At 39.9% G+C, this 71,018-nt stretch overlaps 3 protein-coding genes across 17 annotated transcripts; 1 reads left to right on the plus strand and 2 right to left on the minus strand.

Moving 5' to 3' along the window:
• Positions 1-1,003: 1,003 nt before the first annotated feature.
• FAM200C (family with sequence similarity 200 member C) lies at positions 1,004-7,386 on the minus strand. The gene is made up of 2 exons (XM_036918503.2): positions 6,967-7,386; positions 1,004-3,766 (listed from the first exon to the last, which is right to left on the minus strand). Exon 2 carries the CDS (start codon positions 3,715-3,717, stop codon positions 1,936-1,938), a length of 1,782 nt encoding a protein of 593 aa, XP_036774398.2. The 5' UTR covers positions 3,718-3,766; positions 6,967-7,386; the 3' UTR covers positions 1,004-1,935.
• Positions 7,387-7,831: 445 nt separating this feature from the next.
• Positions 7,832-21,422, minus strand: SLU7 (SLU7 homolog, splicing factor). 6 transcript variants are annotated; one of them, XM_036918771.2, is made up of 16 exons: positions 21,313-21,422; positions 20,677-20,860; positions 19,572-19,725; positions 19,139-19,219; positions 18,687-18,851; positions 17,758-17,826; positions 14,905-14,952; positions 14,605-14,736; positions 14,243-14,340; positions 14,004-14,071; positions 13,723-13,862; positions 12,734-12,895; positions 11,386-11,490; positions 11,177-11,248; positions 10,958-11,071; positions 7,832-10,317 (listed from the first exon to the last, which is right to left on the minus strand). In XM_036918771.2, the coding sequence occupies exons 2-16, from the start codon at positions 20,844-20,846 to the stop codon at positions 10,138-10,140; spliced, it is 1,758 nt and encodes a 585-aa protein (XP_036774666.1). In that variant the 5' UTR covers positions 20,847-20,860; positions 21,313-21,422; the 3' UTR covers positions 7,832-10,137. The 6 variants fall into 6 exon arrangements, with proteins under 6 accessions (XP_036774666.1, XP_036774487.1, XP_036774894.1 ...); XM_036918592.2 differs by having other exon boundaries at positions 21,300-21,422; XM_036918999.2 differs by having other exon boundaries at positions 20,677-20,857; positions 21,313-21,406.
• A 79-nt stretch (positions 21,423-21,501) lies between these two features.
• Positions 21,502-31,314, plus strand: PTTG1 (PTTG1 regulator of sister chromatid separation, securin). 10 transcript variants are annotated; one of them, XM_057491397.1, is made up of 8 exons: positions 21,502-21,653; positions 22,302-22,463; positions 23,880-24,135; positions 24,780-24,877; positions 25,219-25,400; positions 26,991-27,084; positions 30,279-30,437; positions 31,179-31,314. In XM_057491397.1, exons 4-8 carry the CDS (start codon positions 24,790-24,792, stop codon positions 31,253-31,255), a joined length of 600 nt encoding a protein of 199 aa, XP_057347380.1. In that variant the 5' UTR covers positions 21,502-21,653; positions 22,302-22,463; positions 23,880-24,135; positions 24,780-24,789; the 3' UTR covers positions 31,256-31,314. The 10 variants fall into 10 exon arrangements, with proteins under 10 accessions (XP_057347380.1, XP_057347349.1, XP_057347352.1 ...); XM_057491366.1 differs by having other exon boundaries at positions 21,503-21,653; positions 25,216-25,400; XM_057491369.1 differs by having other exon boundaries at positions 21,503-21,653; positions 23,968-24,135; positions 25,216-25,400.
• The last annotated feature ends 39,704 nt before the right edge of the window (positions 31,315-71,018 follow it).

Consider the following 71,018-nt stretch of genomic DNA (forward strand, 5'->3'; position numbering starts at 1 on the left):
AATGACCTTAAAAACTCAGCTATTTTCTTTAAAATGTCCTTTGGGTTTTTCTTTTAGAGCAAGTATTAATAAATGTAGTGTAGAGAATTCTAGTGAACTTAATGAAAAGCTGGCTATCAAAGGTCATTTGCTTGTGGCATTCTGTTCTAGGACCGCGAATGCCCGTGAGCTCCCATCCTTCCTTCCTCTCTTTAGATATGTATATATACTAAACTTGAAACATACTCATCCAGAGTAATCCCTGCATTAGCTTTGGAAGTTTCTCCCTCTGTTCTTGATGTTAGATTATACTAGGAAAAATTAGGTTTTATATTTGGCAACTACATTTAAAAATATTTTAAAGGCATGCACTTACATTTCTTGATAAAAGTATTTTGATGGATGGTGAAAAGTTTGAGTTTTGTGTAGAAAATACAAACTTCAATTTGTGGTACTCAAGTGACATATAAATTTGGTAGTCAGATTCCATTCTCCTTCAGGTTTTCTTTTTCACTATTATAAAAATGCTGCAATTACCCACCTTATAAATAAAACTTAATGAATATCCCTGATTCTTTCCATGTGGCAAATTCCTAGAGGGAAAAATCCTCAACCAAAGGGATATGAATAATCCACAGAGGAACTAAAATTAGTACTATAATAATCAAAGATTGGGAATAGGGGAGGAGATAGATATTCTATAAATTTAATCCTTACCTATTACCTAGAGGAATCACTATATAACTTCTAAAGCTGACAAATCAAAACTGGCATGTGTTTGATATAAACATATTAGAGATATGGCTAGAATCACAAAAAGTTAAAGTAGACATGGTTAAGGTAACTGGGCAGTTAGGGGAGAATAGCTTTTTATTATAGGACTCACTCATTTTTTCCCCCAGCCTTGAGCATATACAGTACTTTGATAAAACATAAAAGCTTTGAAATAAAAATATAAAAAATTTATTTAAATTAAAAAGCATTATTTTGCCAAATTATCATCCAGAAAAACTACATTAATTTAAATTCCCATGGGGAACTTTTTGATGGCCCTGTATTACTACAGTGACTTCATTATTTACACTCTGATCCATTCAAATGTTTTGAACTATGCTGGAAAAAAAAATGTAAGATGTAAAGTGAGGAAAGTGGGGTAAAGGAAAAGTAAGCATAGGAAAAATAAGATGAGGCCAGAGGACAAAAGAACCAGTGGAACCATCTGGAAACCTGGTTGAGAAGGAAAAATCCTTGAGCTTATCCCAGACTGCAAAATCATGGGATCTCCTTTCTAACAGCCTCAGTAACTTGGAGTCCTGATATAATTTAAAAGAAGACAGAGTGACTAAAAGGGTATTAGAATATTTATTAATGTCATGGTATTCAGAGCATAGGAGCTAGATGAATGGACATTGTGAGAATAACTCCAAAAGAAATACGTTGAAAAATAAATCTTACATAAACTAGAATCATCCCTCCTCCCACTGTAACATTTCATAATCCTCTTCTGATTTCATTCACCTCCCATAACAACCCTCACTGAGATGGGAGGACTCAGCCTGTCATTCTGTCCTTCGGCTTTTACTCTTAACATGAAGATGCATGTCCGGGGAGGTCTTCTCTTTTCTCTTGACTCCATTCCTAGCCTATTGTACCTTTTTGCTGGATATTCTACTGTGTGGGTGTCTTTTTTATGTATCACAGCAACAGGTTAAACAGATACTTAGAATTGGAAGAATCTTATGTGTCAAAGTAGGTGGTAGTACTTAGTCTTTTCTGCTTGTGTTCTTCTTAAAACATATTTTCACATGCCTCATGTGACAAAAGTTAAAGATGTTAAACTTTTTAAAGATAGGATTTGGTATACCATAAATATAAAAGGAAAGAGACAAAATTATAGCTTAATTTTACAGTGGGATCAAGAATATATAATAAATTATACATAAAGAGTGTATCAGTTTACAGTGACTTCTGCTGTAGCAGCTTTTGTTCAATGATGTCTGAGAAACGAGGAACTTTTTTTGAAATAGCCACACGGATGTCATCACTCATATTAAAGTAGCTTGTGGACTTCGTTTTAAAATGTAAAAGTGATGAAAATCCCAACTCACAAAGGTATGTAGTTGCAAATGGTATAAGAATTTCTAGAGCTGTTGTGGCCAGGTTTGGAAACACCGTGAATTGGGTACACCAGAAATCCTCAAGCTTCATTGTCTCAAATTCCATTAGGATTTGACCACTAGCTCGTAATTCAGCAAGATCATTTTTCATTGAATAACCATCATCGACAAAATCCAGATTGAAAAGAAAGGGATCTAGAATCCATTTACTTGCCTCATCAAGATCTCCAATGGAGAAATACCCATGGAAGAAGCTGCTTAACTGTTGCAGATGCAGTGGTATTTCAGCTGCAATGGATTCAACAGCTTCATTATCTGAAACAATTATTTCTTCAAGAAAAGGAAAATTGGTAAAATTTTTTTTCTCAATTCGCTTTAGCCAAAATGGAAATTTCCTAACAAAAGCAGAAAGCTTCTCTCTAGCTGATACTGTGTTCATCCCAGTCCTTTGCATAGATGCGCTAAGTTCATTTAGGTGTTTGAATAAATCTGCAAGGTATGCTAGGTAAATTTTAAACTGTTTGTTTTCAAAGCCATCAACTAAATTACTGCTTTGGTGGTGAAGAAACTGATTTATTTCTTCATACATTTCAAAAATATGAGTAAGTATCTGGCCTCGGGAAAGCCACCTCATTTCAGTATGGAAAAGGAGGACACTATACTCTATTCCAATTTCTTCAAAAAAAGCCTGAAACAGGCGATGATTTGGAGCTCGCCCCTTGATGAAATTTGTTACCCTCACCACAGTAAACAGAGCATCCCTCAGTTTTGTAGGCAATGTCTTTGTAACCAGTTCATGAGGGTTTAATAAACAATGTGTGATCACGACATGAGGTACTTCTTTTTTCACACAAGCAACGAATTCTGAATTTTCTCCTAGCATGGAAGAGGCACCATCAGTACAAACAGAGCCACATACATCAAGTGCTATCTTATGCTTCAAAAAGAAGTCTCTGAAGATACTGAACACATCTTTTCCTTTCATTGTTAACTGCAAAGATTCACAGAACAGGAATTCTTCTATGATCTCTTTTTCTTTTATGTATCGCACAAAGGCCATTAACTGACTGCAGTCATCCATGGCAGTTGTCTCAGCAAGCTGAATACCCACTTTCAGAGGACTGGCTTTGATATCTTCTAGAACTTGCTGTAAGATATCCTGACTCATTTCACCAATTCTAGAATGGATCACATCATCAGATAAGGGTACCTGCTGAAGCTTCTTTTGTGCATCTGGCCCCAAGACTATTTGTGCTATTTCCAATGCACAAGGTTTCACTAATTTTTCAGCTATTGTATGAGGATTCTTCTCCTTGGCACATAAATATGCAAACTGATATGATGCTTGTAATAAGGTATCCTCATGAGATACAACTCCAAATGCTTTCAAGGTTTCTCTCTGATCAGATGTGGGTGTATGCTTCAAGCTATTGAGTTCATGCCCACCTACACCACCATGCTGTCTGTTAAAATGGTCAGATAGTTTTGATGGTCTGAGGTCAGCATTTGAAAATATTGAGTTACACAATACACACTGTGGGCGTTGGGTTCCATCAACCTCTGTTGTACAGGTGAACCAGTAACGAACATAGTCATCATCCCATCTGCGTTTCTTCGACATGGCACCCCCAAATCCTCAGGCAGTATTCCAGAGATGCTGCAGAATTTTGCTTTGGGAGTAAAATATAACCCACACATTAAAAATCAGTGGCTAATGAAAACAGAAGGTTTCATTATAGCAGTAGACTCATAGACACTGAGAAGGGACTAGTGGTTACCAAGGGGGAAGAGTTGGGGAGGGAGAGGGGGAAAGGGATTAAGGGGCACAATAATTCACAATCACAATATAGGTTGATATGGGGTTGGTAGTACAGCACAGAGAATACAGTTAATGATTCTGTAACATCTTACTATGTTGATAGTGACCACACTAGAGGGGGTGAAGATTTCATAATATGGGTAACTGTTGAACCACTGTGTTGTATATCTGAAACCAACATAAGATGGTATTATCAATGATACATTAATAAAAAAGAAATCAGTGGCTAATGTAATTAAAACAAAGCCACATCACATGCCATCCTGTCATTTGTGTACATATCAAGAAATATCCCGTAACATGGCTTAATTTGTTTTCAGTGATGTATGTCCCAAACAAATCTGGTACATTTTATATCCCCAGAAAGGGCATCTCACTGCCTCCCCCTCCCTTTCATTCTGTACCAACTTTGTATGCAGAACCCCAGTATAAACAAGTGAGCAGAGAAAGGAGTAATTCACTAAATAAGGAAGGGCAGATTTTGACATAGTAGCTAATTCTTTTTTAATAGTTAATGATTAAAAAAGTCTGTAAAACTGATTCTTGAGTGGCTCTGACTCCAACTTAAACAGAATTTCAAACAGGTCTGATTAAGCTACCATTGAGGTAGCAGGATACAAATTTGGTTTAGAGCTTTCTTGTTGCTAAAGTGTAACACGCTATCAGATCATGACTGATACTGTCCATATAAAAAAACAAAATAAATTGCTCAGGAGAAACACAACTGTTCTTGTTAGTGAGACCTCAGAAAAATTTCTCTCATAGAGGGACACCCTTAATTACAATAGGAACTTCATTAACTTTTTCATGTAATTACCCCTCAGTAAAAGCAGTCAAGAAAGAAGCCAAAACAATGCAATGAAAACAAGTGGCATTCCTAAAAAGCGACTTAACCCAAGGACAGGATGTAGAAGGCAGTGCAGTGGTTCTCTAGTTGAGTAAATGGAGGAATCAGCTGAGTGCTAAGATGCAGATTCCTGGGCCCCACCCCCAGAGATTCTGGTTCCTTAGTTCTGGAGTAGGAGCCCAGAATCTGTATTCTAAATAAGTATTTCAGATAAGTCATAAATAGCAATTACAACAGTAGTCTTTAACATGAGATCCCCATTACAATCACTGGGAACCCCTTTGAAAGTACATGTCCCTTAGAACTAATAACTCATCTCCAGAAGTAGGATAAAAGGATTTGAAATACAATTGTCCAGGTGATTCTAATATATATCCTAGAAAGCAGTCATATTTAGAGGAATGAAAATATATTCTTCAGGTCAATTCCTAGCTTACAGATATTTTACATTGCTAAGTAAACAGTCTAAATGCTTTAACAGGCATTTAAGTCTTCTGACTTGGTAACAACGTCCTGGGAAAGTTGCGGGACCTAAACAGAAAGCCATGTCTTTTCTCTTTTCCTCCTTCCTCAGCAATGAGCAAATGGATATAATCCACAGGTAGGCTCAAATACACTTTAGAAAACAATTCTGTTTCCCATATAAATAAGTGATCCCCAAAGTTCTGTGCCACAAATAACAAGGACACATTTAAATACACATGCTTTGGCCTTAAAAAAGTCCCGATAAGTAAGCCAAGAATATATAGTTACAGCACTAACCTTCTAGTGGCTCTACAAAGATTAAATAGCTGTAAGATGTACTAATATTAGTATATAACTAATGAGTTGACCTGCCACATGGCTGTTATGAGCCAGTTAAAAATTGGAAGATGTCTGTCAATCAATAAAGACAAAGTGAGGTTTAAAGAGTTGATCTTCAACTTCCATTTGTCAAGGGAGGAGACTTTAGGGCTGTGTTTAGAACCTCTCCTAATTTATAACAATAAAATTATGACATCAGCATGAAAAAATGCTTATCTTTCTGTACTATTATATATTTTTACCATATATATTTTGAAGGACAGTGGAAATGAATGAAAAAGCTTTGCTTCAGTTTCATTAAAAATCATTACTGGACCAGTTAAGAGTCCACTCAAATCCACCCTGACTATGCTACTTAAGTATATTGTGTTTGAAGATTTACCTATTTTGTACAACAGGATTTTCAGGAAAATTAATTTATAGTATTAGTCTCCACTCTCCTTAAAAAGGGAGAATAGGTAGCAAGAAATTTCAAAATCCTCAAAGATAACTTATCACTCAAGAGGCTTTCTTGTGTTTTAGAACCTCAACTCACAATTTTCATTTGCTCCTTTGTGGTATTTAGTAGTCAGAATATCTTAAAATATGTAAACATCAAAAAAGCATCATATTAAAGAATTATTGGTAAACAAGTGTTGTAATGGTATGGTTGTGTTAAAGTACTCATTTATTAGAGATAGCTTAATTATTTACAAGTGAAATGATGTCTGGCATTTCCTTTGAAATACTATACTTCAACGCGTGCGCGTGCGTGTACACACACACACACACACACACACGGGATGGAGATTGAAGAAGTAAGATTGCCCATGAATTGGTAACTGTTGAGCTGGTTGTGGGGTACACATCATTACACCACTCTCATTATTTTTATGTATGCTGGAAAATTTCCATGATAAACAGAAAAAAACACAAAGCATTACCTTACTAAAATAGACACAATTCATTTTTAGAATGATTCTTTTGAGAATTTGTTGAGAAATATCTTAAGATGCAGAATTAAAGGGGTGCTATGTTTCCACAAGTTTATGAATTATAAAGATAGTTACGTAAAGGTATCACAATTGAGACAAACCAGTCAACTACAAGTGATCATTCACATAACAGAAATATTTAGGGGATGCTAAAATATGTATTTCAGCAGTGACACCACGAAAGTGCAGTTGTAAACCTAAAATTCCAAACATAATTCAATTTATATCTGCCACCGTTTATGCTAGTTCAAGGTAGGTGCGGGTGTCTGGGGAGGCAGAGGATTTAATTATTACATTTTACAGTTAAAGCAATAGCCAGGAGAAATGGCAAGGGAATGTAGTGAGCCAACGCCTGGGATCCTGGCTTTGTGACTTAGGACCTTTCCAAGCCTCGATTCCGCAAGGGGGTATGACAATAGTACCTACCTTACCAGGTTGTTGGGAGGTTTAATTATAAGCATGCATGTAAAGAACATGCAGCTCGTAACTGGTAGGACCTGCTGGTGTATTGTTAAGGACGGGAAGCGGCCCGGGCGAGCTAAGGGCGCCGGCGGCGAGGAAGGAAGACTCCGCTCGGTCTCCACCCGCCCTTCTCCGAGCCAAAGGCGAAGGCCCAAAGGATGCTCGGGCTTCTTTTAGGCGCCCGTTTCAGGCTCCAGTTCGCTCTCCGCTCAGGCTGGGGGGTCCTGTCTCTGGGCGCCGGAACCAGTGTAGGCGGCGGTGCTCAGGCCCGATTCCAGAGAAGGAGCCTGCGGACCGCGGTATTAAGCGCCCGTACCGACCTCGGCCAGCGCCGCGCCGGCTTTCCATCCGGGTTCTCCCGGAGGCTTCCCGCCCGTATACTGGGAGAGGTGTCTCCCCGTGCGCAGGCGCTTTAGCAACCGGCCGAGCTCCGCGATGGTTTGGTAAGGAGCATGCGCGCTGGCTCTCCCTGTTTTTTAAGATTGTGTACGTGGAGCTGGGAATTTATTGTGTGCCATAAAGGATGAGTCGTAGAATCTAAGAAATGGAAAGCGTTGTAAAGTCCACACAATCCCGTCAGAGCTGGAAATAAAATTTTATATTGTGTCAGGCTTTTGAGCTTGGAGATTGTAATGCTCAAGTAATTACCATTTTCTATGTGGAATCAATGAGAAAAGACAGAAGGAAGTGTAATTAAACATTTCAGGCAAAGGGACAGGCTGTAAATTCCAGTAAGATACAGTGAGCAGCTACAATCTGTGTCCTCTTCCCCCTGCAGGTCACCCCACTTCCCATATATTAGAACATGCAAACAAATTTAAGAATCATCCATCTTAGAGAAGATTTTATTTAACACTTTTTAACAACAGGATCTTAAACCCACATTACAGATTTTAGAGGAAAAACCCCAAAATAAAAACGAGCAAACATTGTTGAAAGAAACCCAAATATAGACCTCTTTTCTATTTTGGGGGTATTTCATTCCAGAATTATTACAAACTTCAGAACAATTTATTCATTTTTGTATAGTCAATCTTGTTAGAAGCATTCTACAAGGCCGTGGAAGGGGATAATGTCAAAGAAAGTGGGAGAGATGCTTTATTTTCAGGTGTTTTGAGTGAACCTCATAAAGATTGAGCCCCTGCTTAAGGTTTCTATCAATGGAAGAAATTGCAGAAGAACAGCCTTCCTGATCCAGAAACCAGGGCTTTAAGATACTAAAGAAAGGTATAGGCTTTACAGTCAGAGATACTTGGCTTTACGTCCTGGCCCTGACTTAACTGTTAGGACTTGAGCAAGCTACCTGGACTCAGTAAGCCCATGTGCTTATTGCAAAATAGAGATATCATCAATTACTCACCCCATTGTTTTGCAGAGATAACATAATAATAAATTAAAGCACATAGTTCCAGCACTCAAAAAGGCAGCTATTTTTGATTGAGATAATAAAACCAAAGCCAGTATCTTGAGTATCCTTTGAGATGTTATTTTTTTTTCAAAATGAAAGTGATAAGATATGATTTTAGGTATTCTTCTAGAGTTTGCCCTAGAATCAGAGTAAATTAGGTTTCACAGAAGAGAGTAGAGACTCAGAAAAGTCAGGAGACATGTTTTTTGAGTTAAAGGATCCTTAAATTTTCTAATTGAAGCTCATGAAATTAACTCCCTCTGCCAGTACTATAAACCACTTTTCTGACAAATATTTGAAATAATGCTATCAGCTACTCACAGTTACATATTCTCAATTATGTATCTTTATTAACAAAAGATAAATAAAATACAAAATAGACACCAATGTCAGACTTTATGCTGAACCTATGTTAAGGTAGGAATATGAAAACAAATTTTTGACATTATTAAAGTAGGTAAGAATTAGCTTGCATTGCTACCTCAATTTCATACTTGAGTCTAGACACCATGTGCACCATAGTACCTGACAATCTGATTCAACTACTCTCCCATCAGCACTATTTTTGAGATGCTAACAATACAGAATTCTCGTGTGCTTGGTAGCCCAGCAAAGCCAGTAAGCTGTTAAAAGTCAATGTACTTACGCTACGGTTTTAAACGGTCTTTTCAATGATCCCCTCTCACTGTAAGTATTACCTTCACGGCATTCTTAGACGCCTGGGGATCATGGCAATCTCAGTTACCAAAAGCCCTACAAACTGTCCTTGTAATTCTTTAAAGAAACCTTTGACATCAGATTTTGCTTTTTGCAAATTTTACAAAGCAACACCTACTGGCTATAAAGAGGAGATAAAACGGATATTCTACAATCCTTTAGAATCTAATATTCATGATTGTTACATAAAGGCAACCATAATTAAAACAACAAATAACATTACGAAGTATGTCCTGTATGATAAAGGAAAGCATTTCTGTGTCTAAAGGCTCATGTCCAGAATGGTAAAAGACCTAGCACTGATCAATTGACACTGACTCAAGGATACCAAAATAGTTATTTTTCCATTCAAAGGTGTTTAACCCATTTAGTTCTGGGTGGTAAGGTACAAGGAAATATTTTAAATACCAGTATTTTATAACCAAGTGTAAAACAGTATTATCACTACACAGATTGACATGGGGGATAAAGTTATTTACATATTCTACAGATTTTCTTTCAGTAACCAAAAGCCCAAAATAGAATAATTTTTTTTAGCTTCAGACTAGGAAAACCTCAGAAGACAAAAACAAATGATTATCAAGTAACTCTAATTATAGTTAGCAGTAATTTAGAAAATGAAGCCCTGGATTTGAGGAAGAATAACTCATCTGCCTTTAAAATGTGTGCTAACACTAGATGAAAGGGCCATAAAAAGTGAGGAGGTAAAATCTGAGACTTAATAAATGCTGAGTAGAAGACATTCTTGCTAGGTAGAGAGTCAAGGCCTCTTTACACATCACTAATATAAAACTGGAAATAAAAATCTTAACCTGCACTTAATGTACCTCCTCTTTGTTTTTCTTCTTTGTTTCTTCAGTAGGAAAGAAATGATTTTACCATAAGACTTCTGGAAGCTTTACTAAAGTCAGGCAGCAAGAGGCATAGACATGGATTGTTCCATTAAGAATCATCAGGAAGCTGAAAAACATTTTGCTGTGTCTATCTTGGTTACTGCCAATGACTAGTTACTACCGTCCAAGGAAGGAGGCCATTGGGTCATCTGGTCTTTGACGTTTCATTCTATAGGCCTCCATCTCTTCTTCAGTGGGTTCCCGAGTTTCATACATGCTATTATAAGGCCGCTTCCTCTCATCAATCTGCATAATCTCCTTGACATGAAGAAGGCGGGCCTCCTCTGCATTTAGTGCCTATAGTGAGAGGAAAAACGTATCACAGTTCTGCATCCAATCTCCTTTGTTCAAAAGTGGCAGAGCTCCAAAAGACCCCAATGGATATGAATTGCTACATCAGAAACCTAGATTGCCTGAAAGAGCTTGGGGGTTAGCCCTCATGCAACTACTCACTATTTTGCTCATGATATTTTCATAGAATATAAAACATTCTATGACATTTTCAGTGCTAAAGAAATTTTATTTAATTAACAAAAATTCAATGAGGTTCACTTTACTGACAGAAGCCTGCCACTTAATTTTGGTGGAGACTGCAATTCTGACTTTCCCCAAGGACTTGCTGAAACTTAAAAATTAAAGAGCTAGAAGGAAATTCTTTCTGGGCAACACATCAGTAACTCTAAAATAATAGCTTTACAAAGCACATTTCTTCTATGCATTAGTGATATTTCTCAAACATTCCAAGAAGGAGGCAATACTGAGACACAAAATCTCCATTTACATTCCAGACCTGAAACAAGGTTACTTGAGCAAATTACCCAGATTTGGGGATCATTTCCTCATTTTAAAAAAGAGCTTGGAGATAGACTATTTCCCAAGGGTCCTTACAAATAGAGAATTCTGTTGTCACTTTTAGTATTTAAACTTCATGAAGTACCTTTTTCAATTTTTCATGTTTCTTTTCTTCTTCATCACTATCTGAACTGCTCTTTCTATGCTTCTTCTTTTTCTTCTTTTTCTTTTTCTCCTCTTTTAGTTTTTCCTGATGCATCTGACAGGGAGGATTGAATTGAGTATTAATATAAAAACAAAGCTCTAGTGTACATTTTAAAGTCCTTCCTCCAGAGCTAAAAAATTCACGTGATTACAGACATACCTCCATTAGAGTTTGAGGTTTTTTCACAGACTCCTCTCCAGTTATATCATTTATAACACATTCCTCTGAATTCTGTGGGAAAATATATGTAATTTGACTTGAGTGTTAGTTACTAATCATCTAAGAAAAAGCTAGAGAGATATGTTTCACACAGATATTTACTTTTAGCTTTGTTTTATACTCATAAGAACTAGAAGACAATTACTTACATCAATCTCCTTCCCAGAATCTCCAGTACAATAGGAATACTTGAAAAAAGAGTGACAACATTTGTATCCCCATCGGCCTTCCTTCCAGTAAGATCCCCAGATATGCTGCATAAAGAAAAAGTTGTTACTTAAAAAAAAAACCCCAAAAACCCAAACTAGGGATCATAAATTCTGTTGGTATGGGTAGTACAGGGATTCCAGAGCTAGTTGACAGAGAAAGGATGGCCAGATCTCAAGTAGGAGAAGCAGGCATTAAATTATAATGGTCTTACATTCTATTCCTAAAAACCTATAAAAAAATTGAGGATATCTGACTTGTCTTGAAAAATTAATTTTCTGACAAACTCTAGGCCCACATTCCCATTTGGCAAGAACTGGCTGTTGCTAACCAGTGAATGCCCCTTTTAGACAGGGTTTGTGTTCTTTAGTTGGTATAATCTGCCTGGCTCACTTCACTCATGTATGATTAGTGGCCTGGCTCCTGAAGGTAGTTAGGTTTTTTACCTCTAACTTAGAGAGACAACTGCAGTGTGGGTACTGCACGAATACAGCCAGTGACATTAGATGCTTTATGATGCGAGGGAATATGAAATACATTGCATCACCTATGAAGTGTTCTTGTCAAAATACTTCACTTTTAGCTGATCAAAATTTTAGACCTGACTCCAGAATAATAGAAATGTAAGGCATAGGAATAAGTTATATATCACTAGGAACCAGTCAAATACAGAATATCAGACAGTTTATAAGATAGTTCGTTTGATCTGTTAGAGTCACTGTCATGAAAAAGGGGAGAGATACTCTAGGAAAATGAGACAACAACTGAGTAACAATCAAAAACTCTGATTGGATTCTGACTTAGAACAAAAAACAAACACCTATTTAAAGGCCTTTTGGGGTATACTTTGGTAAATGTGACTAAGGACTAGAGATTATATGATATTAAGGAGTGAGGGACAATTTTCTAAAGTGAGATAATGGTAATGATGTTACACTGGAGAATATCCTTAATTTTAGGAGATACATGGTATAGTGTCCATGGGTAAAACGTCACGACATTTGTAATTTTCAAAACTTAGAACGTATGAATAAAAAGTAGGTATTAGTACGTGTATGTGCACACACATTTAGACAGGGGTATGTGGCAACATGTAAACATTTTTTGAAACTAGGTGGTGAGTATATGGAAGAATGCAATAGTATTTTTTCATATTTTTCCTACTTTTGGAAAAATTTCATGAAACAAAATCAAAATGTTAAAAAGAAAGCACAATTCACTAATGAATTGAAATAGAAAAACAGAGCTAAATGCTAGCAAGGACACAAACTGTTCTAGTTTAACACATACTGTGTGGTTGTGGATCTTCACATCCTCCTCATACTTGGAGCAGGCGACAGCCCGCTCCTGCCCTTTGATGACTGTCCCATGTCTTGAGTATTCCACATAGTCTTCAGTCTGAGCTAACAGTAATTCAGCTGGAGGGGCATCCAAGTGTTCCTGGCCACCGTACTAAAAGGACATTGAACATCATTAAATATATTTTACAGCAAAGATTTACAGCAAAAATAAAGGAATATTCTTTATGGGCTTTGCTACACAAAGCAAGTGGAAAAAAAAGCGATCCGATTTTCACAGGCAAATATAAGATGCCTCAATTACTAATCATCTATTGTGTGTGGGAGATTACAAAATGGCCATAAATTTCTCTTATTCTTGTATGCATGCTCATTTGCCACATGACTTTGCTGGCCCCCCCTCAAAAGATGGTCTGTTTTTCCACCCCTTGAATCTGGGCCTGGTCAAGTTACTTGCTCCTAAAGGAAACTGGCAAATGTGATACAAGCAAAGGCCCAGGAACTGGGAAGCACTTGTGCACTGGGGCACATACTCTGTTACCAGTGTCTGGTATCCTGAGAATGCCATGTAAGGAAGCTGGACTACCCTGTCAGAGATGAGGGCACAGGTGGGGCAGAGATGAGCTGTCTCTTAGGACAATTAACCTGCTAACTGTTAGAAACCAGAGTGAGGCTGTCTTAGATCATCCAGCCTCAGATGGGCAGGCCCAGACCAGGAGACCCAGTTGACATACAGAATTGTGAGAAACCACAAATGTTTATTTTAAACTACTAAGTTTTGAGATGGTTTTTTTGTTGCAAATGCTCACTGATAACAGCTATACTGATACGGCATACCAACTGATTAAGTCAATGGAAGGAAAGGACTACCCTTGATTAATTAAAAGGGATTCTGTGTATTGTATTCCAAATGTATTCAAACGTTTACTAACTGGTAATTTCTCTTTAAGAAACATTTTTTAGCATTTTGGTCAAAATTACCTTTTCCAGGATGCTTTCTTTCTGCTGTTCTTTGAAGTCTTCTTTTTTGACTTTGAAAGACTTATACAACAGCTCTAGTTTTGTAGGATCAGCCTGCAGATGCACTTCAGATCCCTTGTCATAGGCTTCCCAAGCAAACACTGGAGTAATTTTAAACATCTTAATGAGTTGCCAGCTACATTTATTGCATGCTTCTTGAAAACAAGCTTTAAAAATATGCCAAATTTCTTATGAGCTGTTATAAAAAAATTAGTATTTTATATAAAAGAGCAAACACTTACACTGTGTCTGAGCCATTGAAATGGTATCTCCTGTGTATCTAACAAAGTTATCTCCCGCATAGCTCACTCTGTAAATAACAAATTTAAAAAACAAATTGTTTCAGAGACCCATTTCTTTAAAGAAAGTTAATTCTTTTCTGACCCAACCATAGATGATGTTCATTTTAATTCAGATTCAATTTTTCAATTAAAAACTCCCCTCCTCCAACTTAAATGTGTACATTTAACCTGATACTTACTCATCTGGATTCTTTCCTGCATTGGCATAGGGATTTTCCCTCATTGCTCTCGTCTTGGGGTCATAGTAAGCAGAATTTGGATCTAAATTCCGCAAATACTAGAAGAGAAAAATGTTTTAAGACTGTATTAATGTTTCCTTCTATCAACAAAGATCTCAGCAGACTAGTAGGAGGAGTTAATCATGATTAACTAGATGCGTGTATGTATTTCTGGGGTAAAGATGAAGAAAAAAACCACAGTGATACGTAATGGAATGAATGACTCTTACTTAGATACTGCTCAGATACCAGAAGAGCAGATAAAATTTAGGCTGGGGAGAAAAATATTTTTCGAATGTGTATGTTACATTGGTAAGGCATACTTTTGCAATATCTTCTCGAATCCTGAGATTCCGGACAGTAATTCGTCTCTTAGAGTCAAAGTTCTGTCCAGGCATGTCAATATCATCTGCGTATTTATCTTCATCCTCATCTTCGCTATTATGATCTTTTTCCTGAAAGACGGAAGGGGGAGATGGAAAAGAAAATTATAAAAGAGCAGCATCTAGCTCTTGCTTTCCTTTCAATCAAACTTTTATTGTGTTCTTTAAAGCTATTATTATTATTAGCTATCAAAAATGAAAAATTTTAATGTATACCTAGATAGGGGAAATATTTATTACCGTCTGGGAATTTGGTTCCTCTTCTCCCCACTGGTGTTTTGGAGAATTCTGCATTATGAAAGAAGGAAATGAATTTATAATTTTATTCCACTGAATCCACTGATTATATAATACTTTAAATACATAGTTACAATAATGTAAGTTAGACCTAACTTGACAAATTCTCATATTTCTCACTTGTAATAAGCATATAAGTTCTGAAAACAAGTATGTCATTGTGGATAGCTAATTTTATTACACTGTCTTCAAAGCCAGAAAATTTCTAGAGAACTTTTAATGATATAGGATTATAATCACATAAAAGCAATATAAAGTTAGGATTACCAACATCCTCAATAAATCTTCTTTGCTATGCATTAACCTTTAGACATACCATTTTCATTAAATCTCACTATAGTTTTCTATCAAATCCAAGAAGAAAATGTTATTGTAATCATAGTATCTTTAGAGCCAAAACAACCTTTGTAAAATCTAGGCCATGAAGAAATCTACTCAAGCGACACCATATTATGACTTAAGGAGAGTCTGAAATTCTTATCATAAAGACACTCTTTCTTCTTTAGGAGTTGACTAGGATTTTCCACAAAACCCTTATAGCAAGTAGTATTTATGTCCCTTTAAAAAGACTTCAAAGGTTAAAAAAAAATACCTTAAAGCATTAGTGGGGAGATGTGGAAATGTGTGTGTGTGTGAATATATACATATATATAGCCTACTGGTGGCAGCATGAATTTGTACAGCCTTTCTGAATGGTAGCTAAGTGATGTGTCATCAAAATTTTAAATATACATATTCACTGCATCAACAATTATACTTTAAAGAATTTATCCTAAGGATATGTCAGTTATATAAAGAGGTTGTGTACAAGAATGTGATTTATAGTGTTGTATATAATATCAAAAACATGGGAAAAAATCAAATTAACAGATAAAGGTTATAAACATTACTACACTCAATGAGCGTTCAATAACCATTAACAGTGATTCTACACAAGATGTAAAAATACATGTATAACTTGCTACATTCTTTTTGTTGAAAAAAAGGAAGGGAAAGAAAAGATGGGACTAACATTATTTATTTGTATTTATATTTACATAAGAAACTCTGAAAAGGATTTACAAGAAAAATAAGAAAGGTTATGAGGGGATGAGGTTTAAAGACTGGGAGGATGGAGAGAGGGAGGGATAACTTTTAACTGTGTATCTTCTTAAATTGTTTTGAGTTTTGAACCATGTGAATTTTATAAAAATAAATAAGTCTACATTTAATGACACAGAAAACAAGTCCTCATTGTGCTATATATCATTTAATTGAAAGAGTAGGTGATAACCAAGTATGTACCAATGATACCATGTAACAACATGTATTATAATTACACACATATAGATACATGTGGGGCGTGGAGTGGGACCTGGAAAAGCCTACATCAAAATGTTAATAATTAACACAGTCAGTATTTAATTTCTCTATAACTTTCTAATTTTTTTTCACTGAGTATGTGTTACTTTCAAAACCAGAACTTTTTTAAAAAGTTGTTTTGGAGTTCTCACAAGTTGCTAGTTCAAAAAAAGACATTTATTTCGCTATATATTCAGCTAAATCTCTATAGCAGAGACTGCTCTACTATATGTAGTTAATCTTAATATCCAAGTATCCAAGTGGGCAAAAACCATCAGTCCCCTAGATACAGTTAAGTATAATTACTAGGGAAATAAATTACGCTATTTTACAGCAAATAAAAAAGACTATATGAGAAAAAGAAAAATGGGCTCTTCTCTGTTTTCTAAAATTGGCAATAATTAACAGTAATCCCAATAATTAGTACCAACTGACAAGTTTTTACTGTGTAATATGTATACTAACCCTTCTTGGGGGGTGGGTATTGTTATCTCTAGAAGATGATAAACTGAGGCTCAGTGAGGCAAATTAATTTTTCTAGGACCACTTAAATAGCCAGGGGCAAAGCTGGATATTAACATCTACCTGTTAGCTTGTGCTGTTAACCTGCCTGATAGGTGGCCTCAGTGACTACTTCCTTGGTGATTACTTACTTACTTCTTTTTGCAATTCATCCTTGCTAAGAGTCCCTTTTAGGAATTTAAACTCCAAATTATTTTTTTTGTCATGAATTTGTTATAAAGAAAACTTTACAACTCTAATAAGCACAATATATGTTAAGTATTATGCTGACATGAATTTAAAAGGAAAAAAATTGGCTGCAATACATCTTTTACTATGAAAAATGTTTTACCCAACTATAAAATGATTGCACATTCATTTGAAATACTGTGGAAAATACTAAAAAGAATAGAATACAAAGAAAAACGAATTACTTCTATATTAAATGAGAACTGGCATTCTGGTCTTTTTTCCTATGTAATAATAATATTTTTTCATGTGTTATTAAAATGTGTTATCTGATATTGTTACAAAGTCTTGATAAAAGGCATTGTAAAAGCCATGTAACATTCGATCATGCAGACACAGGATAATTTAATTCACCAATTCCCTATTACTGAATGTTTAAGATATTTCAATTTCTTGCTATTGTAAAAAGTGCTATCATGAATATCTTTTGCACAATGACTTTTCAGAATACTAGAAAATTCTGTGTGTGGGGTGGATGGATCTACAAATTCAATTCCAGAAAAAGTATATAAATATTTTATGGTAATATTCTTTCCAAAATGACTGAATCAATTTATATTCCTATGAATGGTATAAAAGTACCAGTTTTGTTCTTCCCTTCAAATCTTTTCTAAGTAGAGAGAGAGAAAATGAATTCTTATTTCAATTTCCATTGTTGTTTACTAAGAGTTTGAAATTTTTTTATCGATAATTTTTATTACTTACAGCCTGTTCCACTAATTTTCCTGAGGCTAATTCTTCTTGGAGTTTCTGGGCTTTCAGTGTTCGTTTTGCCTGACAAGGAAAGAAACATTTGAAAATTTACTTATGATAGTCAAATGAACATTTAGTTTATGTATTTAAAATGAGTCAGTTTATTGTTTTTAAAAAAGGTCATTAGATAAGGTCATCTCTTGAGATTTCTTGTAACTCTATAGATGTATGGGTCTCTAAAGAATAGGAACTACAAACTCCTGTCTGAACCAGGCATTACTGCAAATGGAGCCAGATAACACTAAGTGATAAACTGCAGCGCACAAGCCCAGTGTCACATTCCAAGTGACTGACTCTTGCCAGGGAGGCCCTATATTTCATTGCTCAAGAACAGATGGAATTCAAATTATGGGAAATCTCATGATTTTTTTAGTGTTAACTCTACTTAAAAAAAAAAAAGGCAGTATGACTATAGTTTTTAAGGATAGGGGTAAGTAGGTGAAACTGTTAAAAACTGAGATTGAATTAAAATAAAATTCAATTTTCTTAAATGCATAATCCTATTCACCATCCACTACTCTCAAATGCTATGTGACACAATTGTAAAATAGGCCCATGGGCAAGAAATAGTGTGGAGGCCAAGAGTTAAAACCTCAAGAAGCCAAAAGCTTTAGATACTAATCTGTTCTCATGTTTTTAATATCTTCTGCCCTCTCAGTCGAGGAGTATAGGACAATACAAGAATCAAGTATAAAGAAACTTTCAAACAGGGCTAGCACACTGTTTATTTTTACTATTCCATCAGGCTTACTTCTACTACTGTATAAAAATGCAACCATTTTTATACTGCTTGAAGACTCAAAAAATAGAATTGCTAAGTTAGTGATACAGAAAAATGTACTTTCTTTAAGGTGTGTAGGAAAGCCAGGGATTTTGCTCACCAAATCAACTTTGGCATATTCTTCAACAATTTTCATGTGTTCTTCTGGATTGTAGCCATTCCACCGATCCCTCTTCCCATCATAGTCAAACATCAGCTGAGGCTGGAAATGTTCATCTGCAGCTATATTAGTACCTGTAAATTTTGCTCCAACTCGCCTAGGTCTCTGGGAAATAGAGTAAGATTAATCTTTTCCTAAGTATCTAACTATAATCCAGAGGAAAATTTCATATAACATTTACACAGTAAGTGTGGGACTTTGTGATCTATTTAATTATCAGTTAGTCTTACAGCAGAAAATTTTGATGGTCCTAATTTCAGTCAAATTAATTTTTATTTAACTTCTAACAGAATTTAGGCAATTTTAGAAAAACAGAATTAAACTCTCTGACAAGGAAAAAAAGAAAGAGACTCTCTGACAACAGTTTCTAAAATTCTCAAAGTTGAACTTACCTCAAAGCAGTCTTTCTTTTTGTGTGTCATGGCCCCACAGTTTTCACAAGCTCCTTTGCGATATTTGGTTGTTACAGAATTCTATAAATGGATATAAAGAAAAAACAAAGAAAATGTTTAATTTATCTTAATAAGTTAGAAATAACTTTGGGTCTCATTACTATATTGTCTAGTGAAATGATTCACTCATTAAGAGGAAAACCAATTGAGTCTCTACACTTTTATAGATGTGAAAAGTTTAAAGACTTCAGCACCATAAAATTTATTAAAAACAAAACACAACCTAAATATATGTATTGTGAATTTTAATACCAGATAAAAGATTATATAATCTGTTTTCTACTTTATATAGTATTACAGTAAAGGTTCTTACATTAAGTTTTAAAAATAAAATCTCCATTTCCACAAAGATATACATATGTTGCCTACATACCTCTTTTACACCTCTCTTGTACCATTCGCCAGATGAACTGTACTGCTTTTGTTTCTCTGGTTGTGGTCTCTGGTGCTTTAAAGTAGGTCTTTTTGATGGATCGATATACCATGGCACTGAAGAAATATACTGAGGAATATGAGGGTTGATGTCTCTGTAATTTAAAAAAAATGGTTTTTAAGAATAAAGTTTGAAAATAATGTATATTACAATTACAAATGTAGTCTACACAGAATTTAGAAACAGAGGCAATGTAGTGGGACAGGGGGAAGAGAATATGCTTGATATCTCTGTAACAGAATCACAATAAAAAATAAAGTAATTTATATTGGAATGAAAAAACCCCCAACATAGAAACTAAGAATAGTGATGCAACTGAAGGGGGAGGAGAGATGAAAGAAGACAGGGATGTGTGTTAGTGAGATAAATCTTCTATGAGCAAGAAGTTAACTAATACTGTCTAGAGTTGATTAAAATATTAAAAAAATGATATGTATTATTCAGAGATGTGGAGGCTACCAACCAGAAAAACTCAAAATAGAAAGACTGAAAAGTAGTCACTTTTGCAGAGTGGGCCAGGGAGTGGGAAGGGTTGAATATACTATTGCTATTAATGCTGCTTGTAATGATAAGCCCTTCAATATGTACTTTTTGTTATTTTTTTTACTGATGTATAGCTGATATACAATATTATATTGGTTTCAAGTATACAACATAGTGATTCAACAGTTAAATGCTCACCCCAACTAGTGTAGTTACTGTCAACACAGAAAGATGTTACAGAACTGACTATATTCTCTATGCTGTACTTTCATCCCGTGACTAGTTTATATTATGATTGAGATTTTGTGCCTCTTAATTCTTTTAACCTATTTCACTCACTTACCCCAACCCCTCCCCCATGGTAACCACCGGTCAATTCTCAGCCCTTCAATATTTTGGATTACTAAATATTACACACGAGTCTGATAAATAATTAGTAGAAAAATCATATAAATGGTAAAGACAACTTGCTGTCAAAGCGAAGGATGAGAGGCTGATAAGCTAAGCACACATCAATTTGAACTGTCAATGAACAGACCACACACAAAAATGAAGTACTTACTTTCCTTCTTCATCAACTTCTGCAGGAGCATTACCCAGTTTTCGCTGTTCTTCCAGCTCCTTCTTCTTTCTCCAGTCTTCTCTGGTCATCTTCTTTGGTTCCTCTAAACTCATTTCTTTGGACCCCGACAGAGGGGCGGCATTACCTGCTTCCACAGCTGCCGCCGACATGGTTACATGGACTCCTCAATGAAGGGGAAAAACATATTAACATAAACGAGGACTTCACGAATTCATCAGTAAAGCCATCAAAAGTACATCCTAATAACACAATTAACTAAGTTTTTACAATACGATACAAATTTTACACTTATTCTGACAAGCCATATTCAAATACTTAAAAGGCACAAGTAGTAAAGAGTTATCATATTAGGCGGTGCAACTCCAATCATCTTACGATCTTTACTCTAAAGGCCACTGAAGGCACAGTCCTGGTCTAGCTGGATACAAGCCCTGTGTCTGAGGCCTAGAACGACGGCTTCCTTCCCCGTCCCCGGTCCCCGTTCCCCTCTCAACGTAGTGTGCATCACCTCCGTGAGGATATATCTAAGAATTAGGAGCTTCAGCCCACTTTCCGGGATTTTCCAGACCTCCTGCTCGTCCCCCGCGCCCCGTCAAACTCACAATAGTTCCTCACCGAGTCCCACTGCTGTTGACCCCAAAACCACCCGGCAAAAACAGTCAGTCAATGTTTACTTCCTGGCTTTCCTCCCTTTCCCGGTAGCCACTGCGGCACCTTCCGGACGATCGACACATGCGCACTAACAAATCTCTGGGTTGCCAGGTGCCCGTGACGTTAGTCTCGCGAGGTCTTGAGCTGTTAACGTTGCATCAGTGAGAGGGCTTAAATTTCGGCGGCTTGTTTTTGGAGGCTACTTTTGAACTCTTTCTTTTAGAATCGCGTTTTAGAACGTTAAAAAAAAAAAGTACGGAGAACAGACAACAGCTTAAGCCTCGCTAGAGCACTGAAATGAATGGGTAAGTTTGTGACGCATTAAGTTAAAAAAGCGATTAAAATTAGTATTAGTACCCAGATCCTGTGTAACACGGACTTGGTAAACACAAACTTCTCTCGAGTTTCCATTAGACCAAGTAACACTAAAATGATTCAAATAATTTACAGTTGTAGAAAATCGGTATGAAAGGAATACCAGGTGCACTTTTGGTAATTGTGACACCTCGCCCTGAACTGATTTTTAATTTTTTCCTTAGGGAAAAAAAATGCTATAAAACGAGTTCCATTTGGGGAAAACAATCGTTATCAGTGACATCCCAAACCTCCTTTTAAAGTAATCATATGAAATAAAATACTGGAAAATGAGCAGTAATTTTGGTTAGATTTCCTGTGATTTTTTTTCTATAGTTATCTGTTTTGGTCATGTTTTATTTTTTAAAATAACATGTATTCCTTTCAAATGTGAAAGTGAAGGCAGCTAACATCTTTGCCCCAAAAGGAGAACCCATCATAATATAACCTAATATTTTTCTTACTAAGAATTTTCAGTGTCAGAATTTAGGAACATACATGCCAAATTTTTACAGGGCAATCGATGAAAGAATGCAAATAACCTGAAAGCTAGTACTCTTATGAATCACCCACACCGTGTTTTTATCTCTTTATAACAGTTTCTGAAATTTGTTTGGAAGTGTTGAGGCCTATTTGGTTAAAACCACCAGGCACAAGCCAGGGAGCCCATCTCCCAGAAGAATCACATACAGTGTTGAGCAAGAGGGGAGAATCGTTTGTAAGGTTTAGGTGCCCTGTGGAGGATTCTGAAGAGGGTCAAGGTAAGTAGGGATCAGTTCTGGATGGGTTCCTATTTGTAAATCGGGATTAGGATAGACTGGGATTGATTAGGATTTAGGTCCTGTTAATGAGGTGAGGGTGGTTTAGCAATTGGGTAACGCAGTAATAGTTGGAATAGCAAAGTGGGTCTGGTGTATCATTGGTTAGAAAAACACTTGATCACTAAGAGGGAGTTGCTATGGCATTTTATAGTTATCGCAGGACTTTTGGAGACACACTGCTTCCTGTTTTAAGGGGAAGACTTATCTAAGAGAGATAGAAACCTTGCAACCAAAGACCTCAGAGATAGAGAATCCCCACTTGGTGGTGGTGTAGAGATTTGGTTTCAAAGTGAGCACTTTTGTGTGCTGATGATGTAATAGGGAGCTGAGACATTTAGGAGGAGATAAAGAGAGAAAATAAGGGGAGAAGAGGGAATGAAAAAGGATGGGGAAAGGTCAGTAATGTATGCATTTTTTTGTTCTCTTCACCTTCTTGAGTGAGGATCTTCTTGATGTCTGGCACAGTTTCTAGTATTTAATAAGCATTCAATAAATATTTGTTGAATGAATTAATCAATTTTGGTTCTAAATACCAGGGAAGAAGGCCAATGAACTGGTGTATATTGAGAACCATGTCTATTCCAGGTGCAGTGTGAAAAAGTAATGTAGGCTCAACGCCTCTCTCTTAATTTACCTGCAGGTTAAAGTGTACCTGGTGACCTGTGGGAAGTACGGTTTCGATGGCACAAGTTAACCTTGGTCTTTTGAATTTATCCCTTTACCTTGTATTTGTTCAGTATATTTCCAGTTACTATACACATTGGAAAAGAGCATCAACTTTTTCAAGCATAATTTCTCCCGATAACTTGAAATTGGAATTCCTTTTCTTTATCTTTATTATTCATCTGATCTCTTGTTAGCCCTTCTGCCCTCTATCATTAGGCCTTACATGCAGCTTTGATGAATATATTGTTGGGATGTTAGAGGTTTAAAATAAGTCCTTATTGAATGATAGAATAAAGGCAGCCTGGATTATGTGTTCATTAGGTTCATTTTGTTCCTAAGCCAGATTCATGATGCTATAGAAGACAGCATCTTAGCATAAAATGTTGAGGGTAGTCCTGCAATTAGGGAATAATCAGTTCATTCTTAATCACAAGCACAGAATGACTCAGACACTGCTGTTTGATCTCTGTGTATTTGTATTTCTTCTTAAATATTAATTCTGACCTGCTAGCGTTCTTTAGACTCAGTATGGGTTGTTTTCCCCACCTGACTATAGAAGTATTTTTCTAGTATTTCTAATTGCAATAGAACTATTATGTATCCATTTTTCCTCATTTTCCGGATGACTACAATGCCTTCCTCCAGTGCTGCATTTTAAGAAAAACTTGATCTGATCTATTTACTCTCTAGATGATAGCTGATTAGTTGAAGACTTCAGGAAAATAGTCTGTTGCCACCCCGCGTTGACTTTTTGAACTTCACTATCTTTTCATGTAAGAACATTTTGGCCACTCAAGTGTCTCCAGAAAAAAAACAACAACCAGAATATCTTGATATCATCGTCGTCATCATAATTTGTTTCTTGGAATTGGGAGACCATATCCACTCCCCTTCTATCTCTGTGGGGAGCAGGTTTAAAAGACACCTGGAAGTCCACGATCAAAATGTCAGTAGGCTTTCTTTTTTTTTTTTTCTTCTTCCCTGGTAACGAGCTGTAAACTTCCTGGAAAAAAGCTTTCGGGGGTGGGGGATCGCAGGGAGCTTAAGTTCCTCCCATTGATTCTTCTGGGAGCCTCCTCCTGGTCCCGCCTCCTGGGCGGGTGAACCAATAGGGGCGTGAGTTGTGATTTAAACGCGGAGTCTGGCGCGACCGCTCGAGGCTGGTCCCGGGGTGAGTTTGGTCCGACGATCCCAGCGTGGGTGAGCGGAGAGGCCACGAACGGTTGGGCGAGCTGCGTCTGGCGGGGAAGGAGGAGGTAGGGGCTGAGGACCGGCGTCTGGGGTTCGGGGTCGCATATAGTGCTGAGACGCGGCCTCGGACCGAGTCCGCAGCCCATGGTGGTTCGGTTTTGATGAGTACCAGGGCCTGTACCACACGCAAACGGCCAACTCTGGAATTTAGAACCTCTGACGCAGGCTGCAAAAGTTAAGAGCTCGATTAAGTGCCTGTTGACTCAAGATGGGGCTTCTCCCTCTGCTTAGAGCTTGTTTTTGCGGGAGGTGCCCAGGGTAGATTTTTGGTCTGTGTTACACCGTAGCTTCTCTCGTCTTCCCCAACCCCTGCGTCTAATACTTATTTCACATCCCTAGCTAATCCAGAATGGCTACTCTGATCTTTATTGATAAGGAAAACGGAGAACCAGGCACCCGTGTGGCTCTTAAGGACGGGAAGCTGGGGTCTGGGTCATGTAAGTATACAGGCTGCAATCAGATACACAGGTACTGTGAACCCACTGGGGGTGTGGCCTGGAGCTGAGGGAAGAAGCATTTAGTGCACTTGGTCAGCAGTTGGAGTCAAGTTTGCCGAATACTTCTCTTGCAACGTGCTTGCTATAGGTTTCCCTCTTATGTTTAATACCTTACTCAGATTATGCAAGACGGTATGAACTGCAGTACTGTTGTGCACAGGGCCATGCCGTTATGAAAAGTGCAGTTGAGTTTGGGGATGAGAGGCCAAGGTTACGTAACTTTCAAGTTGCACAGATGTTTACTGCCTGAATAATCTTACGGTAAGACTTTCTCTTAGCAGTAAAAGCTTTAGATGGGAGATCTCAGGTTTCAACACCGCGTGTTGGCAAAATGTTTGATGCTCCACCAGCCTTACCAAAAACGGCCAGAAAGGCTTTGGGAACTGTCAACAGAGCTACAGAAAAGTCGGTAAAGACTAATGGACCCCTCAAACAGAAGCAGACAACCTTCTCTGCCAAAAAGGTAGGTGTTAGCTGTAAAGACACTGTTTAAATACTTGAGCTCTTTTTACTCTTTAAAATGCCTCTTGGCATCCTACCTGGCTTTCTTCCCTGGGTGTAGAAGGACATACAGGCTAGCAAATATTAGGTTAGCAGAAGAGAATGATACTGTCTTTGTGTACTTGCTCTGTACCTCCAGATGGGAATTCAGAAGCAGCTGGTGAATATTTTTGCCTCACCTGCCCTTAACTAATGTTGAGGCAGATTGATTGGTGGTGTGTATTTACAGATAACATAAAATGCTGAGAAGGAGGGTAGTTGGCTAAAGGTCACATTGTTACTAGCCCAGGGGCTGCCATTCTGGCCTCCCAAAGCAAGCACCAGCTTGTTAGGTGATAATTTGCTAGTATGTTGACGTGTGTGTATGCACGAGCTGCACGTCAGTGCATCACTGACAGGGGATTTTGCTGTGAAAGATTACTCCAGCATGTGGATTAATGCTTCATTTGAATAATTTTGTTTAATTGTATTGGAAAAAACAACTAGTACTTTAAACAGATTTGTGTGGTTTAAGACAAGGATGTTGTCTTGCCAGTGGATTTCAGCCCTGGGCAAGTTTACTATGGATTCAGTGTGACCAAAGAAAATAACAGTAAAATGTTCTTGTGGTGAAAGGGTTTATTACCCGGCTTGGTCTCCGGCGGTAGGTCCAGTACTAGCGTCTCTGCCTCTGCCCAGAGCACTGGGCCAGCTCTCTATATAGCAATAATAGCTTATTGCCTACAGGTGTGGAAGCGGTAGCCTAGCAACAGGCCAGTTACATCATCAGGTGGTTTAAATTCAGTGAGGATCCTGGCCATAGGAACCCCAACTTCCCCACAGATGTCTTTTTAAAAAATTTAAAAAAGAGAAATGTTAAATGCAAGTATTTCAAGGAAATGGCAAATATTAAATGTGACATAGAACTGATGTGTTGGAAACCCTGCCATAGAGATTGCCTCTTGGTAGCCACATGTGATGGAAGTTTAAATCAGGAATATGCAGGCTTCCATTTTGGCCTACCGCTGATGTGTACTGCCTACCTGCCAGTTCCAGAGCAGGGAATTACCATGGTGAGCTTCTAAAGTCCCTGTTTTTTGTTGACTCTCTTACTCAGTGTGTGTATTTGAGCAATACGAAGTTGTTTTTAACATTAACTAAGCAAATAATTAAGGTAACACTGCTGGGAACACAAATGGAAAATCACACTTCCAAAAGCCAAAAGTGGCTTCTGGGATTAGCTTCCATTCTGGGTGACTCATGCCTATTTTCTCCTCTGTTGAGTGATTGAGTTGATTAACTGAATTAACTCTGCATTCTTGATAATTTAGCCTGACAGGTGCTAATACTTAAATTTCAGACTTAACTTTTGAGCCATGCAACTAGAATTGCTTGCTGAATTGTGTTTGTATGTAATTATGAGGACTGAGGATTATGGTTTTTAGTCAGCATGAAATTGAAAAACTTAAAAATGTGGTGAAGCAGTTACATGTCTTGAAGTACTCTACAATCTCTTGTACTAGTCAGTTGACAAGGCTTTCACTCTAATTCATGTTTTCTTGGTTTGTTTTAGGTGGCTGAGAAGACTGTTAAAGCAAAAGATTCTTTTCCTGCCTCAGAGGACACCTATCCAGAAATAGAAAAATTCTTTCCCTTCAATCCTTTAGGTAGTATCTCTTGGTATTAAATCTTGGTTTGGTAGTATCTGTTGGTGCTATAAAAATGCTTTAACCTTGAGTTTCTCTTAAAATCCAGTTTACCTGTAACTTGATACAGATATGAATATGACATATGTCCCAAATCTATAATTAGACTGTCTGAATCTGGGTTGCTTTGAATGAATATATTTGTTAGTGGATTTATATATAAGGTATCATGTTAGATCAGAAGGGGAATTGGAACAAAGGTGTGGAGAACATTGTTCCTGACCTCAAAAGCTTACTGCCTAGGGGAGATAAGATATGTTCACTAACATTGAAGAAGTCTAAAGTGGACAGTCCTCCTAGCAAGCCTCTTAGAAAGAGGGCTCTATGTCAAGTTGAACAATGCCTGAAAAATCTGCATAGCTAGTGAGAATGTATTTTGTTTCTCCCTCAACCTGCTACATGGATCTGAAATATTTTCAGATTGTAGAACCAGGTTTTCAAGCTTTAATATACCCATATTTAATATACTCACTGTTAGGCCTGGATGCATTGGTTAACAAGATAAGCCCGACCTTGAGGGAGCCCACAATTTGGAGGGGAAGTCAAACACTGAACAAATCTTACTGTGAGTGTGAGCAAGGAGGAAAATAGGGACTGTTAGTGTGAACTGAACCTACCCTGGAAGAGCAGGGAAGCTTTCTCTCAAGAAGTGTCAGGAAGTGGAGTCTTGAAGGATATAAAGAGATAGTTAGGTGAAGATGGGGAGGCATAAGGCATAAAAGTATTTGCAAAGATCCTGAGGTGTAAAGGACTGGAGTAGCTATGGGAAACTGAAAGAGTGAAGGACCATGCAGGTAAAGGTAGGGACAGTTTGCCCAAAACCTTAGGGATTTCTGAGCTGGATATTTTACCCTTTTATCCAAAGGGTATTTAGTCAGTCTACTATACGTGCAGGTTTCTGGCTTTTGTATATTCTAAACAGTCCTGCAGTTAGTATTCTCAATTATGTTGTAAGTTTGTGAGTTTATCTGGAGAATAAACTTTAAAGAAGGATGGCTGAGTCTCAAAGCATGTGTGATTAAGTTTTGATGAAATGTAATGCAACCATTGCTAGTGATTATCATTCAGCCATTAAGGAAAATGAGGTAGGTTTATGCATATTGACCAGAAGGAGGACTACAGTGTGTTTGAGGAAAGAGATATTGCCAAGCTGCCCTTGAAAATGACAAATTACTGAACCCACCTGCAGGATGAGGATGGCTGCTTCGCCTATATTTTCTGCTAATGTTTTAAAACTATCAGAAAAGCAATGCATGTCTCATTGTTTAAAATTGGGGTGTGTGTGAACATACATGATTTTTGGCCATTTGTAATTTTCCTTTTAACTTCCTGTTTGTCTCTTTGTTTTCCTTTGATAATGTGATTTTCTTAACTGTTTTTTCTTTTTTTCCCTCATTAAGAGCTTTTTGTGGATAAAGGAAATTAGCTCTGTTATGTTTCAGATTTCTTTCTTCTGGAGTCTTTTGTTTGTTTATGGTTTCCTTTATAATTCAGTGGTTTTTAATTAAGTAGCTACCGTTTCACTCAATTCCTTTTTGACCTCTTCCAGGCTTGAAAAAGAGCAGACTAATTCCTAGTATTTAGGCTTTAGAGAACTTTAACACTTCAGAAAATGATGGTTCTCCCTCCATCTTTGTTCTTCACTTTTGTGAAAATGCTTAACCTTGAAAAGAGGAAAACTCAATATTTAAATCCTTCTTTTGTTACTGTCAAGAAAATCAGTTTTATTTATTTTATTTTTATTTTTTAATGAAATCAGTTGTTTTAAATAATTCCTAAGAAGTAAGGCACTTGGATTTTAAGGAATGTTACCTAACACAGTGGTTCTCAAGTTTGTTTTAGGACTTTTACACTCTCAAAAATTAGTGAAGACTCCAAAGAACTTTTGTGTGTGTGTTGTTTCTGTTTCCTGTATTAAAATTAAAATAGGGAAGTTAAAAAGATCAGTTACATCACATTAATGTAAAAATTATTTACATCACACTAATGTAAGTAACTTTTTTTAAAGATAAAATACCTTTCCAAAACAAAATTTAGTAACAAGAATAGCATGGTTTTACATTTTTGAAAATTTGCTTAATTTGGCTTAACATTAAAACAGCTGGATTCTTATCTGATTCAGTATTCAATCTGTTACATCTGTTTTGAAGGATATGAAGAAAACCTGGCCTCATGCCAGATGTGTGGTAAGGAAAGGGAAAAGCATTTCAATCTTCACTTAAGTATGGATAGTTTTCTTTGACACTACACTAAACTCAACAAGTGGCTGTTTCTGAACTTAAAGTCTCAGTGTGGAATCTGAAATCCTGTCAAGGAACATTTTGTACTCTGACAATGAAATCCATTTTTGTTGTCTGCTTTGCAATTTGAATATGTCTTTTATCCTTGAATTTATCATTCATGATCATTTAGAAATACTGGCTTACTGGAAAATTAGGACATATGAATGTTCAAGTGTTTCAAATGCAATATCAAAAGCACATTCATTAGTCACCACTGATCTCAGTTGAAAAGTATTTAGAAAGCTGTCAGCTAATGATTGCAGAGAAGTTTTCCAAAATTCTAGGTTTTTTTTTCTTTTTGAAATTGTGTATTTTATCATTGGCAGCAAAGACTGTTTTCCTTGAAGTGATAGACTTCTTTCATTCCTCTGAGAAAATGTGTGACAAACACTTGAGTCTGAATAACCACAGTTTGTCTTTCAACTAAATGGTGTAGGAAGAGGGCTGCTAGTTTAGCTGCAAATCAAATGATTGCTCACATATTTCTTCTTGTGTACTGCAGCATGCAGCAGGAACTTGATGGTGAATACTCACAAGACAGACACATTCTCAAGGGAAAATCAATACTTTTTACTGCATATGCTAAAGAGTATCATGTGAAACGAATTTTTTTACTGCAAGCAAAATGGTAGTGAAGAATATAGTGACTAGTAAATATAGTTTATTGCCACTGCCTTGATTTATGCTAAGGCACAGCAACTTTATCCACTATTGCTTTTGTACCATCATTGCAAATGTTAACACAGTGGGAAAAGGTATTATTGTGAAAATAGTTTGATCTCATGGACCTGCTGAAAGGGTCTCAGACCCCCAGGGGTACACTGACTTCCCTGAGAACCACTGTCCTGACAAAGTGCTTTCTCTTTGTGGCAGATTTTGAGAGTTTTGACCTGCCTGAAGAGCACCAGATTGCACACCTACCCTTGAATGGAGTGCCTCTTATGATCCTTGACGAGGAGCAGGAAATTGAAAAGCTGCTGCACCTGGGCCCCCCTTCACCTCTGAAGATGCCCTCTCTACCTTGGGAGTCTAGTAAGTGAACAAGGGCCCTTTTGAAGAGCTGCAAACAGCTTGTCCTAATGCTTCCATTACTGTGGGGACAGAGTTGTGCATAAGGTTGGCCTACAAGTAATTTCTGTTCTTCCAACTTTAGGGATAAAGTTTTAAGATAATGAAAACTGCACTCAATTAATATTGGTTTTTAGCCCCAAATGCCTGGGCAAAATTAAGTCTGGACAGTCTTAGATCAGCACAAGATTTAGCATATAGCTTCTTAGGTTATAAGTTGAAGTGTAATAAACTTGCTTCAGTGAGAATTCCAAGTTAGATCCAAAGCTAATACAGGATCAGTGTAAATACAAGACACATGTGTAATAGCATAGAATGACAAAACCTTCCTATTGCAGAAGACTTGAGGTCTTGGTTCAAACTGGTGGTCAGAAGCCATCATAAGTATATTTTCTATTTGATCTGATGGGATAAAATACTATTTATAAATTACATTAGTGATATTGGCTTTTGAGTCTAGAAGAACAACAGAGTTTTAGGTACTTATAAGATTTATTTCATAATAAGTTTGATTCTGAGACTACAGCCACATCCCAAGAAGTAAATGTGTGTGTGCACTTGTGCATAGATGGGGAGCGGGTAGGGATGCAGTAGACAAAGAGAAAAACAAGAATTTATGATGAAAAGTGACAACTGATGTCTGTATTGAGCTGGACAAAGACTCAAGAATTTGCATGTACTGAATAAGAAATTTCTGTTTTCTAGATCCATTGTCGTCTCCGAGCATTCTGTCAACTCTGGATGTTGAATTGCCACCTCTTTGCTATGACTTAGATATTTAAATTTCTTAGCACTCTGTAGTTTGTATGTTTTAAATTAATAAAGCAATTCTTTAAGAGTCTCTTCCTAATATTGTGGTTAGTATTCTTTGGCATTTTCTTTAAAAGGTATGAATGTTAGTGGAAATATTTTAACAGTCTATAATCTGACGATAGAAGTTTGTCTGATTTGAGTAACTTACCTTAAAAACCTTTGGTTGGTTTTAACAGCTTATTTTAGAAGTTGCACTGTTTTCCTTCAAACACATACCCCTCAATGTGCACTTTATGGCTTTTTTTGTGGCCATTAACTAGTGACAGTTACTAGATCTATTAATTAGAAGAACCACTTCCAGCTTATTAAGAATCTATTGCTAGGCATTCTTTATTGCTGATTCTATTGAGTTTCTAATGACTTTAATACTCAGTATTTAGTAATCAGAATTTGAAAGGCTCTAAATCTCCTGAGAACTCTATCTCCCTAGGATCTTCAGTTAGGTTCTTTGAAGATCACAGCAAATGATTTACTGGTAGTAAGGTCTACTCTCCACCTTTAGGAAAAAGTTGTTTACCCTGTGTTGGGAATTGTTTTATGTATTTAACAAGCATTGTATTTCATATTTGTAACCCTGTTTTTCAGATGAGGACAGTAAAGCTCAGAAGTTTATTGATAGGCCAAAGACATGAAGAGCTAGGAAATAATAGCTTGAGTTTTGGAATCAAAATAACAAATTGCAAACGATTGCCTGTGGATTTTCTTTTTGGGGAAGGGAATGGATAATATTAAAAAAAAATGTTGCCAACCATTTAAAATTCCAGAGGTCTCCCCCACCTTTGATTTTGGAGCTTCTCTTGGAAAAGCAGACCCGGCAATAGCAGGCCCTTGTTTTCCACACTTGGTGGACTGGGGATGGAGTGCCGGCTGCCTCTGGTTGGTGTGGGTGTTCTGTCCTGCAGCCCCTACAGGAGATGGCCTAATGTGAGAACTGAAATGTTTTACTCTGTCTTCTTTTTCTGATGTGGTCTACTTGACTCACTTGCCTGGGCCACGTAGTCAGTTGAGCTTGATCTGTACTAAGCTACACGGGAAGCCTTTCTCCTGAAACATCTGTAGTGTCTATAGTCAGGTTAGAACAGGATCCCTTTGTTTTCCATTGTTATTAGAGGAAGCTGCAAGATACTAGGCATGAAATACTAGGAACACATAGAGACACTAACCCTGACTTTCAAACTTTTGCCCTCTAAATATAACTGAATTAGTCTGAATTTCTGGAGTTAGTAGGGAGACTGAAAGAGAATAAGACTACTCAGGCACTTGGCTTTAAGAGAGTGTTAAATCAAGCATCCTCAGGTATAATAAGGTGACTTAAAAAGCTAAGCATAATTCTGAGTGGCTTTCCCACTCTACAGTAAGCTTCAGAACTTGAAGAAGTGTTCTCTGTGGAAGAGGGAACAAAAGGCTGGGAGCAGGTGACCGTTCAGTCCTTTACTTGCTAGTTACTGTCCAAGGTCAGACTGAACATGGATGGATCTCTTCATCTGCTGTTAATCAGAATGAAAAGTACTTAATATTTGTTGAGATTTTGAGAACTTTAAACAGATGCTTTTCTACTAACATAGTTTTCTTTTTGTGGGAATTGTTGCTGTTTGAGTACAATTTACTAGGCATGATGTGTTTGGTTTCATTACTTGAAAAAGCTTACGAGAAGCCATGTTTGGAATTCTAGGTTTCCAAGTGGTAATAGTGTAGCATCAAAGGTTCTTTGGCGTCAGATGGTTGCAGTGTTCTGGATCTTAAGCGTGCTCTGCTCTCTGTTAACATTCACCCATATGTAGCTTACTCCTGTGTTGGCATTTTTCAGGCTTCAAATTCCAGTTAACCTTCAACAGGAACACCAAGTCCTCCTCTCTCAGACTAATTCTGAGCAACAGTGCCAAGTCGCAAAAGAGTCAGTACTACGAAAGAAATTTCCCAAGTTGATTTTGTTATTTTCATTAGTTTAATCATTAATCATTTACTGAGACCTCACCATGCTTAGGGACCAAGCCTACAGTGGTTAAGTAACACACTGCCCCTGCCCTCAGTCCTCCAGGGGTAGAGCAGGGGAGGCGGGGGAGATGGGCGCAAAATGCCATCACGATATAGGAAAACGAGTGCAGGGGTGGGAAGAACCAAGTGCTGGTGGTGCTCCCCAGCCCATGGGTGGAAAGGCAGGGAAGGCTTCCTGAAGAGGAACATGTGGGAGGAGACTTGTTGGAAAATAAATGTTCTCAGAGGAGGGAACAGCTTTTGCAAATACCAGGAGGCAAGAGAACACAGCTTTTAAATGAAAACTGCCTTTATTTTCTGCTTTAGGTTGGGCCATGACTGTAGTTGTAACGAAGGAGTCTGGAGAGTTAAATGGGAAACAGATAGCTTTGCAAACTATATAAGGGTGTTTAGATTCTGTCCTAGGAGTGCTGGATACCATGGAAAGGTTTTAAGGAGGGAAGTGAGTTTGTTTCAGAACCTCACTCTGGAGGCAGGGATACCAGTGTGGAGTCTGGTACAGGTGATCGTGATGGGGATGATGATGAAATAACCTTGACGTAACAGTAGAGAAAAGAATAAGACTTTAAGAAGGATCCAGGGGTTGGAATTGGCAGGGTGGCAAACGGTGGGCAAAAGGCGCAGGCAAGAGTTGACAGTGCACTGGGAAATCCCTCATACAGTTGTCCCCAGGTGTGTTTCCAAAGGTGTTGCTGCATAGTTCACAGTGGGAAAGTATACAGCTACACATGGAATGTAGCTCTATACGGGTGGATATGGAAAGAAGATAACCATAGAACTTTTTTGGTATAAAAGGTGGGTTACAGAGCAGTATCTAGGATCACTTTTATTTAAATACATATGTAGTTACAAGAGACAGAAGAGCGTAGGGGTGAGGAATACAGCCTCCAGAATTAGATCCTGGCTTAGCAACTTAATCTGTCCTTAGGCATGTTGTTCAACCTCAGTGAACTTCTGTGTTTTGGGTCTGTGATACTGATTATAGAATTTACCTTGAAAGGTTGTCAGGATTAGGGGAGCTAATGCATGAACACTCAGAATAGGGCTTGACATGTAAGCTGTGAGTTTTAGTTACTATTATGGTTAATTTTGTTTTTGAGTATGAAAATATTTGTAAAGCTATTTATCTCAGGGTTATCTTAGATGTGAATTTTAAAGATAGCATACTTTATGATGGACAGTGACTGTGAAGGGGTATGTGGGGGGGGACTTGGTGAAGGGGGGAGCCTTAGTAATCATAATGTTCTTCATGGAATTGTAGATTAATGATACCAAAATAAAAAAAAAAGAAAAATAGCATACTTTATAAAAATGTATAAATAGGATTATACCACTTAAAGAAAGAAAATGCCTTTCTCTCAGGAACCTTGAGAACCTGGGGGCCAGAGAGATCACTTTCCTTTTGCTGATTTCCTGTGGACATCAGTGCGTTGGGGTCATCTTCTAAGGTTTGGGATATCTGAACACCCACTTTGTGACTTGGGTTGGGGCTGGTGCAGCTGATTCTGAAACACCCTCAAAAGCAGCTGGGGTGAGACATGGCACTTTGGTGTTAGTGCTTTTTGAGAACTGAAGAGTGTTCCTGGGGAAAATCACCCAGCAGAACCAGTTGGCATCCCTAAGGACTCAGGATTGACCAGCTTTGTGAATTGATCTGGACATGCAACACCGCCTGACAGTTTTACTCTAATGTTCATTCTTCCACCGTGAGTCAACTGTTTTCAAACCTTCTCCATTCTTTTAACTTTCACGTTTCTACCCACTACCCCTGCCTCTCAGGTAGAGGATGCAGGAGCCAGCAGTCAGGAGTGCCCTCATCTTGCTGCCATTTGTTCTATAAACCGCCTGAGTCTTGTAACAGAGATGTCCTCTGGTTGTCCCTCCACCAGTGTTCAGGGTTAGCTGTCCTCTTCACTTATCTCCTCCTGTGTTATTTGTGCAGCCTTTCTAGTCTCCACTCTGTCACTAATAATCCTTTACTGTCTCCACATCTTTCTTAATGTCCAATTGTAAGGGCTCAGTCTTGGCCTCTTTTCTCTACACACTCTGCATGTGAGCCACTTCTGTGGTTTAAAATCCTACCTCTTTGCTTCATTTATATCTCTAACCTAGGTTTCTCCCCTGAATTCTGAGACCCCTGTCTATATTGCTTACTTGACATCTCTAGTCTAGTATGTCCAATGGGAACTCTTGTTTCCCCCATCCCAAATATGCCTCTTGCTAGCCTTCTTTATCTCCATAAATGGTATTTACTCTTGTCACAAACGGGGAGCTGTCCTTGTCACATCTCTCTTCCCTCTCTATCATTGTGCCTTGGATAATGTCTGCACTTGTGTCCCTGGCCCTTGAGTCCCTGCATGACCGAGGCCCTGCCTGGCTGGCCCTTGAGCGTCATGCGGTTCCACGCTCCTGCTCCCCAGAAGCCCGCTGCACACTCTCAGTTTGTGAGTGTACCATTTCTGCCGCTAGCCTGGCTCCTGCAGGAAGCATTCATCCGGCTTCACAGCCTTGCGTTTGCCCCGATTCCTCTGCCCATCGCCCATTCTGCCCGAGGCGCCAGTTGGTGCTCTCTGACCTCTGACCTCCCTCAGGCTGAGGAACTGCTTGCTTGCTTACGATGTGTCACCCGGTCGTCCTCAGCTTCTTCACCCCACATGTCTAAACCGCCACCTAGTCTTGCCAGTTCCACCTCTTAAATATTTCAAAAGGGCATGGTTCTCTCCAGTGCTATTACTCCTTTTCAGGCCACCATCATTTCTCACCTGGGATGTTCCAATGGCTTCTTTTTTTTTTTTTTTTTTTGGTATCATTAATCTACAATTACATGAGGAACACCATGTTTACTAGACTCCCGCCATCACCGAGTTCCCCCCCACAACACCATTGCAGTCACTGTCCATCAGTGTAGTGAGATGCCACAGAGACACTACTTGTTTTCTCTGTGCTACACTGTTTCCCATGATCCCCCCCCCACACCATGTGCACCAATCATAATGCCCCTCAATCCCCTTCTCCCGACCCCCCTACCCACCCTCCCCCATCCCTCCCCTTTGGTAACTGCTAGTCCCTTCTTGGAGTCTGCGAGTCTGCTGCTGTTCTGTTCCTTCAGTTACGCTTCATTGTTACACTTCACAAATGAGGGAAATCATTTGGTACTTGTCTTTCTCCACCTGGCTTATTTCACTGAACATAATCCCTCTAGCTCTATCCGTTCCACCCAGCTTTTAAAACATGGAATATAGTTGTAATCTCTTTGTGAATGTCCTTACCCACTAAATCTAACATCTGTGTCAATTCTGGGTCGCTTTCAATTGATTTTTTCCCCTCATTATGGTCAAGTTTTTCTACTGCTTGGTATGCCTGACAATTTTTAATTGAATGCCAAATATGACTTTTACCTTTATTCATGCTGGGTAATTTTATACTTTTATAAATGTTCTTAAACTTTGTCTTGGAATTTAGTAAAGTTACTTGGAAACTTGATTCATTTGAGTCTGGCTTTTAAGGTATGTTCTGCAAAACTGGGCTGATTTCCCCCTACTACTGAGGTAAAACTTTCTTTTTAACATATTTTCTTTCATTTGTGTTTACAGTAATCGAATCCCTGTTTTACAGATGAGGAAACTGAGGCTTCCAAAGTTCAGTGACATAGCTGGTAGGTTGTTGGAGCCTGGAATCAAACCCATGTCTGTCTAGCTCCAATACCCAGGCTCTTTCTTCCCCAGCTGCATTGAGACATAATTGACATATAACATTGTATAAGTTAATGGTGTACAACTGGGTTGATTTGAAAGAGATTGCAAAAGGATTACCATCATAGCATTAGCTAACACCTTCAATCACGTCACATAATTACCATTGCTTTTTTGTGGTGAGAACATTTAAAATCTACTCTTAGCAACTTTCAATTACACAGTAAAATATTAACTTTAGTCAGCATGCTGTAGAGCATGCTGTAGTCAGCATGCAGTCTCCAGAACTGACTGGTTTTATAACTGGAAGTTTATACCCTTTGACCAACATGTCCCCATTTCCCTCACTCTCCAGCCCCTGTAACCACCATTCTACTGTTTCTATGATTTTTGGTTTTTATAGATTGTAAATATTCGTAGTATCATACAGTATTTATTTGTTTTCCTCTGACTTAACTTCACCTAGCAATGCTCTCAAGGCCCATCCATGTCACAAATAGAAGGCCCTCCTTCTTTCACATGGCTGAACAATATTCCATTGTATATGTGCACCACATCTTTTTTACCCATTCATCTATTGATGGACGAAGGTTGTTTTCTCATCTTGGCTACTATGAATAATACATCAATGAACATGGGAGAAAGGGTACCTTTTTGAGATCCTGTTTTCATATCCTTTGGATATATACCTACAGGTGGGGTTGCTAGATCATATGATAGTTGTATTTTTAATTTTTTAAAGAACAAGTTAAGACAATAGTCTATCCACCGTTCCCTGAATTACGAGGTTTTCCAGTCTGGCTGTTGGGAGTAGACAGTGTTGCCAGCCCTGTGCCAGCTCTGAGCTCTCTTCCCTCCAGTCCTCGCAGGCGGTTTTCTGGAATGCATATGATGAGCAGTGCTCTTCTGAATACAGGGGCAGACCTCTGCCAGTCCCCGTGGGTCTCCCCTGTGTAGCTCTCTCTCTGCCGGCGCTCTGCCCTAACTCCAGCTGCCTTGGTCTCTCCTGACTTCCTGCTCGGTCTCTTCAACTCAGAGTTGGCTTGACTCGCCTTTCTTTCTACTCTGGCCTGGACATTCTCCGAGCAGTAAGCTGGCGCAATCATAGGGCTCGCCTCATTTTTTCCCATTCCTCAGGAGTTGCTGTCTTTTGTTGCATGATGTCTATTCTCTTGTAAACCATGTTTCATATATTTGTCTTGTTTTTAAGTTGTTTTAAGCAGGAGGGTAAATTTCCTTGTCACTCCATCTTGATTGGAATTGAAAATTCCCTCCAGGTGTGATTTACTTTTTATTAAATTGAGGTAAAATTTATGTAACATAGAATTCACCATTTTAAGTTTTAATCATTTTAAAGTGTACAATTCAGTTGCTTTTAAGTACATTCACAATGTTGTACAACCATGACCACTATCTAATTTAAGAACATTTTCATTTTTACCCCCAAAATACCCTGTGCTCCTTAAGTAGTCATTTCCCCATTTCATCCATGCTTTAATGATGCTCCACTACATGGCTCCCAGGGCTGTGTGCTGGCTCCTAGGATGGTGATGTGTGAATCTTCTCCTTCAGAGCTCTTCTGACTTGCCTGGCTCACACCTGACCATCCTAAGCTTTCCACTCAGACACTTCTCTTCCTGGGGGCCTCTCCTGAAACCTCAAGATTAGCCACAGACACTGAAACTTACTAGCACGACACACTAAGCTGCATCTGCCTGTTTGTCTGTCTCTCTCCTGCCACCGTGGGAGGTGACTGAGCTCTGTCCTGTTGGCTGTTGTGTTCTCAGGTCTGGCACATGGTAGGTGCTCAGGTATTTGCTGAACTGAAGGACTGTATCACCATTTCCTGGGGATCCAGATTCCTAGGAACCCGAATGACTGCACTGTGCCCACTCTTAGCATCACACAGTCAGGGCTAGGGAGCCTGTTTTCATCACAGGTTTCCATGGAGAGAGTTGGGGGTACAGAGCACACACCTAGGGGGCCAGCTTTCCGTCTCCCCTGCTAGACAGCCCCGGCCTGTTTCCTGAGAAGGTCCAACTCATCAGGATGGAAACGTGAATGGTTTTCTTTCTTCATTAACTGCTACCAAGTGTCTTGCTGGCCTCCTTCCTGCTGGGTGGTGGGTGATGCTTAACAGTATTTCAGTAGATTCCCTAGCTTTCTGGTTACTTAAGGTTAAAATGAATTTTTGGCTAAGAATATAAGCATCAGTCCTGTTCATTTTAAAATTCAGTCTCAAACTCATGGCAAGCTCCTCTCTTCCTCTCCCTCAGTACAAGCTAGAGCTGGGACTGGAGTACATGGTGGTGCATGCTCTGCTGTCCACGTACTCCCTGGGTCTGCAGCCCAATGCCAGGAAGGCCGCTGGAGGCAGAAAGATTTGTTCATGTGAAGGGTTGCATGTTGGCTACGGGGAGTGTCTTGGCTTCAGTCTGGGTGCTGGGCTCTGTGATGCTGGTGGCCTCGCTGTGTGTGTGGTGTGTGTGACCACACGTTCCTCTGCGGTTGTGGGCCCTGCCCCTTCTGAGGACAGTGGCCATGCTTCTCCCCATGCCTTCCCCAGTGGGCCTTCCTAGTGCTTAATCTGGGGCCATCCATGGCCTCTGCCTCTCCATTAATAGCCTTTGGGTCCTTCCCATACCCTTTGAGAGCCACAGAAAACAGAATGGGGTGCAGGTTTCCCAGGAACACCATGTCAGAGGATGTTTAAGCCCTGCAGGCTTGGGCTACTCCAGCAGCAGAGAAATCTCTGGATCAGAAGCAGGCACCACTGTTTTAAGTTCAAGTCCCCACCTGCCAGTGATCCTCCCATTTTCTCCACTGTGTGATAAAAAGACTAGAAATGACACCTACCACATTCTCAGGCTCTCAGAATCCCCCCAAGAGCCCTTTCACTACGTGGCTCTGTTGGTGGCACCAGCGTGGGCCTACAATTTCTGCAGCTCAGCAGGCATGCATCTGGGGGATGTGATGCCATCCCCTGCTTCTTGCAGGTCCTAATCTTAAGTTGTGCTCATTTAGAACTACTCTCGGCTATAGGAAGGGAAGGAGCTCTCTCTACCACTGTGGACGTGGCTTTTCTCTGCAGACATCAAAGCCTAACTACCTCTTCAGGACTCTTTCCTCGGGTGGTTGATGCTTACAGGGCTGGTTTTGGCCTCTCTCAGTAAGCCCAGAGACAGCTTTAGTACATGCTGCACTTAGTGGCTTTTGGGGCCATAAGCCACATGTGCTCAAGTAACAGGAGCAATCAAATGGCAGATCCTTCATTCCCTTCCTCTAGCTAGAGTGAACACCTGCAGAGGGGTGGTTTATCTTTTCAGTATCCAAGTCCACAGCTTTGCCTGGGGTAGGCAATCAGTTTGTGGGATTGGATTACAGCAGAAAGAATGACAGACAGCTAAGTGGCTGCCTGTGTCCGTGTGTGCACAGGCTCCCAGGAGGACACGAGCCTACACTCCCTATGAAGAGGCCTCTTTCCTATAAGAGGAGCCCAGGTTGATGAGCCATTTCCCTTCTTGGAGCACACAGTGAAACAGACTGCAGGCCCTGCCTGCCTCTGTTGCCTGAGGAGTCGAGGGGGTTTCCATGGTGATGGCACGCACCGTCCCCCACATCGAGCAGTGCCACTGCAGAGGTGGGAGCTGCCTGCCATTGGTATGCTGCTCAGAGCTCAGGTCACACCTGGCTTCTGGCTTCCTGCACACTTTCAGGGACATAGTAGAAGGGACAGCCTTTCGGGGGCACTATGGGAGATTAACCCAGAGGTGTAGGTCAGGGGCAGGGCACAGAGGTAAGACATCTTCATTTTCCTAGAGAGATCGAAAGCTAGTTGAGCAACAATGGTCTGCATTTCTAGGTTGAAAACTGGTCATGTAATGAGAGCAGTAAAGCAAAGTGTCTTTCAGTCCTGCACAGAGGCAGAGGGGTGAGGGTGGTATGGGAGATACGATGCTGAAAGGGGCAATCGGGAGGAGACACAAGGAAAGCAGGCAGAGAGCCATACCTTGAAAAGGAGACAGGAAGGACTGGAAACCAAGAAAGCAGCAGCAGAACACCACACGGTGCTTGGCACCAGCAGGCACCCATGGGATTGTTGGGTTTTCTGGGAGGGATGCATTTGCAATAATTATTTAAAATCTACATAACTTAAGACCAATCCTGACATGGATGCTGTGCTTCTACTGCCATAACAATACCACAGCTGGGAGGCATAAACAAGAAAACTTGATCTGACCATTCTGGAGGCTGAAAGTCCAAGATGGTGTCGGTAAGGCTGGTTCCTTCTGAAGCCTTGCTCCCTGCTAGCAGACGGCCAGCTTCTCTGTCCCCTGATGGTTTCCCTCTGTTGTCCATGCCCTGATCTCATATAAGGACAGCAGTCATATTGCATTAGGGTCTGCCTAAAGGACACCGTATTAATAACCACTTCTTTAAAGGCTCTCTATACAAATAAGGTCACATGCTGTGGTACTGGGGGTTAAGACTTCATTTTAGGCATTTCGGGGCACTGGAGTGCTGGGGCAAGACCCAACTCTGCCCATTACAGATGTACTGTGAAGCTTTGTGACGATGGCATAAGCATGACTTACACTTTGCTTTTAAACCTGTTACAGCTTTGAAGGATGATTTTTGATCAATTCTGAAAAATTGGTAGGTGGTTGGTTGCTTAAAATTTTGTGTAGAAAATGACTTAATTCTTTCTATTGTTTCAAATCTACATAATCCAATTATTTCCATTCATGCAGAAAATAACTGCTGAGTGGTTGTTATGTGCCAGGTACTGTTCTGGGTACTAAGAATTTGGCACTAATCAAATAAAAATGTCTGCCCTCATCCCAGCTGGAAGGAACAGACTATCTACAAGAGTGAGCTACATACCATAGGCTGGGAAGTGATAAGTGCCGTGGAAGAAATAAAGTAGGGAAGGGGTGTGTCCTGTGGGTGAGTGGGTGCATGGGTGGGTTGAAATGGTGGGGAGGTTATAGGGCCTCTCTGAGAAGGTGCTTTAGAACCCAGATTTGAAGGAGGGGAGGGAGGAGCCCTGACAACACCCAGCGGAGGAGAGAGCAGGTGCAGAGGTGGGAATGGCCTCCGCGTGTTTGAGGAATTGCAGTGAGGTCCGCAGAGCTGAAGGGCAGCGAGGGGGCTGGGAGACAGTGCCTGAGAGTTGGCAGGGACCAAATCATGTGATTTGGAGTTTAAGTGTAGACCCCTGGGGAGGGGGGATTGTTGGAGATAGGGTGATATTGAGCTGGAGAGATGGAGAATGGGTGCGTGAAGATCAAATCACGGAGAGTCTGAAGTGGTAGGTCATGATAATGTCCAGGAGGTGACCACAGGAACGAGTCTGTGGTAGCTGCTGGACAAGCTCCTTGTAGAAGGATCATCAAGGAATTTTCAGATCAGGGTCTTGGAAGGAATAAACAGAATGAAGGAGCGGTGTTAGAATAGCAGTGAGCTAGGAGCCAAAATCTCTAAGGAGGAAAATGAGTGACCAGATATTTGAGGTAAGATGGGCAATGGATGGTGTAGCCGGTGACATGAGGCTCTGAGCTGGAGAGAGAGGGAGTGCAGTCTGGAAGCAGCAATGAGGACCCCTGCTGGCACATGGAGCGAGCAGGGGCCCCCTCTTCACTGATGCTGATGGGAGGCCAGGGGAGTATTGGTGGCTGGGGGAGAGAGACAGCGAGGGCAGCCGAGGTTCTGTCTAGGAGTGAAATATATATAGGTTGTGAGGACACCGCTATTAATGACTCATTAATTGATTTTACTGAAACCTAAATGGGAATATCATTTCCTAATACTAGGTTTCTTAGTTTGGATGAAATTGAATGAGGTTATGTAAGAATTTCTCTTCTCTAGAACTGAAATAATAGGAATTAATAGTTTATACTCCTTGGTGTTTAGATAGAGGCATCTAGGATTAAGGAAGAGCCCTTCTTTACTGCTTATAGGATTTGTCTTGAGGTTCATCATTGCCCTGACAGGCTGCATGCAGAGCACAGAGAAAAAGAAAGTTGACTTAGAAGACATATAGTTGCCAGGAAAAGAACAAAAATGGAGGAGGGAAAAAGGAAGCAAGGGCATTTGAGAAGTCAATAGCAATGTTTTGGGTGGACTGAAGTCCCTGGAGCAGGCAGGCAGGGCCCTTTGTTCACTTGCTCTGTAGACAGTAGGGCTTCTCCAAGGGCGCCTGGGGATTCCAGGTGTCCGCAAGGCCCTTTCAGGGGAGCAGGTCAGGCTATATCAGTAATGGTACTAAGATGTTATCTGCCCTTTTCATTCTCATTCACTTACAAGCAGTGGAATTTTGCAGAAGCTACATGATGTGTGATACCCCAGCAGACTGAATGTAGAAGCAAATATAAGAATCCAGCTGTCTTCTTTTAAGTCAGTTATTAAAGATGATCTACAAAAATGTAAAACCATGTCAGTCTTCTCACTAAATGTGTTTTTTTTATTTGGGAAAATAGTCATTTTTCATAAAAACATGTTAATCATTAATATTAGAAGGGTTCTTACAGTGTCGAAATTAGTAAATTTTTTTGAAATTCCCATTTTTATTTTTTTATTTTTTATTTTTTTATTTTTTTTATTTTTTTATTTTTTTAAATAATTATTTTTTATTGAAGGGTAGTTGACACACAGTATTACATTACATGAGTTTCAAGTGTACAACACAGTGGTAGAACATTTATATACATAATTCTAGGTTCCAGCTATCACCCTACCAGGCTGTTACAATATCTTGACTATATTCCTTATGCTATACATTACATCCCGGTTACTAATTTATTTTACCATTGGAAGTCTGTCCTTTTTTTTTTTTTTTTTTTTTTTTTTTTGTGAGTGCATCTCTCATATTTATTGATCAAATGGTTGTTAACGACAATAAAATTCTGTATAGGGGAGTCAATGCTCAATGCACAATCATTAATCCACCCCAAGCCTAATTTTTGTCAGTCTCCAATCTTCTGAGGCATAACAAACAAGTTTTTACATGTAGAACAAATTCTTACATAATGAATAAGTTACATAGTGAACAGTACAAGGGCAGTCATCACAGAAACTTTCGGTTTTGCTCATGCATTATGAACTCTAAACAGTCAGTTCAAATATGAATACTCATTTGGTTTTTATACTTGATTTATATGTGGATACCACATTTCTCTCTTTATTATTATTATTTTTAATAAAATGCTGAAGTGGTAGGTAGATACAAGATAAAGGTAGAAAACATAGTTTAGTGTTGTAAGAGAGCAAATGTAGATGATCAGGTGTGTGCCTGTAGACTATGTGTTAATCCAAGCTAGACAAGGGCAATAAAACATCCACGGATGCAGAAGATTTCTCTCAGAACGGGGGGGTGAGGTTCTAAGCCTCACCTCTGTTGATCCCCAATTTCTCACCTGATGGCCCCCCTGCGACTGTGCCTGTCTTAGGTTGTTCCTCCCTTGAGGAATCTTACCCGTCTCTGGCTAACCAGTCATCTTCCGGGGCCATACAGGGAAATGTGAAGTTGGTAAGTGAGAGAGAAGCCTTATTGTTTGAAAAGTTAGCTTTTTACTTCTTTGCATATTTATGCCCTGTGGCTTCTATGCCCAGCATTTGTCTTGAGGTATCTTTACCACTTGGAAGAATTATGATACTCGGTAAATTTGATATGAGGCACGAATTCTATTTAAGGGTTGTAATTAGGAAAGAAGAAGAAAAGCTATAGAAGTAGCAGGCGGAAGAAAACATGGGAAGATTGATTATTTCTTTGATATATCTTCTTGTAGAGTAACTTCAGCATGTATAGGTTTTAAGCTACTACTTAAATTGCACACACACATTAACATAATAGGAGTATAGTTACATAACCAAAGCATATCTGTAATTACCAGCCATCTGCAGTGAAACCAAGAAAACCAGTTAGGCACCGTAGGCATTTGTGAAAACTTATCTATGATATGGTGGATATTGTCCAACTGAACTTGAACAGTCTGAGAGAAATCAGACAAATTAAAACAACCCATTCCTGGGGACTGTTCACATGCCATATGTTCTTTTAACAGTAAATAGTTTGTAGTTGTAAGACTTTGGAGCGCTACAATTTGCACTTCTCCAAATTCTTGGTTGAGTTCCAACAGTATAGATCCAGTCCAATTTTGTTGTTTTACTGTATGCACAGGCCAGCTTAGATATCTCCTTCCTCATTCCCATGGTAAGTCCAGGAACTGGTGGGATGAGTGCATCTACAGCTGTAGCAGTGCGTGGATCTTTGTTGGGGTTTTTTGATGATCATCTTCTGGCATGAGTCTTCCAGAGAGTGCAGATGTTGGAAGTTCTTTTTCATATCGTATCTTAGTTCATTTTTGGGGGTAGCCCAATTAGGCTTTGATCCTCTGTATAAACACAAACAGACCCTTTGCCTACACTTTTATATGCCCTTTATACCCTTGTGTAGAACTCGTTGGAGGTTACCACACAGGAACTGCCCTTTTTTTTTTTTTTTTTTTTTTTGCTATCACTAATCTACACTTACATGACGAATATTATGTTTACTAGGCTCTCCCCTATACCAGGTCCCCCCTATATACTCCTTTACAGTCACTGTCCATCAGCATAGCAAACTTTTGTAGAATCACTACTTGTCTTCTCTGTGTTGTACAGCCCTCCCTTTTCTCCTACCCCCCCATGCATGCTAATCTTAATACCCCCCTACTTCTCCCCCCCTTATCCCTCCCTACCCACCCATCCTCCCCAGTCCCTTTCCCTTTGGTACCTGTTAGTCCATTCTTGAGTTCTGTGATTCTGTTGCTGTTTTGTTCCTTCAGTTTTTCCTTTGTTCTTATATTCCACAGATGAGTGAAATCATTTGGTATTTCTCTTTCTCTGCTTGGCTTGTTTCACTGAGCATAATACCCTCCAGCTCCATCCATGTTGCTGCAAATGGTTGGATTTGCCCTTTTCTTATGGCTGAGTAGTATTCCATTGTGTATATGTACCACATCTTCTTTATCCATTCATCTATCGATGGACATTTAGGTTGCTTCCAATTCTTGGCTATTGTAAATAGTGCTGCAATAAACATAGGGGTGCATCTGTCTTTCTCAAACTTGATTGCTGCGTTCTTAGGGTAAATTCCTAGGAGTGGAATTCCTGGGTCAAATGGTAAGTCTGTTTTGAGCATTTTGATGTACCTCCATACTGCTTTCCACAATGGTTGAACTAACTTACATTCCCACCAGCAGTGTAGGAGGGTTCCCCTTTCTCCACAGCCTCGCCAACATTTGTTGTTGTTTGTCTTTTGGATGGCAGCCATCCTTACTGGTGTGAGGTGATACCTCATTGTAGTTTTAATTTGCATTTCTCTGATAATTAGCGATGTGGAGCATCTTTTCATGTTTCTGTTGGCCATCTGTATTTCTTTTTTGGAGAACTGTCTGTTCAGTTCCTCTGCCCATTTTTTAATTGGGTTATTTGTTTTTTGTTTGTTGAGGCGTGTGAGCTCCTTATATATTCTGGACGTCAAGCCTTTATCGGATGTGTCATTTTCAAATATATTCTCCCATACTGTAGGGATCCTTCTTGTTCTATTGATGGTGTCTTTTGCTGTACAGAAGCTTTTCAGCTTAATATAGTCCCACTTACTCATTTTTGCTGTTGTTTTCCTTGCCCGGGGAGATATGTTCAAGAAGAGGTCACTCATGTTTATGTCTAAGAGGTTTTCGCCTATGTTTTCTTCCAGGAGTTTAATGGTTTCATGGCTTACATTCAGGTCTTTGATCCATTTTGAGTTTACTTTTGTATATGGGGTTAGACAATGGTCCAGTTTCATTCTCCTACATGTAGCTGTCCAGTTTTGCCAGCACCACCTGTTGAAGAGACTGTCATTTCGCCATTGTATGTCCATGGCTCCTTTATCAAATATTAATTGACCATATATGTCTGGGTTAATGTCTGGATTCTCTAGTCTGTTCCATTGGTCTGTGGCTCTGCTCTTGTGCCAGTACCAAATTGTCTTGATTACTATGGCTTTATAGTAGAGCTTGAAGTTGGGGAGTGAGATCCCCCCTACTTTATTCTTCTTTCTCAGGATTGCTTTGGCTATTCGGGGTCTTTGGTGTTTCCATATGAATTTTTGAATTATTTGTTCCAGTTCATTGAAGAATGTTGCTGGTAGTTTCATAGGGATTGCATCAAATCTGTATATTGCTTTGGGCAGGATGGCCATTTTGACGATATTAATTCTTCCTAGCCACGAGCATGGGATGAGTTTCCATCTGTTAGTGTCCCCTTTAATTTCTCTTAAGAGTGACTTGTAGTTTTCAGAGTATAAGTCTTTCACTTCTTTGGTTAGGTTTATTCCTAGGTATTTTATTTTTTTTGATGCAATTGTGAATGGAGTTGTTTTCCTGATTTCTCTTTCTGTTGGTTCATTGTTAGTATATAGGAAAGCCACAGATTTCTGTGTGTTGATTTTGTATCCTGCAACTTTGCTGTATTCCGATATCAGTTCTAGTAGTTTTGGGGTGGAGTCTTTAGGGGTTTTTATGTACAGTATCATGTCATCTGCAAATAGTGACAGTTTAACTTCTTCTTTACCAATCTGGATTCCTTGTATTTCTTTATTTTGTCTGATTGCCGTGGCTAGGACCTCCAGTACTATGTTAAATAACAGTGGAGAGAGTGGGCATCCCTGTCTAGTTCCCGATCTCAGAGGAAATGCTTTCAGCTTCTCGCTGTTCAATATAATGTTGGCTGTGGGTTTATCATAGATGGCCTTTATTATGTTGAGGTACTTGCCCTCTATTCCCATTTTGCTGAGAGTTTTTAACATGAATGGATGTTGAACTTTGTCAAATGCTTTTTCAGCATCTATGGAGATGATCATGTGGTTTTTGTCTTTCTTTTTGTTGATGTGGTGGATGATGTTGATGGACTTTCGAATGTTGTACCATCCTTGCATCCCTGGAATTAATCCCACTTGGTCATGGTGTATGATCCTTTTGATGTATTTTTGAATTCGGTTTGCTAATATTTTGTTGAGTATTTTTGCATCTACGTTCATCAGGGATATTGGTCTGTAGTTTTCTTTTTTGGTGGGGTCTTTGCCTGGTTTTGGTATTAGGGTGATGTTAGCTTCATAGAATGAGTTTGGGAGTATCCCCTCCTCCTCTATTTTTTGGAAAACTTTAAGGAGAATGGGTATTATGTCTTCCCTGTATGTCTGATAAAATTCCGAGGTAAATCCATCTGGCCCGGGGGTTTTGTTCTTTGGTAGTTTTTTGATTACCTCTTCAATTTCGTTGCTGGTAATTGGTCTGTTTAGATTTTCTGTTTCTTCCTGGGTCAATCTTGGAAGGTTATATTTTTCTAGGAAGTTGTCCATTTCTCCTAGGTTTCCCAGCTTGTTAGCATATAGGTTTTCATAGTATTCTCCAATAATTCTTTGCATTTCCGTGGGGTCCGTCGTGATTTTTCCTTTCTCGTTTCTGATACTGTTGATTTGTGTTGACTCTCTTTTCTTCTTAATAAGTCTGGCTAGAGGCTTATCTATTTTGTTTATTTTCTCGAAGAACCAGCTCTTGGTTTCATTGATTTTTGCTATTGTTTTATTCTTCTCAATTTTATTTATTTCTTCTCTGATCTTCATTATGTCCCTCCTTCTGCTGACCTTAGGCCTCATCTGTTCTTCTTTTTCCAATTTCGATAATTGTGACATTAGACCATTCATTTGGGATTGCTCTTCCTTTTTTAAATATGCTTGGATTGCTATATACTTTCCTCTTAAGACTGCTTTTGCTGTGTCCCACAGAAGTTGGGGCTTAGTGTTGTTGTTGTCATTTGTTTCCATATATTGCTGGATCTCCATTTTGATTTGGTCATTGATCCATTGATTATTTAGGAGCGTGTTGTTAAGCCTCCATGTGTTTGTGAGCCTCTTTGCTTTCTTTGTACAGTTCATTTCTAGTTTTATGCCTTTGTGGTCTGAAAAGTTGGTTGGTAGGATTTCAATCTTTTGGAATTTTCTGAGGCTCTTTTTGTGGCCTAGTATGTGGTCTATTCTGGAGAATGTTCCATGTGCACTTGAGAAGAATGTATATCCCGCTGCTTTTGGATGTAGAGTTCTATAGATGTCTATTAGGTCCATCTGCTCTACTGTGTTGTTCAGTGCTTCCGTGTCCTTACTTATTTTCTGCCCAGTGGATCTATCCTTTGGGGTGAGTGGTGTGTTGAAGTCTCCTAGAATGAATGCATTGCAGTCTATATCCCCCTTTAGTTCTGTTAGTATTTGTTTCACATATGCTGGTGCTCCTGTGTTGGGTGCATATATATTTAGAATGGTTATATCCTCTTGTTTGACTGAGCCCTTTATCATTATGTAGTGTCCTTCTTTATCTCTTGTTACTTTCTTTGTTTTGAAGTCTATTTTGTCTGATATTAGTACTGCAACCCCTGCTTTCTTCTCACTGTTGTTTGCTTGAAATATGTTTTTCCATCCCTTGACTTTTAGTCTGTACATGTCTTTGGGTTTGAGGTGAGTTTCTTGTAAGCAGCATATAGATGGGTCTTGCTTTTTTATCCATTCTGTTACTCTGTGTCTTTTGATTGGTGCATTCAACCCATTAACATTTAGGGTGACTATTGAAAGATATGTACTTATTGCCATTGCAGGCTTTAAATTCGTGGTTACCAAAGGTTCAAGGTTAGCCTCTTTAGTATCTTACTGCCTAACTTAGCTCGCTTATTGAGCTGTTATTTACACTGTCTGGAGATTCTTTTCTTCTCTCCCTTCTTGTTCCTCCTCCTCGATTCTTCATATGTTGGGTGTTTTGTGCTGTGCTCCTTCTAGGAGTGCTCCCATCTAGAGCAGTCCCTGTAAGATGTTCTGTAGAGGTGGTTTGTGGAAAGCAAATTCCCTCAGCTTTTGTTTGTCTGGGAATTGTTTAATCCCACCGTCATATTTGAATGATAGTCGTGCTGGATACAGTATCCTTGGTTCAAGGCCCTTCTGTTTCATTGTATTAAATATATCATGCCATTCTCTTCTGGCCTGTAGGGTTTCTGTTGAGAAATCTGACGTTAGCCTGATGGGTTTCCCTTTATAGGTGACCTTTTTCTCTCTAGCTGCCTTTAACACTCTTTCCTTGTCCTTGATCTTTGCCATTTTAATTATTATGTGTCTTGGTGTTGCCCTTCTTGGATCCCTTCTGTTGGGGGTTCTGTGTATTTCCGTGGTCTGTTCGATTACTTCCTCCCCCAGTGTGGGGAAGTTTTCAGCAATTATTTCTTCTAAGATACTTTCCATCTCTTTTCCTCTCTCTTCTTCTTCTGGGACCCCTATAATACGGATATTGTTCCTTTTAGATTGGTCACACAGTTCTCTTAATATTGTTTCATTCCTGGAGATCCTTTTGTCTCTCTCTATGTCAGCTTCTATGCGTTCCTGTTCTCTGATTTCAATTCCATCAATGGCCTCTTGCATTCTATCCATTCTGCTTATAAACCCTTCCAGAGTTTGTTTCATTTCTGCTATCTCCTTTCTGGCATCTGTGATCTCCTTCCGGACTTCATCCCATTTCTCTTGCGTATTTCTCTGCATCTCTGTCAGTATGTTTATGATTCTTATTTTGAATTCTTTGTCAGGAAGACTGGTTAGGTCTGTCTCCTTCTCTGGTGTTGTCTCTGTGATCTTTGTCTGCCTGTAGCTTTGCCTTTTCATGGTGATAGGAATAGTCTGCAGAACTGGGATGAGTGACGGCTGGAAGGACTTCCTTTCTTGTTGGTTTGTGGCCCTCCTCTCCTGGGAGAACAGCGGCCTCTAGTGGCTTGTGCTGCGCAGCTGCGCGCAGACAGGTTTTCTGCTTCCTGCCCGGCTGCTATGGAGTTAATCTCCGCTGTTGCTGTGGGCGTGGCCTGGCTCGGGCAGCTACTCCAAAATGGTGGAGTCGCGTTGGAGCAGGAGCTGCTGGGAGGCTATTTATCTCTGTAAGGGGCCTCCCTGCTCCCTGCAGCCCAGGGGTTAGGGTGCCCAGAGATCCCAGATTCCCTACCTCTGGATTAAGTGACCCGCCCTGCCCCTTTAAGACTTCCAAAAAGCACCCGCCAAAACAAAACAACGACCACAAAAAAAAAAAACAAGAAAAAAAATTTTTTTAATTAAAAAAAAAAAGGTGGTCGTTCGTTTTTCTTTATTATCCGGTGCCAGCCTCAGGCCTCTGCTCACCGGTCTTTCTGCCCTGTTTCCCTAGTATTGGGGTCCCTGTCCCTTTAAGACTTCCAAAAAGCGCTCGCCAAAACAAAGCAGCAAAAAAGCAAAAAAAAAAAAAATGGTCGCGCGCTTTTCTTATGCCCTCAGTCGCCCAGCCTCCAGTGCCTGCTCACTGTTCTTGCTGCCCTGTTTTCCTAGTATCCAGGGCCCTGCACTCTGGCCCGGATGGCGGGGGCTGGCTGTTCGGCAGTCCTGGGGTCCGTCTCCCTCCCGCTCTGCCTGCTCTTCTCCCGCCGGGAGCTGGGGGGAGGGGCGCTCGGCTCCCGCGGGGCCGGGGCTTGTATCTCACCCCCTTCGCGAGGCGCTGGGTTCTCTCAGGTGCGGATGTGGTCTGGATATTGTCCTGTGTCCTCTGGTCTTTATTCTAGGAAGGGTTGTCTTTGTTATATTTTCATAGATATATGTTGTTTTGGGAGGAGATTTCCGCTGCTCTACTCACGCCGCCATCTTCCGCCCCTCTCCCCCCATTTTTATTTTTTATACTGTAAATACTGATAGGTATAATCCTTTATAAACAGAAACTCTTTATGGTTCTTAATAATTTTTAAGAGTGTAAAGAAATCCTGAGACCATACAGGTTAAGAACTAGTTTGTAGTGGATAAGAGGCCAGGCTCTGGAATTTGTGTTCGTGGGTGCAAACCCAGGCTTTGTGATCTTAGGCATGTTACTTAACCTTTTTGAAACTCAACTTTCCTTATCTTTAAACTAGGCTACCTCATACAGTTATTGTGAACAACAAATGAAATAACATATTAATAGCATTTTGCCCAGTGCTGGGCACAGAATAATCATTGTGTAAATGATTATTTCACCAAATAATTAATTGAATATCTATTATATACATGACCCTGTGCCAAGTGCTCTGAAGGATGTCAAATACATAGGTTATAGCGTCTACTCTGAAGGGGGTTTCCACCCAGCAGGGGAGAGATTTCCAGATTTGTAGCTGGCACCTTTGAACTCTACCCTTGACTTAATGACTTGACCTTGAGTGAGCTACCTCCTGTGGGGTAAAGTCAGATAATAAAGTCATCCCTAATGGCCCATTGAGGAGATAGTACGTTCCCACTTATATCTGTCAGGCATCACTGCCTCCTGCCTCAGTTTAATATTTGGCTTTGTCCTTCCTGACAATTAGGCTAAATCCTTCTCTCGCTTTTCATGTCCAGAAGTGACTTCTCTTCCTGAGATAATGTAATTGTGCCACTAGAGGGCACCTCCCACCTTCTTATTTATTCATTTGCTGCTTTCTCTAATTCGTAAATATTCTTTTAGCTGAGATGGGTGGCAAGTCTAGGTTTGTCTTTTTGACATTCTCAGGTTGGTGAGTGTGGTAAGTTGTATCTGAAAATCCTGGACTCTGTTTTTACCAGTCAACATACATTTCCCAAAACCTTCGAATTTCACTTCAGGATAGTAAAGCAGGTGTTACAAGATACTTGTTACATAAATGAAAGGAGGGGTTGGTGTAAAGGAGATGGTGTCACCACCATCACCTGACGTTATCACCCACCTGCTTCATGCCAGGATGGTACTAAATATTTCACGTGCATCATCTCGTGGAGTCTCAGAGCAACACCAGGTGGTTGTGGGTATGGGCACTCATTTTTATATCTGGAAACTGTGCTCTGATTGGTTAAGTGGATTGTGCAAAGTCCAGTGTGGTAGAGCTAGTTCAAACTCAGGTACTCTGAAAGCAGGAATGTTGAATAGTGAAGCTGAATTAAGAGGCTCCAGAGGTGGGGTTGGTCTCCAGAGTCTATAGAGAAATGTGCTCATTGCAGGCGAGGGTGAGAAGGCTGTGAGCTGGAGGGAGGCAGGCAGGCTTGGGCCTGCAGGAGGCAGGGTTTGGACAGAAGACCAGAAGGAGTTTAGTCAGGCAGGGGAAGAATACTTTGCACTATCGAATCTTCCACAGGGGCTTGTCTCTCCCTGGGTGTAAGCCCTTCAAGCAAGGAGCAGGTCTGACTGTTCTAGGACAGAGGTTCTCAATCTTGTAAAACATAAAACCCCTTTCTGTAACATGTATTTTGTGACACCCCCTTTACTGTCCTGAAGTAAATTCAGAGGCAGTATATATCTTGTTTATATATATGCTTACATATAAATGCAGAGGAAGGAACAATTATCAGGCTTGCCTATATGTATCTGTATTCTAGACCAGAATGACAAAAAACCACCAGCGCAGATTTCCATGCTTTCCGCCAGGGGGCAGCATACCACGCCCGCTGTGAACAGCTCACACAGTACATCGCGGTGACGTTGGGCTGTTTCTCCCTTTCACTGTCCGGTGCCTGCTAAGGTGGCATGGTTGTGTCCCGGAGGTCCCCTGAGTGGTAAAGGGTGGAGGAGAGGGGTATAAAGAGAGGAAGTAACAGAGTATGGAGCTGAACCTTAAGTTAGTGTGACAGGTTTCCAGTCACATGAACACGCCATGATTAGAGTCGAATGTTTCCAGTTTTAGTTTTGTTATTGAGCCATTTGCTTAAGAAATGATGATGAAATAACACCTTTATTGAAATTATTTTTGAGGTTACTGTGTATTATAGCAAGTGAAAAGTACTCATTTAACATTTTTCCTTAAATTCAGTCAATTTTTCTTTTACCTAAATGCATATGTTTAAATGGAAACTTTAAATTAATGTATAAATGGAAAATTTTGTATCATTTGGCATAATTAGAGGGTAACCTAAAAAGAGAATCCAAAGAAAGTACAACAGCGTTACTACATTCTGGCTGATACTTGTACTGTTTTCCATCAAACAGCCATTCTCTCTCTATAAAAAGGAGGTTTAACAAGTGTTAAAAAGCTGCTAAAGACATATTCACATTGAACCTAGATTTTTAAAAGTAATCAGGACTAAAAGAGAAGTGAAAGGAAATATTTTTCTCATTATTCAAAGCTTCTTTCTGTAGCCCTGAAATCATGTCCCATACAATAGTGGACAAAACATCTCCCACGCTGGAGACATTGGTCCAGCAGACCACTTCGTGGTCTTGGAGTCAAGGGACCACTTACTAGCTGTGTGTCCTGCACATGTAGTTGCCATCTCTGGTCTTCTCTGTCCCACCTGTAAAGTGAGTAGGTCAGATGACCTCAGAAATGCCTCTGGATCTAATAGTCGAAGACTCTCTGAAGCCATCGTTCTCATTGGAAGAGCTGATTTAAGGAGGCCATCCTCTTGTTTTGCCTAGAACCTTTTGAAAGAGGCTAGAGAAAACTAAGGATTCTCAAGATTTCCAACCAGCGAGGCAGTTTAATCCCAGAGAGGCAATTTAGCCTAATATAGCAGAGCAGCTAAAAGCTGAGACTCCAGAGTCTTAGATTTAAATCCTTGCTCTGCCTCCTTCTAGTTCTGTGACTTTGAGCAAGTTACTTCACCTCTTTGCCCCAGTTCTCTGTCCATAAAATAGGGCCAGTGATAGTATTCATTGATGAATAAGATGAATACAAATACAAGATGAAATTATACTATGCATGTCAAATGCTTACTACAGTGCCTGGCCCAAATATTACTGGTGATTCCTATTTATTCTCTGGTAATACCCAAGATTTTTTTTTTTAATGAAACTGGTATGTCTTAGAAACAAACCATTGGAGTATGCTGTTTGGTGGCCTTGTTCCCAGTATTTTTAAATTTAATGAAATTTATAGACACCCAAGAAAGGGGGCCTTGTCTGAAAAAGGTGAATGTGAATGTAGAAGGCCATGCTACCCACGTATGGCCTTGATGGTGATATGAGGCCCGAGTGTATTTGTGGAGGTTTTAGGACATAAAAAAAATGTTAAAGAAATTTTTAAAGCACTAGCTGAGTGACTTGTGGCTTTCCAGCCCACAGGTTTCCTGCCTCTCTGCCTGGCCCCTAGGTTCAGGGGCCTGCAAGCGTGTGCGTGGGACAGGGGACAGTGGGGGGAGCTGTAGAGGGGCAGAGTTCACCCTTGGGGCCCCTTGCTCTGCTCTTCCACCAAGGCAGGCCTGGGCTAGCTCAGGAATGGGGCTCAGCAAGATGGCTGGCGCCGTGGGAATCTGATGTTTGTAGGAGCAGCATTGCTTGTGCTGGGGGACACCTTCTGTGAGGTCCTGCTGCCACTTCCGGGACATTCAAGACCAGTTAGAGTTTTCTCAATGAAGATATGTTGTTGTCATGATCCTGTGAATGCTACCTAATGCATAAAGAGAATTCTACTATTTGAGCTGTGGACCTGGATTTTCATCCTGACTTGACCACTAATGAGGTCTGTGGTCTTTCTGAACATGTCTGTTTCTTCCTTTCCTTATTTGTAAAATGAAAGATTAGATTATACCAGTGGTTTCAAAGTTAAAATTTATTTGTATGTGTGGTAAGTAGATCACAGAGCCTTTAGACAAGCTGATAAGAGTTAGAGATGTCCTCTGCAGAAAAAGTAGATCCCCATACACTTTATATACATTTTCAGGGTGTTTCAAGACTCACTGAAATTCATCCATGGATTCCAAGTTAAAACCACTGATTGTATGCTTCATTCAGCTTGTAAGCTTCTATGAAGTCCATGCCTTCCAAGTCGGCTTTCCTACTGAGCCCATACCAAATTAAGACTCCATCCATTTGTAAACATGTTTTTACACGTTCTTCCTTACATTCTAACTCAGTCAGCCTCAGCCCACAGAACAGAGGGAGAGATGTGCTGCAGGTTATTCCCTGCACAAGGCATTCCCTGCTGATGGCCAAGCCTTTTCCTAATTCACACATGGGTAGGACACGGCCAGCAACAGCTTTTGGAACATGTACTTGGGCACCAAAGTATAAGGTCCAGTGAGAGATTCTTCACCCGAGGGCTTGGCCTGGCTGGGCTTTCCCTGTGTGGGCTCAGTAGACAGTATTAATTAGTGGCTGGGGAGAGGGGTCATCGAGAGGCTAGAAATATACACTTAAAGAAGACACAGGCAAAACTGAGCTCCTTGAAAAGAGGACTCTTGTAGAAAGCAACTGGATTCATTACATTTCTTAGTTGCAGGCAACAGAAACCAGTTCAACTAACTGCAGCAGAAAAGTAGTTTATTGAAAGCATGTTGTGGTTCATAGACATGCCAGGAAAGCTATAGTACAGGCATGAGATGAAGGGCAGTGACAAGGTCGGTCAGGCCTCAGCCGGTATAACAGTCTGAGTGATGATGCAGCCCCAGTCTGGTGTGGATGCCTCTGCCATCAGACAGAGCCAGCGTATCCTGCTGCCACTGCTGATGGTAGATGGAAGCTGTTCCTGTCCCACCACAGTTAAAGTGAATTCTCTAGGGCCTTGTTTCATTGCATATGCACATCTAATTGGGTGACCCTGGGTCATGTGCTCAGCCATCCCAGCTGCAGGGGACACTGGGAGAATGAGAGACTGACATGCCCAACGTTTGTAGTGAGAAGTGTTCTCTGCTCACCTGGACTTTAAAGTGGGGGTGGGGAGTGGGTAGTCCCCAAACCATGGAAGGCAGCCCTCCCAAATCAACAAACATTCTGCAGGAACAGAAATCAGCCAGAACTAGCTTCAGGAAAGGAGAGTTTTGCAGGCTACAGAGTGTTTCATGAAACCAAGAGCAGGAGGGAAGCCAGGCCTCTGGACTGGCCTGGAACTGGTTACTTGAAAATTAGCAGAATTCTTTCTCTAACTCTACATCGGCTTCTCTGTGCTCCTTTTTTTTCTCTCTGCATTCTGACATGCTATATTTTCAGTCCAGGAGTTGGATCTTGTGGCCAAAGTAGGGTTTTGGCATTCCCTCCTGTGGCTCTAAAGCTCCCTCCCAGGAAGGAACACGAGGTATTCATCACAAGGGTGGTTTTTGTCCCGTTCATATGTCCACTCTGGCCACCCAGGTAGGTCTTTGCCATTCTATCTGGTTTTCACCCATGGGGGAGGTCCCCTTCCGTAACAGGGACCTTCCTCCTCTGTCTCTCTGAAGCTGTGGTTAATGGCTCAGATATTCCTAGAATGTTAGGTCTTCCTCATTTTACTGATGGAGGGTCTGGGGTCTCAGAAATGAAGTGACTTACTCAAGATTCTGACTCTTCTCTGAATGAGCTGGCTCCTATACAAGAGTGCTTGGTATGTGGAAAATTCTCCGCATATACTTATTGTGTACATGGGATTTCTTTTCCAAAGTATATTTCTTTCCTCTTCAGTCTTCCTCTTTCTTGGCTCCCTCTGTCCTTTCCCTATTCATTCTTTCTAGAAATATGTACCTGAAGGCCTTCTGTGTGCCTAGTACCATTCTAGGTGCTGAGAATTCACCCATGAACAAGACAGACAAGATTCCTGCCCTTCCCAGGCTTTTATTTCAGTAGAAAGCAACTAAAGAAGATATTTTTTTTTTTTGAGAGGGCATCTCTCATATTTATTGATCAAATGGTTGTTAACAACAATAAAATTCTGTATAGGGGACTCAATGCACAATCATTAATCCACCCCAAGCCTAATTCTCATCAGTCTCCGATCTTCTGAAGCATAACAAACAAGTTCTTACATGGTGAACAAATTCTTACATAGTGAAAAAGTTCTTATGTGGTGAACAGTACAAGGGCAGTCATCACAAAAACTTTCGGTTCTGATCACGCATTATGAACTATAAACAATCAGGTCAAATATGAATATTCATTTGATTTTTATACTTGATTTATATGTGAATCTCACATTTCTCCCTTATTATTATTATTATTATGCTTAATAAAATGCTGAAGTGGTAGGTAGATGCAAGATAAAGGTAGAAAACATAGTTTAGTGCTGTAAGAGGGCAAATGTAGATGATCAGGTGTGTGCCTATAGACTAAGTATTAATCCAAGCTAGACAAGGGCAAGAAAACATGCACGGATGCAGAAGATTTCTCTCAAAACAGGGGGGGTGAGGTTCTAAGCCTCACCTCTGTTGATCCCCAATTTCTCACCTGATGGCCCTCCTGCGACTGTGCCTGTCTTAGGTTGTAAAGAAGATATTTTTTGATGGTGGTAAGTACTGTGAAGGAAATAAAGATAAGTAGCAGGAGCTGGCTCTGGGGGAAGGCTAATTTGAAGTGGCGATTAGAAAAGAGGCCTCTGAGATGGTGATCATGAACTGAGATAAAAGGATGAGGGGAGAGGGAATAACAGGTGCACACAACACCCCTGTGGCAAGAAAAAACAAAATCCCTGATTTGGAAAGAAGAAAAGGAAGAAAGAAAACCTTTGTGGTTAGAACACAATGGGGTGAGAGTGATGGGAGATGAAGGGGGAGAGAAGGCAGAGGTCCAATCAGGAAAGGCTTTGTAATGACATGGTTAGTCTAAGTGTGAGGGGTGGGGAACCCATGGAGCCATTTAACTAGGGCAGTGTTATAATCTGATTTAGAGTAAAAAAAAATTTCGTTGGAGAACCACAAATTAAGGGACATTCTAGAACCAAGCAAAACTAAATAATAACAAAGACAACCCAGCTGGCCTGTACTCTTCAAAAATCTCAGGGTCACTGAATATAAGATATGAAAACTCTTAGAAGAAAACATAGGCAAAAATCTCTTGAACCTAAGTATGAGCAATTTTTTCCTGGATACATCTCCTTGGGCAAGGGAAACAAAAATGAACAAGTGGGACTACATCAAACTAAAAATCTTCTGTACAGCAAAGGACAGTCAGCAGAACAAAAAGGCACCCTACAGTATGGGAGAATATATTCATAAATGACTCATCTGATAAGGGGTTAACATCCAAAATATATAAAGAACTCATATGCCACAACACCAAAAAAAACCCCCAAATAACCTGATTTAAAAAATGGGTGAGAACTTGAACAGATATTTCTCCAATGAAGAAATACAGATGGCCAACAGGCACATGAAAAGATACTACACATCGCTAATCATCAGGGGAATGCAAATCAAAACCATAATGAGATATCACCTCACACCAGTCAGAATGGCCACTATCCAAAAGACAAAAAATAAGTGTTGGTGAGGATGTGGACAAAAAGGGAACCCTCCTTCTCTGTTGGTGGGAATGTCAATTGGTACAGACATTGTGGAAAGCAGTATAGAGGTTCCTCAAAAACTAAAAAATGATATGCCATTTGACCCAGTAATTCTACTTCTAGGAATTTACCCGAATAAAACAAAATCCCTGATTTGAAAAGCTATATGGACCCTTACGTTTATTGCTGCATTATTTACAATAGTCAAGATACAGAAGCAACCAAGATGCCCATCAATAGATGAATGGTACATATACACAATGGAATATTACTCAGCCATAAAAAAGAAAAATCCTGCCATTTGCAGCAACATGAATGGATCTAGAGGGTATTATGCTCAGTGAAATAAGCCAGGCAGAGAAAGACAAATATTGTGTGATTTCACTTACTTGTGGAATATAAATACAAAGCAAGACAATGAACAAAGTAGCAATAGACTCATAGACACTGAGAAGGGACTGATTGTTACAATGGGGGAGGGGTGAGATGGGTGGGTAGGGAGGGTAAGGGCTATAAAGAGGCACAAAAATTCTCAATCATAATGTAGGTTGGTCATGGGGATAGTAGTAAAGCATGGAAAATATAGTCATTTCTGTAACATCTTCCTATGTTGACAGATAGTAACCACACTAGTGGGGGTGAGGATTTAATAATAAGGGTAACTGTTGAACCGCTGTTGTATACTTGAAACTAATATAAGATTGTACATCAATAAAAAAATGAGCAGACCAGAAAAAAAAAAAACTCAAGGTCATGAAAAACAAAGGGGCTGAGGAACAGTTACATATTAAAGAGATGTGACAATTGAATGTAATGTGTAATCCTGGGAGGGATCCTGGACTGCAAAAAGTTGGTCTAAAAACACTACTGGGGCAAGTGATGAAATTTTGAAATGTACTGATTTTTAGATAAAGAGTATTGCATCATTGTTAAATTTCCTGAATTTGATAATTTGTCTATGGTTGTACAGGAGAATGTCCTTATTAAGAAATACGTGTTAACGTGTATGTTTGCAATATGCTCTCAAAAAGTTCAGAAAAATGTGTTTATAGAAAGAATGCTAAAGCAAATGTGGAATGACATTAAAAGTTGGTGAAACTGTATGAAGAATATACTTGAGTTCTTTGTATGATTCTTGCAGGTTTTCTGTAGATTTGAGTATTGATATGGTTAGGTTTAAACCGATCATCTTGCTATTTGTCTTCTATTTGTTTCATCTGTGCTTTGTTTCTCTTTTTCTGGACTAAAAAACGAACACCTTTGTTGGCTTGTTACTTATAACTCTCTCTTTTTTTAGTGACTGTTTTAGAATTTATAGTACACATCTTTAACAGTCCAGGTTCAAGTGATACCATATCACTTCATATATGGTTTAAGAACCTTGAATAGTATATTTCCATCTCTCTCCCCCCAGCCTTTGTGCTCTTATTGTTACACATTTGTACTTTCTAAGATGTTATAAACTTCATATTACATTATCATTATTTTTGTTTAAACAGTCAATTAAGGAGATTTAAATAGTAAGAAAACATCTTTTATTGCTATTATTCTTTCCTGGTGCTCTTCTTTCCTTTGTGTAGCTCCAGATTGCCAGCTGGTGTCTTTTCTCATTCTGCCTGAACAGCTTTTTTCTTAACATTTCTTGTAATAATGCTGGTCTGCTGGTGATGAAACCTTTCAGCTTTTGCTTGTCTGAAACAGACTTTACTGTAGAAGTCTAGGTTGACAGTATTTTTTTTTCGGTACTTTATAGATACTGTTCTACCATCCTTTCTCATCTTGCACATTTTTTAATGAAGAGAAAGCTGTTATAATCCTTGATGCTCTGAGTAACATCTTTTTTTTTAAATAACTGCCCTCCCCCCATCACTGATTTTGAATAATTAGATTATGATGTGCCTTGGTGTAGTTTTCTTCATGTTTCTTGTGTTTGGGGTTTGCTGAGCTGCTTGGATCTCTGGGTTTACAGTTTTTATCGAATTTGGCAAGTTTTCATCCATTATTTCTTCAAATAGGTTTTTTCTTTCTGCCCCTCCTTCTCTGGGGATCCCAGTTCACATGTATATTAGGCCACTTGAAGTTGTTTCATAGCTCAGTGATGTTCTGATTTTTTCCAGCCTTTTATTTTCCACTTTGTATTCTGTTACTATGTCTTCAATTTCACTAATATTTTCTTCCACAATTTCTAATCTGCTTTTTTTCTTTTTTGGCACGTGATTATATATTTTTCCAAAGTCATTAGTATTAATCCTTATCAGAACAAACCACACTGTATGGTAAAGAATTGGAAAAATTCTAATGAAGATGAAAAAAAAATGTATTATCACTTTCAGGAACTGCCAAGATTATTGTGATGAAAGTTTCCATTATCTTGTATCAGAATACATATTTATTTCTCTTTAACAAGAAAAAGTAGAAACAACGTAACCATATGCATGATTTTGCCTGAGCCATCCCTCAAAACTGGACAAAAAACATTCACCTTTTAAAGATTTTAGAGGGAGAAGACTTATCTATTCCTCCTGAGTGCTCATTATGTTTAATTTTAGGACATAGTTTCTTGTATCTTTAACAACTTCTTCTGATGTTAATTGGGGTCCATTTCCAAGGAGTATACTTGAATTCTTTTATCTTATTTTTAAATCAAAACATTTCATTAGATATCACCACTTTCTCATCATATAGCTGATTCTAAATACGAAACATTGTTATATAGCAGGGAAATATCTTTGGATGATGATATACTTTGATTCTAGTTTGGATTCCTTCATTAAATGGTTAGGAGACTGAGGGACTCCATTAACATCTTCTGCTTCTTTGTACTCATTTATTACAACAATGATTTTGAAATATATGTCTTGATTACTTTTTTAGGAAGGATAGGACTGCAGAGAAAGAGTAAGAAAAAAATAAATATCTAAAGACAAATAGAAATTTCCTGGAGAAGGATTCATTTTTCTTATCTCCTCTTAACCCCATCCAGTATACTTTTTATTTTAGATGTAGTTTTCATGTCCAGAAGTTTGATTTGAGTCTTTTAAAAATATATCTTTGACTCTACTTAACCCTTTGAATCTATAGAATATAGGTATAATCAAAGCTTTAATGTCTTTTTCTGCTAATTCTAACATCTGTGCTGGTTTTGGACCAGTTTCAATTGATTAATCTTTCTCTTCATTATGGGTCATGTTTTCCTGCTTTGCATGCCTGATAATTTGCTACTAGATGCCAGACACTGTATTTTGATTTTTTGGGTGCTGCATAGTTTCCTTTTCCTATAGTAAATTTCTTGTGCTTGTTCTGGGATGCAGTTAAAGTACTTGGAAGCAGTTTAATCCTTCAGATCATTTAGGCGTGTTAGGCGGGACCAGAGAGAGCAGTATTTAGTCTAGGGCTGATTATTGCTCTCCACTGAGGCCAGACCCTTCTATTACTACACTAGTGCCCCATGAGGTGTGATGTTTCCCGGTCTGTTTGGGGAAGATCAGGCACCAATTATACTGACCTGAGTGAATGCCAGGTATGCTTCCCTTGAATCCTTTTGGGTGGTTCTTCCCGACACCTTGGGGTGTCTACCATGCATGCCAGGATCAGTGCTCTCCTCAGTGCTTGGGGGGACCCACTGGGGAGCCTGGGGCTCTCTGTGTGCACCTTCTCTCCAGAACGCTCTCCTGTGACCTTTAGCCCCTGTGAACTTCAAGGACTCTCAGCTTTGTATCTCAAACTTAGGGGTTCCCTTGGTTCTGCTTGGTTACCCCTTTTGTCACAGCCTGGAAAGTCTTGTAAGGCAGTAAGCTGAGGCAAATGCGGGACTTCCCTTGTTAATTTCCCATTTCTGAGGTATCACTGACTTTCATTACCTTATGTCAGTGACTCAAAAACCTTTGTTTCATATATTTTGTTTGGTTTTTCAGTTGTTCCAATTGTGAGGGTAAAACCAGTCTTGAATACTCCATTGTGGCCAGAAATTGGTACTCTTCTGTAGATTTGAAATTATTTAAAATTAGAAGTTAAAAAAATAATTCTAGTTGCTGTGTGAAGGGAAAGAATGGAAGCAGGAGACATAAGGTCCAGGGGAGGAAAATGGTCATTTGGAATTGGCTGGTAATGGTGAAGTTGGAGAAGACTATTGCCTTAGGGATTGGTCTTGGAATGAGAATTTACAAGACTGGCTGGTGGGTTAGTTGGGAGGAGTGGGCATGAGGCTTGGTGTGAGGGTAACAAAGGAATCAAGACTGTCCTCACATCCCACCTTCCTGACCTCAGCTCTTGATTTAAAAATTCCCAGCTGCATGGAATTTCACGAATCTATCTGAAGCCAGATGGCATCATCCAGGTAATATTGCCTCAGGGGAAAGCTGGATGCTCTTGAAGACTTGATGATCTCATGCCTCCCACGCTCAGCTGCATAACATGGTCTGTGCCTGCAGAGTACCACCACTGGTCCTCGGGAAAGATATTTGCTCTCAAGGTCTGTGAAATTTCCTAGCTTCTGCTTTTCAAAGACTACATTAAATTGAGTAAAGCCTGCCTCTTACCTGCAGCTTTCAGCGTCAATGCTCTTTTTTGGGAAGGCAACTCCTGGTGTCTGCTGAGAAAGGCTTTCTTGTGGGGACCTTTATGAAGATAGCTGCATGAGGTGAGGCAAAGACAGGGACTTTCTTCTTACCACCTTCTTAAAGGTAAGTCTGGTCCAGTCAGAAGAGGTGTCCCCAGGGGCACAGGGGTATCCCAGACCTCAGCCAATGATGGTGGACCAGGCACTTGGCCCAAGGCAGCCAGTTCATGGGTTTGTAGCAGCCTGCGGCAGAGCCTGGCATGAAAAGATGGGCTTGGCAGCTACTGAGAATTTTGATTGAAGAAATACATGAGAAAGCTGATGCGATAAAGAACCTGGACTGGTCCTCATGTGACAGGTGCGAGTTATGCTGTTTAGTGCACATTGAGTCCCTTGAGGTGATTATTTGATGTGCCCATTCCCAGACCTCAGCCCCAGCGATGCAGATCCCACCGTTCTGGGGTGGGGCTCGGGGACATGTGATTCTGATGCAACTGGTTCAGGGCCATATTTTTAGTCTTTTTAAAAATCAATTCTGTTTTCTCTAATTTTATGTAACTTAAAAAATATTTCCAACTTAAATGTTGCAGGAATAGTTGTAAGAACTTCTGTATACTCTTTAAGCAGATTCACCAACTGTAAACATTTGCTGCATTTATGTCTCTCTTTTCTCTCTCCACAGAAGACACATACACACATGCACACTTTTTTTTTCTGAACTATTTGACAGTCCTTTGCATACACCAGGTTCTTTTACCTAAATCCTTCACTATATATTTCCTAAGAAGAGGGCTATGCTCTTATACAACCACAGGAGAGTGGTTAAATTCAGGAAATTTAACTTTGTCACAATACTATAATCTTCAGTCCGTGTTCCGATCTCACCAGTTATCCTGATAGTGCCTTTATCCAGCTCAGGATCCTGCCTAGAGTCATGAATTCCACTTAATTGTCATGTCTCTTTAATGTCCCAAAGACCCAATTTTGAGAAACACTGCTGCAAAGCTGGCTTGTAGGGAGAGGAGAGATAAAATCAAACTCCCTGAAAACCACTGAGTCACAGGAAGGGCATTGCAGAGACCTGAGGGCAGGGACCTCTTGCTGAAGCATCCCTAGGACCTTCTTGGATCCAAGGCTAGAGTGTGGGGTGCGCCAGTTCTTCCTGCTCCCCTGCTGCGGGTCTTAGGTTCCCCTATACTACCAGCCTTATTAATTCCCTTGCACTTTCTCCCCTACCTCCTTGTTTAAGGCATAAAAGTAAGTCTCTATTACGTGCAACTAAGAATGGAAGAGGAAAGAGAAAATGAATAGAGAGGAAGAGAGTGGGAAGGATAAGTAAAAAAAAAATAGAACAAACCAAGTTGTCCTGCCCTTAGACCCATATGTTGCCTAATGACCTTGGGCAAGTTACAAAATGTTTTCAAGCATCATAACCAACATCAAATTAAAACGGGCTCTTTTTTTATGTCCTGAATGAGATAATGGTTGTAAGGGCATTCATAGTGGTTGTTATTGTCAAAGGAAGGGCTGGGAAAAGTCTGGAGACAAGGTTCTGTACTTATGAATGTCCCACTTCATCACACCAAAAAATCTACCTTCATGTGGATTTTGTAAAAGTTTTTTTTGTCTTTGTTGTTAAATTGTTTTTAAGAGGGAGTAAAAGGAGGAACTCAGTGCGCACGACATTGATGGGGCTAAAAAGAATCCCTATTTAGAAATCTGATGCAAAAGCAAAGTCATCGTTTTCATCCAAAGTTGGTTCTGACTTACTGGCTTGACTGATCCTTCTGCACAGGCTCTGCAGGGAGGCTCCCAGCTCCATGGGCCCTGAGGGAATACTCCCAAGTGTGCAGACTGCAAACTGGGGCTGCAGGGGCATGGTCTGTGCTATGTCATGCTGGTGCTGAGAAATGCCCAAAGATTGGTGCCTATGTTTGAAGTCCTAACTAACCTTACATCATGATCTGGTCCTGCTATGGCCTCCTTTCTGCCCCTCCCCATCCAGCCGTGTTACACCTTTTTATCTTCTTCAGATCTGTTGACCATCATGTTTGCTGTCTACTTGGCTTGGGATATTCTTTCCTGGCTTATTGTCTTCTTAAATCCTTCCTCTCTTGCTTGTAGAAGGTGCCTCTACCTGGAATCCCAATGTTCCACAGGTTCTCCTATCCTATTGTGATTGTGACTGACTTAACCTTCCTGGAACTGCCTGTTAACCTGACTCCACAGTAGATTTTAAGGATTGTGAGATCAAGCCCTGTATTTTCTTTACTGTTATGTTTTTGGTATGGGACTTAATGTACAATAAGTGCTCAATAAATACTTATTGGATGATTTCAAGAGAAACTTGCTAAGATCTTCTGACAGTTTGGAAATTGAAGCAAAAAGTATATTGTAGTTGGCACCATTGTACATACTCACACTACCCCCATTTCTTCCTTCAACCGTTATGGAAAGATCAGATTTATTGTGTTGACTGGAAATCTAGAGTTCTCTGCTTCCTCCTCACCTTCCCTAGCTAAGTATCCAAGTGCTTGACAAACCCTAGGTAGTCCAGGTCCTGGGGGTCTCTCAGATTCCATATTTTCATTTCCACTCTCCCTGACATGCCCTCTTCACCTCCTTTTTGGGTCAAGAAGTTCCACAGTTCCTCAACTTTCAGTATCAAATTTGTTCTGGAAACTCCTCATCACAGCATTTGAAACCTTACCCTGATTGGTCCACTGGTCTATTACGATGGAGGGATGCACACTGGGCTCTTGGCCATTCCTCAGACATCTTGGTTGATTCATTCTCTTAATTCATGCTTCCCCCTTAGCAAGGAATTCCCCTTTCCCCTGCCCTTCCATTGAATCTGCCTACTTATCTTACAAGGCTTAGCTTAGATTCCTCTTCTAAGCTTCTTAAGAGTAAGGATATCCCATACTCTGAATCTATTTTGTCCCTGAGCTCAGATAATATATTCCTGAGTTCTGCTACCATAGTTTTGGATAGGGAGGGATACTTATTAAAGACTAACAGCTTCCTGATTCTGAGAGAGTGAGTAGCTAGAGTTCAGATAGAGGAAGAGTCCTGTTATAGCAATGGCCTATGCTCATCACCATTTACTATGACCCTGGGCTGTAGTTCATCTACCTTATCGCCATTATTCTTCATAACAGCTCTTTGGGGGTGACAGGGGGAGTAGGCTCTTAAATATCCTCATTTTGCAGGTAAAGAAACAGGTTTTGGGAGGTCACCTGATTTTTCCACAGTCACCTAGCAAGGAGGTGGTGCATCCTTGGTGCACCTTGATTCTACTCTGCTTCCCTGCAGAGCTTAAGCTGGTGACAGCTGTGATCTCCCAAAGGAAGGAGCCAGTCTTGTGCATCTTGGCAAGGCTAGCACATGCAGCATGTTGCTTTGCATGTAATAAATATTCTATCTGTCATTTAAATGAATAAATGCTTTCTAATTGGTATTGACAGAGTATGAGCTTTCCTTATCCTCCATCACTAATATTGATAATATGGTACATAAATGTGGCCCTTTTGTTTATTTAAATAGAAGTTCTATACACAAGTGATAAAAATTAAATCATATGAGAGTGTATAGAATAAAAATGAAGTTTCATTCTCTTTCAGGCAGCCTGGTCTAATCCCCAGAGGCAACCGCTGGTAACAGTTTCTTTTTTATCCTTCTAGAAATATTTAATGTATAAATCAGCATAGGTGAATATAGATTTCTTTAAAACAAACACAAATGTGAGTCTACTTTGCATTGCTCCACATCTTGATTTTTTCATTTAGAAATGGGTTCTGGAGAATGTTCCATTTCAAACATGCAGGTCTGCTGAATTCACTTTAAAGCTCCTATTAGTCTGTAGAATGGATGTGCCATGGTGGATTTAATGAATGTTATGTTGATGTAGGTGATTTTCTCTGTTTTGCTATTACAAACCATGCTGCAAAGAATACCATTGCATACACTTCCTTGCATCATGGTGAGTGACCTATATCCCCATACATGCAAATGTGTACCATCGTGGGGTAACTTGGGGCAATTGCTCTCCTTTTAAAAATAGGAGACCAAAGTACTGAGGTTTTTAGAGATCTTTTCAAATGAAAGGAGGAAGGGAGGAGGTCAGAAGCCTCTACATTTTCAGAACAGGGTCAGATTGGAAGGTTATAAACCTGGAAAGATTATAATCATAGAAAAATCCCTCCCCTCTCATTAGTACAAAATCAGGTTAACAGAACAAAAAAGTTCAGATGTTTCCCTGCAGCGACCACCTCAATTTTTGTTGAAGTATCTGTCACTTTTAAAACATTCATTTTCTGGTGGCCCTGCTTTTTCTGAGGCTGTAAGCATGGGCTTAGCCTGCCTCCAGCACTGGCTAGAGTCAGGAATGGAGCAGCATGAGGAGCAGTTGGTCCCAGGTCCTGGGATAAGCCAGAGTCAAGTTCTCAGAGTAGAACTGGACCTGAATTCACAGCTCTGTTCCAGCCGCCCACTCTATCAAGGCAGAAACTGGGACCCAGAGAGATGTGACATGGCTGTCAGAAACTAATTGGCATCTTCTTAACGCAAGTCCCCCAACTCTCAGGCTGGTGACCTTTTTAAGTAAGTGAAACCCTACGGGCAACCACCCACAAATAAATGTGGCCTTAATGCTTCATTTCTATTTCACAAGTGCAAACAGGCAGCATCAAGAGACTATGTGCTATGTCATGCTGGTGCTGAGAAATGCCCAAAGATTGATACCTATGTATGAAGTCCGAACACCTTACATCATGATCTGGTCCTGCTATGGCCTCCTTTCTGCCCCACCCCATCCAGGCGTGTTACACCTTTTTACCTCCTTCAGATCTGGTGACCATTATGTTTGCTGTCTACTCGGCGTGGGATATTCTTTCCTGGCTCATTGTCTTCTTAAATCCTTCCTTTCTACGTCAATGGCTTGTTAGATGTCAGCTGCCCCCCTGCCTAAAAGGATGTATCACCCGAGATGGAACTATGACTTAGGATGTCCTGTTAGGAGATGCAGAACAACAGTCAGTGGTTCTCAGGGACCTAATGTATAGTGACACTGCCCACCCTTCAGACACTCCGATGTCCTGGTGAATGACTGTCAGCTGCCTCTCAGATAATATTTCAAGGCTGGCCATGGTATTACCTATCTCCTGCCCTGTTGATGAGGCTTCGAGAGTTCCCAGCTGCTGCACTGGTCCAGGTGAGATCTGAGCTGGCAACACTTCCTGTCGAAAGAACCTTGTAAGGCCAAACTTTCCAGAGAATACACATGGCAGAATTTGGTGACTTAGGGGAGTCCTTGGGGACAAAGAACTGCCTGGGAGCTCTTTGGTCTTTACATGCCAGTGAACCTCCTACTTATTTTCTCTTTGCTCTGGCGTAAGTTGCAGGCAGTGTTGTGTGACGCTTAAGGTAAGCTCAGGAATGAGGACTGTCTGGATTCAAACCATGCCTCCATCGCCCTCGGCAATTGGATCTGAGTGAGTTACATGTCAGTGGGTCATCTGCCTGGAGTAGGCTTGTGGTTCTCTTGAAGCTATGTGCACATGTGAAAGTAAAATTAGGAATTTTGGACTACAGTGATTTATTAGGGGCTCTCTAGGATTTTAGTTGTTTAGAAATGGAAATCTGAGTTGAAGCTTGGAAGGTCAGAGTATGGTTCTAGAACTAGGCTGCCTGTGTTTGGACCCATGCTGTAGATTCTTCCTCCTTCCCAACTTGAATGAATCACTGCACTGCTCAGTTCCCAAATTCCCTAAACTCCAAAAAGGGGTAACAGTGGTACTTACTTAGCTCACAGGCTACTGTGAGGATGGCCTGAGAAGTGTGTGTAAAGTGACACCAAAAAAATCACATGACATAAGCCCTATGGTTACATGCAAAGGTCTTGTTCTGAAGGACAAGACTGTATCTGTAACCTCCGTCCTCCTTTCTTCAACTATAATGCCTTTCCTCTTTCCTACTCTTGAATATACTTTGTTAAAAGTATGTGTGCGATAAAATATGTTCACATACGTGCAGTTCATTCATGTTCATTCAACAAATACTCATTTAGCTTGTCCTATGTGCCAATTACTATGTTCAAGGCACTGGGGACACATCAGTGAGCAAAACAGATACAAATTCCTGCCCTCAGGGAGCTTACATTTTAGTTGGGGAAGACAAATGACATCTAAGATGAAAAATAGGAAAATTGCCTAGTTAGAAGGTGATAAAAGCTATGGAAAAGTAGTGGGGTTAGGTAAGGGAGACAGGAAGTACTAGGGTGTGTGTGCTATTTAAAATGTGGGGCACCTCCCTGAAAAGGTGAGATTTGGTCAAAGCCTTTAAGGTGGTGAAGGAGGGAGCCAGGGAGACAGTAGGGAGGAGAGTTCTGAGGAATAGCAATCAGGCCTTTGTCACCCACTAGAGAAGGCAGAGGCTGATGGCAGAAAATGGGGTGGGTGCAGATTTCACTGGGCAGCGTAGGCTGTCTGAAGGATTCTCATTTTTGCTCTGAATGATACTGGTTTCCACTGGAGATTTTTGGGTAGAGGATCGAGAAGATCTGATGTAATTTTCAAGTAATAATTTTATAAATTTACTCTTTTCTGCAAAGAGTTGGTCATTTCAGCAAAGAGTGGAAACAACCTGGATGCCTATAGGTAAGGAGTTGGTTAAACACAGGCAACTATAGAAAAGAAAACACACTGCATATGGATAGGGATACATGCTGTAGACTGAATATGTCCCCCCAAAATGTCAGAGCCTAATCCTGGATATGATGGTATTTAGAAGTGGGGCCATCGGGAGGCAATTAGGTCATAATGGTGGAGCCCTTATGATGAAATTCATGTCCTTACATGAAGAGACAAAGCTTGCTTTTTCTCTCTCTGCTCAATCATATGAGGATACAAGAAAAGGGCTTCATCTTCCAGCCAGCAAGAGGGTCCTCATCAAGAACCTGACCGTGCTGGCACCCTGATCTCCAACCTCCAGAACTCTGTAAAATAAATGTGTATTAAACCACCCCATCTGTGGCATTCTGTTAAAGCAGCCTGAACTGGCTGAGACAATACGATATCCAAGATATGTTGTCAAGTGAGAAAATGCAAGGTTCAGTGTTTTGTATCATGCATACATACACACAGATCTCCATATTTGCATTAACTATCCCTGAAAAGATAAATAAGAAGCTGACAGCCCATGGAAACTTAGAGTTTCTGAGGATGCAGTGAAGAGGATACTTTTTACCCTATATGCTTT

Source organism: Manis pentadactyla, chromosome 2 (assembly GCF_030020395.1).
Source record: "Manis pentadactyla isolate mManPen7 chromosome 2, mManPen7.hap1, whole genome shotgun sequence".
NCBI classification, from domain to species: domain Eukaryota; kingdom Metazoa; phylum Chordata; class Mammalia; order Pholidota; family Manidae; genus Manis; species Manis pentadactyla.

Bases quoted from the DNA above. Each gene is read 5' to 3' on its own strand.
- FAM200C (XM_036918503.2), bottom strand. From the start codon at position 3,717: ATGTCGAAGAAACGCAGATGGGATGATGACTATGTTCGTTACTGGTTC.
- SLU7 (XM_036918771.2), bottom strand. From the start codon at position 20,846: ATGTCGGCGGCAGCTGTGGAAGCAGGTAATGCCGCCCCTCTGTCGGGG. The intron at 19,726-20,676 runs GTAAGTACTTCA...TTTAAATTACAG, and splicing joins GAAGTTGATGAAGAAGGAAA to AGACATCAACCCTCATATTC. The intron at 14,341-14,604 runs GTATGCCTTACC...TTTCTCTTCTAG, and splicing joins TTCGAGAAGATATTGCAAAA to TATTTGCGGAATTTAGATCC.
- PTTG1 (XM_057491366.1), top strand. From the start codon at position 24,790: ATGGCTACTCTGATCTTTATTGATAAGGAAAACGGAGAACCAGGCACC. The intron at 24,878-25,215 runs GTAAGTATACAG...ACTTTCTCTTAG, and splicing joins GAAGCTGGGGTCTGGGTCAT to CAGTAAAAGCTTTAGATGGG. The intron at 30,438-31,178 runs GTAAGTGAACAA...TCTGTTTTCTAG, and splicing joins CTCTCTACCTTGGGAGTCTA to ATCCATTGTCGTCTCCGAGC.